Source organism: Myodes glareolus, chromosome 1, assembly GCF_982192425.1.
Source record: "Myodes glareolus chromosome 1, mMyoGla1.1, whole genome shotgun sequence".
Lineage (NCBI taxonomy): Eukaryota > Metazoa > Chordata > Mammalia > Rodentia > Cricetidae > Myodes > Myodes glareolus.
Window position 1 is genome coordinate 65255785 of NC_142026.1, and position 72089 is coordinate 65327873.

The 72089-nt window shown below is 39.3% G+C and overlaps 1 protein-coding gene, 1 long non-coding RNA gene and 1 pseudogene across 3 annotated transcripts; 1 reads left to right on the plus strand and 2 right to left on the minus strand.

Annotated features, from left to right (window-relative positions):
• Window positions 1-12535: 12535 nt before the first annotated feature.
• LOC146895977 (uncharacterized) lies at window positions 12536-26979 on the plus strand. Its single transcript, XR_015738455.1, has 3 exons — window positions 12536-12800; window positions 16705-16774; window positions 24898-26979. It is a non-coding gene; the product is annotated as an uncharacterized LOC146895977 (long non-coding RNA).
• LOC125401837 (insulin growth factor-like family member 3) lies at window positions 21118-21671 on the minus strand. Its single transcript, XM_048436286.3, has 2 exons — window positions 21340-21671; window positions 21118-21169 (listed from the first exon to the last, which is right to left on the minus strand). The coding sequence occupies exons 1-2, from the start codon at window positions 21669-21671 to the stop codon at window positions 21118-21120; spliced, it is 384 nt and encodes a 127-aa protein (XP_048292243.3).
• A 31682-nt stretch (window positions 26980-58661) lies between the features above and the next one.
• On the minus strand, window positions 58662-62211 carry LOC125397390 (translocon-associated protein subunit gamma pseudogene; annotated as a pseudogene). The gene is made up of 2 exons (XR_015003074.2): window positions 62040-62211; window positions 58662-60209 (listed from the first exon to the last, which is right to left on the minus strand). The product of XR_015003074.2 is annotated as a translocon-associated protein subunit gamma pseudogene (transcript).
• Window positions 62212-72089: the final 9878 nt, after the last annotated feature.

Sequence of the window (72089 nt, forward strand, 5' to 3'; positions counted from 1 at the left end):
TCATTAAGCTGTTGCTTTCTTTGAAACGTTCATGTATAAAAGTATATTGAAACTGAAGTAAGGTTGTCTACAGCATTAGTCTACTCCTTTTTTTTCAGGTGAGAAGCTCCAAAACCACTGATCATCAATGGCATGGGCAGCACCTTTTTGACTTAGTTTATAACCACAGAAATGGCGATAGAACAATTTAAAGTGATAAAAGAAAATAGCAGCCCACGTCGACTTGTATACCCTGTTAAAATAGCCTTTGAAACTGAAGGTAAGTTATCTTCCACTGACTGTTGAGGGCAGTGACTGGGGTATGGTGATCTTCACTGAGCAAATCTTTGAAACTGATAGAAACAGCTGAGTGTGGTGGTGCATGCCTTTCATCCCAACCCTCTGATCCAACTATTTCTCTGGAACCACTTTTCAGATGAAGTGAGAGTAGCCGAGACTGGAGTGGAGACAGTCTTATACAGCTGTGGATTCTTAGGCCAGCAGAGGGAGATGGGCCTTCTCAGATATGGTATCAACAGAAGTAGGCAGGACTGCAGGGATGGCTCAAAGATTAAGAGTGTGTACTGCTCTTCCAGAGGACATAAGTTCAGTTCCCAGCACCCATGCAGATCAGTTCACTACCACTTATAACTCCAGCTCTAGAATATCTGATGGCCTCTACTGAACTTTATTGGCATAGCAATCTTGTTCACACACCTTGTTTCCCTCCAACTCCCACCCCAACATATACAAAATACTTAAACTCTTAGCAAAAAAAAAAAAGACCTGACTTTAAAAGGGGGCAAATCTGTGATTTAGGAGTCCAAATGAGACTTGTTGAGGTTCCCTGTTACATCCAGGTTCTACAAAACACACAGAACCATCCAATCCTGCCAGAGATAAGAGTCTTAAGAGACATCTATCTCAGACATAGAGAGGCCAGTTAAATTGACAAGATACGTGATATGGTTATATGTTGGAAGTGAGAGACCAGAATGTCCTTTAGGGTTACATGGAGAAGTGGTTGGTATGTTCCCAAGGGGGAAGCAGGACAGAACCCTTGCTGTACTTTCAAGACCATCAAGGAAGACAGGAGACTCAGCGTAGGTTTGACTGGTGTGTGTGACTTTGGATGATAGTGGTGTCTGCTATCTCCATGGTCTCTGTCTCTGGGTTGACCCGAGGAGTGAAAGAATTAGGTAAATGGGTTAACTCTGAGTGAAACAATATTGAGTTGACACAATAGTTTGATGATGCAGCTGCCTTTCTTACATATGCATCAAAGACATCATAATGTGGACAGAATAATAAGAAAATAGAGCATGATAGCATCCAGGACACAAAGTCAGGCATCCATGGTATTTTGCCACCTTTCTGATTTCAAGAAACATATTAGTGTTATAAAACATGATGCATAATGAGAAGCCCATGAAAGAGTAAAACTCTCTTTACAACGTCCTTTGAATTTTTTTGAAATTTACATTTCATAAATCTGAAATTACCTGAAAAATTGAAGCACTACCACATTGTTAACCTGAGAAAAATCTTTACTACTCCCTAATATTATCCTCAAGACGCTGTACCACATACTCGAATGCCTCAAATTATACTCACCAACTGGCCTTTCTCATTATTATGTGTCTTGGTTTTCTTGACTTTGATTTCTGAGCTGTATGTGGACATTTATGGGGTCTTTGGGACATCGGTAGAATTGTATTATCACCATCAAAATAACTGATATGGGTGAGGTCCAGGAGCAGAGGTTGTAATGGGTGTGGTGCTGGGGGCATGGACAGCCTGAGTTCCCAGCCACTACCAATCTGGCACAGTTCCTCAACCAGACATTCTTCCGACCCATTACGCTGATTAAAGTTTTCATTGAGGCCCACATTGAAATATGCCAGAATCCTGCTCAACATCTCAAAACTCTTGCATTACATGGCCATGATACAACCTCCCTCTGACCGTCTATGTCACTGACACATCTTAGAGTTGGCCAGAATGATGGAAAGTGTTTTCTCTAAAGAGAAACAGTTACCATAACATGTTGTTAGAGACCTCGATTCATTAATAATCAATATACGGCCTCTCCCTTGTTTCTTCTCTAAGTGTCTCTAGAAATTACAGTGATTTTCCTCTCTCATCTTCCTTGTTTGGACAGGTCTCAGTGAGAAAGGCTCATTAGTGTGCACTTTTTAAACTTTTACTCTTCTCTCATACATTACATTCTGACCATTTTTTTTTCTTCCTTCCACTTCTCCTAGTCCCTGCCCCCCCACATCAACTCCTCCACTGTTTCTCTTTTAAAAAAGAACAGGCCTCTTGGACATATATAGAGAACATGGCCTGATCAGATACCATGAGACAACACAAACCCTCATATCACAGCTGGATGTGACAACACAGTAGGAAGAAAAGGATCCCATGCTCAGGCAAAAGAATCAAGAGATACCCCACCCTTATTGTTGGGAGTTCCACAAGAATACCAAGCTACCCAACCATAAAGAATACACAAAGAACATAGCTTAGACTCATACAGGGTCCATGTTTGTGCTTCAGTCTGTTAGCCCCTATGAGCTTCAATTGATTTTGTAGGTTGTGTGCTTGGGATGTCCTTGACCCCTCTGGTTCCTACAAACCTTCCAACCCCGTCTTCTGCAGGGTTACACTGACTTTGCCTATTGTTTTGCTCTGGATCTCTCCACTGGCGGGCTGATTATACTCCTCTAATTACAACTGGGCTAGGCATGGATCTATAAATATAGCAGAACAGAATATCATTAGGAATCATTTCATTGACTTTTTGTTCCAGTCATGTTTTTGGTTCTGTCTTAAGCCTCTGGACTATTCTGCCTCTGATTCCTGGCCATCCAGGCAATATCAGGCATGGGCTCTCTCTTTCTGTGTGGGCTTTAAGTTGGATTAGTCATGGGTGGCCACTCCTACAAGTTCTTTTCCAACATTGCCAAAGCAAGTTTTGCAGAAATGACAGATTGTAGTGTGAGGGTTTTGTGGTTGAATTGATGTCCAAGTCTCACTGCTATGAGCCTTGTCTGGTTACAGAAGATGGCCAATTCAGGCTCCATGTCCCCCCCCCCATTATCAGGAGACTTCACTAGAGTCACTCTCATAGATTCCAGGAAGTTTTCACTGTGTTGGGTTTCTATACCACTCCCCAAATGACCCTCAGTTCCAGTCATCTCTCATAGTACACTCTCCCTCTATTTCCTCCCCTCCCTGCCCCCTCATTCCTCCTGTTCCCATCCCCACCCACCCCCAGTCCACCTGAAAAATCTATCCTATTTTCCCTTCCCAGGGGGATGCATCTGCTCTGAGAAACACTTAAAGTAATGTTCAACATCCTTAGCCATTAGGGAAATGCGAATCAAAGCTACTATGAGATTTCATTTTATACCTGTCAGAATTGCTAAGATCAAAAACACAAGTAACAGCTCATTTGATGAGGATGTAGAGCAATGGTAACACTCCTCCATTGCCAGTGGGAGTACAAATTTGTACAGCTTCTCTGGAAATCAGTATGGTGGTTTATCAGATAATTGGGAAATAATCTACATCAAGACCCAGCTATACTTCTCATGGGCATTTAATGAAAAGATGCTCCATCCTACCACAAAGACACTTGCTCAGCTGTGTTCACAGCAGCTTTATCCATAATAGACTGATGTGCAATCAGTAAAACCCAGAGACAGACACTGGGGTTGAACCTGAAGGTCAGAAAAGCAAAACAGCCAGTACTGGTAATAATCTTAGTCTGAAATACGATCCTGTCTTCAGGAAACCTCAGAAGGAGACTGTATATGAGAGCTGTCTCTTCCAATCTTATATTTCTCACTAGTGCTGGGATTAAAGGTGTGCTCCACTACCACCCAGTTTCTATGGCAAACAAGTGTGGTTACTGGGATTAAAGGTATGTGTTACCACTGCCTGTTCTGTAAGACTGATCAATGCAGCTGTTCTACTCTCTGAACTTCAGGTAAGCTTTATTTATTAAAATACAAATAAAATATCACTACATTTATCCTTTCTGTCTAAAGTAAAAAAGGTTATAACTAATAAAAAACTATATACCGTATGTACAGTGAGTATATACAATATATATATATATATATAGGCAATAAGTGCATTGACTATATCTAGTCCATTTGCATTTGAAAAATTCAGAGAAAATGCTCCATCATCTTTCTTATCTTGGTGAGGCCAAAGTCTTTCTATCATAATTTGTTTTCTATGTTTCTAGGTTTGGTAAACTAGGAAAACTATAAGTATCTTATCTTCAATTCCCTCAGCGACCCAAGAAGGAAATAATATTAACTGAGTAGGTAGGAAGTGTGAGCAAGAAAGTTACAAAATTGTGAGAAATGACAGAAACAGCTGGTGGCCTGGACAGCCAAACAAAGATCCTCTGCAACATTGGGGCATCTATCGTCGGCCTACAGCCCTAGTATATCCGACAAATTTTTCTGTGAAGCAGTATATTATGAAGGGCTGTGCCTCCTTGCTCTGACAATGTTTGGTAGTTATTTTCTTTTGTGTCCTGCTTGTCCAATTAGGACAGCACACTGTCTGCAGTCAAGGCAAGGGCATTTTCTTGCTCAGTGCTTTACTTTTGCCACAAAGAAAATAAACTTCATGTGGAGTTTCTTCAATGCCCATTATCTTCTCTGAAGTAGATTGGTGTTTCCAGGAGATGTGTCTCATTGTCATAAAAAGGAGCCTATCCCATATTCTGTAGATCTATGTAGTGTTTGAAGATGACCTGTATATCTAAAATATATCTTTGACCCTGAAAACATATCTAATGTGACTACAAGTTCAATTATAATGGGTGAATAATTACTAACCTGCATTTTAATTATCCTAAACAGTTGGTAATAATAACTTTAAAAGAATAGAAATTTGCATTACATTATTAAATGAGCTGTATCAGCTTTTGTCCAGTCTATGTGTAATGGGAAATTGCAGGGCTTGTCTTAAGTCCTGGGTTGAGTAGTCTGTTAGACTGGATCATCTCAGCTAGCCACCTCAAAATTATTCTGAGCAGTTTGTAGTTCAAAGCCAATCATTAAGCGCTGCTATCAGCTGAATGGCATCATATGAACCAGGTGAAATAGCTGTTGTAAGGCCCCATCTTCTTCTGGGAGACGTCAGAGATTACTGTAGGAAAATTTATTGTTCACCATTGAAAACTTAAACATTATTTATATCAAAACATAATGTTTGAATTTTAATAGACATATTCAAAGAAAGGTGCTATAAAGACAAAAATAGATAAGGGCAGAAGTAGAATTTTTGAAAGCAGAATTTTGAAAACCTTAGTCCCTAGATTTTTATCTTTCTTCTGTCCCACAACAGGTGGTTCTCCTGATATGAGACAGAAACTCTGAATTTTTCTTTTAGCAACATGCTTGGGTTTAGAGAATGAGATCCTCAGTTCTTTGAATGAGATCAAAGATGGTTTGATTTTTAAGTAAGTTGGGACTACCACTATATTGAGAAGTAAGGAAGTATGTATTTTTTGCTTGGTGATTCTTTCTGAATATTTATCTTTTCTTCCTTAGGTGTCTAGATGTGCAAGGTCTCGTAACTTCTTAAAGATGGGTATTTTTTATTTTTTTGCAAAGACAAGAGTAGACCTCTGTTCCAACCCTTGTGAGGTTTCCTTACAACTTGGAGGATTGCTGTCTCTGTGGATGAGCTGTCATTTCTCTGTTTCAAGAGGTTTCTCTTTCTTAAATCAAATCTTGATTAATTTTGATGATATTAATAAACTTTCTTCTCCTGTGGAAACAAGGACAAAACCCCTTCCCCAATGTAGCACATCTTCTGAGGTCAACACACTCTTTAAATACACTGGCCGATTTAATTCAGAAACTTTTTATAGTGTCCAATGTCTCTCTGCAGCTCTTGTTCCTTTCCTATTAGCTTTAAGAAAATTCAAGGTTAATAAAGCATTATGTAATCTATTTATAGGGGTATTTGTCATCCTTTTCTGCTTATTTAACATATCCTTTAGAGTTTGACTTGATCATTTTATAAATGCCTGACCTGTTGTATTATTTGGCATACCTGTAATATGCTTTGTATTATAATAAACAAAAGACGGTTCTATTTTTTTAGAGATACACGGAGGATTATTGTCTGTCTTTATTTGTACAGGTATACCCATGATGGCCATAACTTCTAGCAAATGTGTGCTTACCGAATCAACCTTTTCTGAACTCAAAGCAGTTTTCCTTTAAAAACATGAATAGGTATCAATAGTATGGTATACATATTTTAATTTTCCAAATTCTACAAAATGGAACACACCCATCTGCCAGATTTCATTACTTTGAGTACCCTTTGGGTTACTTCCTGCAGTCAGTGGTGTTTGGTTGTATAAAGAGCAAATAGGACATCTCCTTATAATTTCCTTGTCTTACAGTCATGTTATGGAAAAGTTGTTTTTTAAACCTTTTGTATTGACAGTTTTTTGTGTGTGAAATTCTGAGGCCTTCAGCATATTTCTAATCAATAACTGTTTGACTTCTGCATTACCTTGTGCTAGAGGTTCTGGAAGATCCGTATAGAAACAGATGTATGTTATATCTATGGGATAATGCCTATTCCTGATTATGTCTTGTACCTGAATAAATAATAAAGTCAATTCTATATCATCTAGCATAAATTCGGCAGTTTCAATATGCAAACAACCCTTTCTGAATGTCGTGTTGGTAATTATGTTGAGTTCTTTAAAAGTCTTAGCACCATGAACATAGCATGTAATTTTGAATTTTGGACAGAATGATAAGGGATTTGCTCCACTTTAATTAATTTTTTAAACTTGTTCCCTGCATTTCTTGATTTATTTGCCTCAGTATAGAATGTAGGGGCTCCAGTTATTGCTGTGTCTTATACAATGTGAGGAAGGATCCAATATGTTTTCTTTATAAGTAGAATTCTCTTGCTTTTTGGATAGTTGTTCTTATTCTCTCACAAAAAGTTGCTACAAGCTCTTTGCCAGCATTCACTTTCTTCCCATAATTTGTTAATTTCATCATTAGTGAATGATACTGCATTTTCTGCTAGTTCTATTCCTGCCACATCTTCTGCATAATCTAGAAGTTTGGAGCCTTCTATTTGAGTCATTCCCAGAAGAAATTCTAAGAATAACCTGCCTGTAATTCCTTTTAAATGGCCTATTCTAGCACAATTAAAATACTGGCATTTTGATGTCTCTTCACACCTTTGGAAATCACTTCTCTTACCCAAGACTCAGTGTTATAGTCAAAGAACTCAACAATGACTGGGTGTGGGATCCATTCATCCATTGGTGCTGATCTGACTTTTAAGGGCCCAAGTATCTTTTTGCATTCTAAATTAGCATTTTCAAAAGTCAGAACTTCAGAGAATACTCATCTAGCTTCTGGATCTGCTACTCCTATTGTACAGCTTTAGTTAATCTTTGCAAAAAGTCGCTAAATGGTTATCTTGGGCTTTGTACAACCTTAGCAAATGATTTGATTTTGTTCCCAGTTCTTGAGTCTTGTCCTAAGCATTCAAGGCTGCTTTATGTCATAGAAGACAAGATGGGTTTATTGTGTATAGCTTGACTATCTGGATTAGCATAAAGGCCCTCACCAAGAATTTGATCTTGGGAAGCCTCAGAACCCCCAACTCTATCTTGATCTTTAAGGATCATAGCTTCCTCTATTCAATAACTCTTCCACTGTGGTTGTGGATCATCTAGTACAAATGAGACTAATTGAATTCAATCATGAGGGCTAATCTTATTTCTTGAAGACCATGTCTTTAACAACTGCCCTACATATGGTGAGGGCATGCCATAAGATACTATTGCTAGCTTAATATCCTTTAGATCTTTCATACATAATGGCTTTCATTTGTATTCTGTATATCCTTTTGGATACTATTTGCCAGATTTTCAGAAATAGTAATACGATAAGGAGCTAAAACTCTTGATAAGTCATCTCTGTCTCTGAGAGGTACTGGCGATGTTAAGTCTTTGTTATTATTTTTTTTTGTCTGTACCACATCTCCTTGCTTATAAGTTCTAACAAGTTCTTCAAAGGTTTCAAATCTATATATCATTGTCATTTGCAGAGTCTGAATTTCTTGACATGTGACTATTTCTAATGACTTCATCAAATCAATTAATTTCTGATTCTCATCGTGCACATATGATTTCAAGTGTTTAAGATTTTCCATCAATGACATCTTCTCATCTTTAGAGATTTTTTGGATGGCATGTAGATTGCTATCCAGGAGGGATGGTCTATTGACTAGCTTGTCCTAACTTTTAAACAGATTTTGATTGTCAGTTTCAACAGTATATATCCTTTTAGATAATACCTCAGTACCATTCTGTAAGGTGTCATAACTCATGGAATAAATTTTGCCTGTCAACTTGTGATTATCCTTTTCAATGATATTAATCCTTTCAGTCAACTTCTCATGACTAGTTTGTAAAGTCTATCATTTCTAAACGTTTCTCATTCTTGACTGTGTTATCAAGCCATTTTTAAGAATATAATATGAATTATCAAACTAATAGCAGCTATGACTAAGAAAAGAATGTATACATCCCAGGTAGGTCATAAACCTCTTTTGGAATTCCCTTTATAGTACAAAAAAGGTTATTAAATTCCTGGATGGTGAAATTATCTGCAGTTATCAGATGACTTACCTCTGATAAATCCTGGTTCAGGTGAGAATTTTAAGGTGCAATAATAATGTGGGCCAGTTGGGTGTTGCAATTATACCATTAAAGCAGTCCAGAGGAACTGGAACTCTGGTCTTACTTATTCCAATGTTGCTAACCTGTGCTTTTCTACAGAGAACTCAAAACCAAACATAGCATATTTTTGTTAAAGACATTCTGGTCAGGGCAACCCTGCAGTGGTTGTGCATGGGCCACTGGAGTCAAGGGAAGCTGTGGGAGTCACAAACGGGGCTTGCAGCAAGCCACAGGTTGGGGGAGTCATTGGAAGTTGCAAGCGTGGGAGAGTTGGCAGCAAACCATGGGTGGACAGATTGGGCAGTAGAGCAAACTAACCTGGGGCAGATGGGAGTTGGGAATGCTAGCTTTTCTCCTGGATCCAGGTGGCTAGGTTTGGGTCTGGCTTTTACCTGTGCTGATGGCTAAAATGTTTCAAGAAATCGACTTTTATTGTGAATTTGTATTCCAAACATTGGGTGCCAAATGTTGCATGATTAATAAAAACTCAGAGATAGAAATTACGGTTCATCTTGAAGGTCAGAAAAGCAAAACAGCCAGCCACTGGCTCTTACCTTTACCTCAGTCTGAAATGGCGATCCTGCTTTCAGGAAGCCTCAGAATGAGAATATGTGTGAGAACTGTCTTTAGCACTCTCTAGTATTGGGGCTAAAGTGTGCAACACTACCGCCCAGTTTTTATGGTAAACTGGTGTGACTATTGGGATTAAAAGTGTGTGTCACCACTGCCTGTTCTGTAAGGCTGATCAGTGAAGCTGTTTAACTCCCTGAACTTTAGGCAAGCTTTATTTATTAAAATACAAATGAAATGTCACTACAATGTGGTGTAGGACAATTCTGTATTCTGTCAATTATGTTTTAAATAAACACTGATTGGTCAGTAGCCAGGCAGAAAGTATAGGTGGGACAACCAGACAGGAAATAGAGGCGGGACAATGAGAACAGGAGAATTCTGGGAAGGAGGAAGCCCATTCCTCCCCAGTCCTGTCTAGACATGGAAGAAGGAAGATATGACCTGCCCTGCTGAAAAAGGTACCGAGCCATGTGGCTAACATAGATAAGAATAATAGGTTAATATAAGTTACAGGAGTTAGTAAGAAGCCTGAGCTAATGGACCAATCAGTTTATAACTTATGTAGGCCTCTGTGTGATTTTCTTTGGGGCCAGGCAATACAGAAACCCCAACAAGCAGGTCCTCATGTTACAACAATAGACAGAAACAGGAAACACCCTACATATCCCTCGACTGTGGTACATTTACACAATGGAGTATTACTCAGTTGTTAGAAATAATGACAACATGACACTTGTAGGCAAATGGGTGGAAGTAGAAAAGATCATCCTGAGGGTGGTAACCCAGACCGAAAGACAAACATGGTATGTGCTCATTGTAAGTGGACAGCAGCTCTTCAGTAAAGGAAAATCATCCTGCAGTGCACAGACCTAGATAGACTAAGTAAGAAGGTTCAAGATTTATACAGGATCATGTTTGATGCAGACAGGGTGGTGGGTGGGTTAAATGCCAGGAGCATTTGCCCAGGGAATAACTAATTAATTTCTGGGAAATGAGTTCTGGGTGTCATGTGGCAGCCCTGTCCAGGCCTGCTTGGGTTCTGGCTCCTACACAGGACTCCTTGGCTTTCCGGAGCAGCTGAGCACCATGAATAAGTTTTCGTAGGAAGTTTGCCAGTGACTACAAAGTTTATCATTTGTACTTGGACAAAAACAAACAAACAAATAAACAAACAAATAAAATAAAATAAAAGATAGAGAGGTTCTGATTCTACCGTTCCATTCCTTTAGCTCTGGGACACAGGAGGGTGACAGAAGGCAGCCAGGCTCTTCTCTCTTGGCTATCATTACTGATCTTGCAGGACATTATGGACACATTCCGCTGTGACTGGAACCCTCTACTTGCCTGTAGCATCACAGACACAGAGGCTGAACCTCCCAAGTGAAACCGTGGTGGCAAGATCCGAGTTCATATTTCAGTCCCCTGTCCAGTCCATCACTCTAGAAGGTTCTGTCTACAGCTCTGCACTGTGCAGGTGAGGAGTGAAGAGTTTGGCAGCGAGTGTCAGGTGACAGGGAGTCTGAGACCCCTGCGTGACTGGGTTCCGGGTTGCCCCCGCCTTCTCGCCTCACAAGGCGGGCTTAGCCTACACAAGAATGTGGCTCAGTGAGGAGCAGGTTGTGGTCTCAGGACTCAAAAGTGGAGGGATGGGAGGAGCGAAGCAGCAGCACGAAGCAGTAGCTGGAGCCTCAGAGACAAGATCTCTATCAGCGGAGGAGCCTACGCGGCCTCTAGTTCAGCTGCCCCGCAGCAACAACTCCTAAACAGCCACTTCAAAACTGAATAGCGACGGCAATAAAGCAATATTAAAAACTTTACCCAACGTCCCGTTGCTGTTGTATGCTTTTGTAGTTGCCTTCATGATGTCACTGCATTCTCTGATTGGTGTACTATTGCCATCTAGCGACAAGTTCTGGAATTGGGTTCAAAATACTATTTAGGTAGAGTGGTTTACGTTTGCAAGGCAAAGACAATAGACATAGAGAGTTCTAGTTCTAGTGTGTCTCAACATTCCTCCCCCCTCTGTGAATGTGTGTGTGTGTGTGTGTGTGTGTGTGTGTGTGTGTGTGTATGTGTGTGTGAGCCCAGAGAGATCACATTGTCTTTCAGGAGGGAGACATCTGTTGGTGGGAGACATCTCTACTTTTTTTTTTCCGCTTTATCTTGTTTTTATTAACAAAAAACAAAACAAAATGAAAACTAACAACATTTCTCTGGAAACAAGTCCTAATGGTATATAAACATAGTCCTCATTTATTTTTATTGTTGCAGAGTAATCCATTGTGACTATGCAATTCCAGCAGTTCCCCACTGAGGTACATTAAGTTTCTCTAACCAACAATCCCAGCAACAAAATACCTTATGCATCTCTTTCTTATTTCTTTTAAGCGTTTACCAGTATTTCTGTGGGATATGCTTTTGAGCATGGAATTGCCAGCTCTACTTTTAAATGTTGCATGTTCATTGTTGTATGTTGATCATTAATTTTTATGAATTTTCTTTAATTACATTCAAATTTAAACTTACAACAGTACTAGCTTTCCACCATTTTTTCCCCTAATATCTGATTAATTTACTGTCTAATGCTTTCCTACTTTCTCCCTGAAGCACTTCCTTTTATTCTTTTTGTTGTATTATGGAATGTGGTTTTAAAGAGCTTGAGAAAACTGATCTTTGGGGAGAAGTGTTGAAGATAAAAGACAAAATTTGTTAAATAGTTGAAGAATGGAGATGAAGGAGCTGTGATCACATACTGAATTCTCAACTTCAAGGAGTTGAGAGGTAACCAATATAGGATTGGGGATAAAAAGATAGAAGGGGAAGGTTACTGATGGGAATGGATAGACACATACTTCTTGAGAATAAATAAAGGTCTTCTATGAACTCAGTTCTGGTTCATGGGACTCTTTCAATCATGACACCTGGTTGCTACATGTGGTGGTTTGAAAGAAAATGGACCCATAGGGAGTGACCGCATTGGGAGATGTGACTTTGTTGGAGCAGGTATGGCCTTCTTGGTTTTCCTTCAATCTATTTAAGCACACTTATGGATAATTGGGCCTCCATGATCTCTGAAGTAAAACAGGCTGCTGGTTGGGATGGATGGGAGGAGCTTTCTCAGCAATCTTATTTCCCACTTACTGCTGTTTACTTAGGGAGTTGTGTTTCCCAGGTTTCACTTCATCTGAGTGTGGACTCCATTCAATTGAGGTAGGACAAGGGTGGGGAATTATAGGGAGATCTGGAGAAAGAACAGAGCACTTTTATCTCCCCAGTCCCACCAACATGGATGGGAAAGGATGCAATTAGTGGCTTAGACCAGTGAACTTGAAAGCGAGTCAACAGTGGCATGAACACAGCTGTCTAGGGCTTCCTTTCTTAAAGCCTAATTTGCAACTCATGATCTTTTCACAGAACTCTGGATTGGCAGAGCTACAGAAACACAGTGGATTGAAAGTCTAGCTGCTACAATTCCTGGAACACCTCTACGGTAAAGAAATGAGGGCTGCCTGGAGGTGGTAGAAAGATCTTTATCACTGGTGTGGTTTTTGCTCAGTAGCCAACTATCTGCTGGGTTCGTGATGATTGTAGTTTAGATTTTGTCTGATGCCAATCTACAGTGGCAATAAAGATAGGTTCCTTCAGCTGAATCAGGGTGGAGATTCAGTTTGCAGCTGAGTGTAGCTCTTTTATTTTAGACAACTTCTAGAATAATTATAAACTCCAGTTTTAATGGAATAAAGTTGGATCCAGTTCAGTAAAGAAGCTACACTTCGCAAAGGTCTTCTGAGTGAGTACCTTTACGTTTATGTGTGGGACATGGGGTCTGGACACTGAAGAGGGCAAGTGTGTGGCTGAGGTGGGGGAGGGAAGATGTGGTGATCACACTGCTCTTTTCTTATTTCTTGTCCATAATTGGTTAAATTACTCATACTAGATATTTCTCTGTTTCCAATATCAGGTGTCTTTGGGCTTTATTAAGCAAAGTGAGGGCATTAGCAAAATTTTGGAATTTACAGGAAGCAAATATATATATATTTCTTTTGTCTTAACCCTGCCATGCTCAGTACATCTAGTAACAGATGAAACTCCATCTCCTCAGACCCAGGCCATAGCAACCTGCCTTCTGTTCCACCCTTCATTAGTGAGCCTCTCCTGCGTTCTGAACATCGCTTTTCCCCTTCCCTTCCCTTCTCTTTCCTTCCCTTCACTTCCTTTCCCTTTACTTCCCTATAAAGGAGTTGCTATAGATTCCTATTGTTATCAGTCTGTCTATGTGTGACTTTTCCCTCTACTGTATAAACAATTCCCCATTTTAAATTCCATCGATTGCAAATACTCCATATTATTTGGGTCCTATTAGAGTAATTCTGGTTAAAATAGGTATTTCAAGAGGAATGTATTTGTAAATCTTTGTTGTGACAGAATTTAAAGCAGCATATATTAGGATGTTGGTCAGTGGTAGAACATATACCTAGCATACATGAGACCCTAAATATTATCTTCAGCCCCAACCACACAGAATAATAGAGAAGAATTGTAAGTCTTTTAGACAAAGTAATCAAAAATAATAATACTTCAAGGCACTATGATTACAAGTAGGTGAGTATCTGCCACAGAGAATAGACTTGAAGGATTTTAATTTAGATACTTTTATTAAGCTACATTTAGTCTCATGGCTGGGGTGATGAATGTATCATGTGTTCACTGAAATGTACATGACTTGCCAAGATATTTCTGGATTGACAGAGCTACAGAAACATGGTGAATATTAAACATATCCAGAATTAAAATTCTCAAAACTGTAAGTCTGATGTGGATATTGAAGCTAGGAAACTCAATGTTAGTTAAGTGTATCTTAGAGAACTCACAGGTCTATTAGAAAACACTTCAGGAGTCTTTCTGGATGAATGGGAGATACCAGCATATGAAAACAAGGAATATTGACTGCAGAGGTGAGTAGGAAGGAATATGGATCACTATAGTGGCCCACACATTATCTGTGTAGTGACTATATATATAGTGTTTTATTTAGCATTGTAAATGCATGAGGAATGCCCAAATACAAAGGAAATCGGTGTGGCATAACAGCATAAAGGTACTGAATTATTTTATATTATAAAAATTCATCAGTCTTTTCAACATATTTTAATTAGTATAACTTGATACATCATGCTTTGCTGACACCTGTGGGAGGCCTACCCCTTTCCAAACAGAAACAGAGGAGTGAACTGGAGGGGGTGGGCAAAGGGGAGGAGGTAGGACTGGGGAAGAAAAGGAAGGAGAGGAGGGAGGGGAAACTTTGGTAGGGATGTAAATGAAAAAAAAATGTTGGGACCCTGTTTTTCTGGAGGGATACAATTATAGGAGTGATAACCTTTGTTTTTTACTGTTTTTTTTGTTTCCATTATTTTAAGACACTGGGACTGCGTTACAAAAGATTTTTTATGGAATTGGCATAAATATAACCCAGAGTAAATCCTATTTCCATATTGAGAACAAAATTCCTGAGACATAAAGTTTGCAGTAGGGTACTTAGACAGAATGGGAAGGAGTTCTCGAGTCTGTACAATGTGGAATATGTGGCAGCGTGGTTTATAAAAGTCTGTATCAAGCAGCATGGCAGGATATGAGGAGATGAAAAAAGTCAATAGTCTTTTTCTTGACCAATAGGTTAGGAGTCTCGGTATAAGGTTCCTAAGGCAAGACTGAAAGTTTCTCTGGAGATATTTTCAACTGTGCCTTGTCTGCTCAGCAGTGGATTTGGGCGCCCTCTATGGAGCAGCTGATGTTAGGACAACAAAAGTCAGTAGTGTGTCTATTTATCCATCCTGCGAAGCACCCAGTTAAGGTCAAGTGTGTGATTTTACAGATTCAACCTTTTAGCAAGATACTCTCTGAGAACTATTTTTATTGTGAAGTTCTTATGGGTGATAATTTATAAACAGTTCTTTATTTTACAGTAAGATGAATGTCACTGGAAGTCCATTCAAGAGCATATTCCTCTCTTAAATGAAAGAACTTTAAAAAATGAATAAGGCAGACTATAAAGAAACTCATGCCCTTTCTTTGGCTCTCAGACTATTGAAATAATTATTTCCAATAAAAAAGAATTTTCATCCTGGGAGAATGAAAAAGATCGGATCATGGTACCAATGGTGAGGAACTTGTTTCCTGAAGAGATTTCACACAATTCTGACAACTTGGGAGACGACTTTACATGAAAGAGTGAAACTATGACTGAGTATGGGTGAGGCCACACCTTGACCCAGGGCAGCTCAGATCTGGACAGTTGTGGCCCTCTATTTAAGCTTAAATTCCTCATTAGGATTCTTAAGATGTGTGTGTGTGTGTGTGTGTGTGTGTGTGTGTGTGTGTGTGTGTGAGAGAGAGAGAGAGAGAGAGAGAGAGAGAGAGAGAGAGGAGATGAAGGGAGGGAGAGAGGGGGTACCTCTTTGTTCTTCCCTCTTTAATTGTATTACTGAGGATGGTGGTGAAGCCTGGCTTGTTAGGAATGCCAGAGTTGTCAGTCTTTGACCCTAAGAGTCCCACGAACATTTGAGGGAGACAATCTGGCTCTTCACAGTTGATAATCTGTTCTATGGTAGTTCATCCCTTTGTGGTTCTGTTATTCTGTAATCCAGGAGGCTAAAGAGGAGGAGTGACAAGAATGGCAGCATGTATTACTAAACCAAGACAATGGAGGAATTCTGGGTTGATTGACAGTGTGTGTCTATCCCAACAGAACCTGTTCCTTCTATGTGTCCTTTGGTTTAGCCTGTTTTTCCATTCAGGGAGATAGTTTAAGATTCTAATGAGGTCCTTTTGCAAAGTATGTGTCATTTATATCCTAGCATTAAGTGAAGAAGACAAATCAATGTATGTCATAGGAGAAGTGTTTTAGTGAAACCTTGTGGTTTAGGTCCAATACTGATGACTTTATATATAAAGTGAGACCTAAGAGGTAACCAGTCACTATCATGTCTCCCATGACATTTTTTTCTCTGTGTGGAATCATCTGAATGGCATTACCCAAGTCAGCTAGTGTGATAGCAAGGAACAGATCAGATCTGAGAGCAGTGACAAGATACAAAAGTCTAGCAAGGAGCGGGGAGCCCTACGATGTCACAGTGGACAGTCTTGGGTGCCTTGCTAAAAGATATTATGTATACCTTGAGTTCTAAGGAAGTCAGTCCTAACAGGACTCTATGTGGGACTTCCTTCTGTCCTGTTGTGAAGAGAAGAAATGTGGATAAGACTGTGGAAGCAAGGAGTAGTTGGAAGACAACAGTTCCTTAGTGATGGAGCAGGAAGGACCACACTTGTCCTCCATAGGAAGAGGGGGTGGCACACCTTCCTCCAGCTTATGACTCTTTTTTTCTGCTCCCTTCCAGGTACCAGCAAGGTAGGGTGCTCCAGGAGGGTGTCCCACTGTTTGTGTGGAGAACTAACCATGTTATACAGGTAGTGGTTTGGAAATATCAGAATTTGCTTTCTTTTCTTATAAACAATATGATTGCCATTAGACACAAGCTAATGTAGAATAGATTAGAGAATAGCAGTGTAACTAGCCTAGAATCTCACCAATTACAATGAAGATCATATCTCTGTGAATTGGGTCATCTCATGCTGTAATGAAACCTCTTAGTGAGTCACAGGGAAAGGTTAGTCTCTGCAAGCACTCACCTTCCCTTGCCCATTATGTCTTTCTCCAGTCCTGGTTCTAGTCACTTCCAAGCACCCAGATGGGCTCCTTTGTCAAAAGCATGGTGGAAGTGAATGTGGGTCCAGGCAGAATATTGCAACCATGATTATTCATGTAGCCTTTTTAGCGCAGAGCACATCATCACCATAACTAGAATCTGAGCTCCGGAGCTCCCAGTGAAGACATTTATCTCTCCTTTTTAAAAATTGTATTTATTGAGCTATATATTTTTCTCTGCTCCCTCTCTTTCTCTCCCCTCCACTTCCACCCTCTCCTAGATCCCCAGGCTCCTAGATTACTCAGGAGATCTTGTCTTTTTCTACTTCCCATGTAAATTAGATCCATGTATGTCTCTCTTAGGGTCCTCTTTGTTGTCTAGGTTCTCTGGGATTATGAATTGTAGGTTGGTTTTTTTTGCTTTATATCTAAAAACCACTTTTGAATGAGTCCATATTCATAAGGAAATGCTCAACATCCTTAGCCATCAGAGAAATGTAAATCAAAACTACTCTGAAATTCCATCTTATACATACAAGAATGGCCAAGATCAAAACCACTGATAACAACTTTTGCTGGAGAAGATGTGGGGTAAAGGGAACACTCCTCCTTTGGTGGTGGGAGTGCAAACTGGCATAGCCACTTTGGATGTCATTATGGCCATTTCTCAGAAAATTAGGAAATAATCTACACCCTCAACACTCAGCAATACCACTTTGGGTAAATACCCAAAGGATGCTCAATCATACCACAAGGACATGTGCTTAGCTATGTTCATAGCAGCTTTATTTGTCACAGACAGAACCTGGAAACTACCTAAATGTCCCTTTATCGAAGAATAGATAAGGAAAATGTCATACATTTACACAATGGAGTACCACACAGCAGAAAAAATAATGACATCTTTAAATTTGTGAGCTAATGAATGGATCTAGAAAATATACTAAGTGAGGTAACCCAGATCCAGAAAGACAAATATAATATTTACTCACTGATATTTATTTCTTGAAGGGCAGAATCATCATCAATTGAAAAATTTATTTATTTACCTGTATGTCAGGGTAAGTATGTGGGCATATGTTTATGGGAGTCAGTTCTCTCCTTCCATCATGTGGATTCTGGAAACTGAACTCAGGTCATTCAGTTTGGCAGCAAGCACTTTACCCACTGAGCCATCTCAACAGCCCTCAGTCATCATTTTATATTGACACAGGAGATCAAAATTTTGGTTTTCATTAGTGAATCAGAACACAGAAAGCACTTTGCCACTTCTGTCTGTGCATGTGATCTTGGACATGAGACATACCTAGCATTTAGCAATCTCCAAGAACCAAGCTCTACTTTACATTTGTGGCCCTTGTTATGAGTGTACTGAGATCGATCATTACCACTTACAACCAATTTGGAAGTGAGAAACAGAGCTTGTCTCTTGACATCGGAAACTGATCTGGCCTCCCCACAAGGCTTGATGCACACAACCATCTGTATCAGTCTACTCTGTGACTGATACATACAGACAAGTATCAGACCACTCCATAGCCACGTCTACACACGGACAAAACCATGATTATTGTCCAAATCCAAATGAGCAAAATTCCCTCTATCTGGGCCTCTGTAGGTGATTGCTGATCCCTACTTACTATAGCCACTTAAGCCTTCTCTCATTCTACAAAGCAGTTATTAAGACACTGTATCAGTCAGCTTGAATTGTCATAACAAAATACAGTGTCACAAATTAGGCAACAGACGCGTTCTGCTGCTTCTCAGATGCTAGAGATTAGGGAGCCTTCTATTGTGTACGACTTTTCCTATGGGGTTGTGACGCAATAGCTACTCTGATAAGAAACTAATAGGTAACGCTAATATTTCAATGACAGTCCAACTTTTCATCCAATGAGTTTATTTGAGTTCCTTATGTAAGTATGAGTGAGCGGCTACTAAAAGGGTCAGGGAGGACTCAAAGGCAGCTGCATTTCTAAAAGTCGAGCCCAGCATGGATGACTACCCACAGGAACTGTATCCCTGTAGCTTTACTGCAGGACATACAGGCAGTCTCTTCTCTCAGCTGTAGCATGCTGCTTCTATAATCTTGAGAAGGCCTTCGGGATCTTGTTGATCTTCTTTTCCTAGACAGATATGTGATCTTTGTTCAATTCTGTTGTCTCTAAAGCAACCAGGAGTGTTTGGAGGACATGACTATGTTGCACCCACTGCCTAAATTTCTCTGAAGGCATCAGGCCTTGCTCACATATAGCTGCCTTCTCTGGGCTCTAATGGGCTCTGGATTGGATCTATTATCATCTTTAATTGCATCAACACATGTTAAGTTTAGAAAGTTATGAAGAAATATTCTGGTATATGTTTAAGTAAACTACGTTCAAATGAGCATCATAACAAAACACACACATAATGTCTCTTCAATCCAATGCCTCATGTGCCCATCCTTCCAGTAGGGATATTCAGGAGTCAGTGTTGATTGGAAGAAACCAGGTATTGAAAACTGTCCAGGAAAGATGATTCAGAGTTGAGATCCTTAAAACTGTAGCTGGAGACATAAGAGACCAGAAGACAGATATGAGAGTATGAAGCCACAAGGGTAATCTGGGAGCAGAGGATGGAGATGAGAGAGCAAGGGAACCTAGTGAAAGCCACTTTGTTTGAAAATGCCTAAATGGCTGGGTGATGGTGGTGCATTCCTTTAATCTCAGCACTTGGGAGGCAACGGGCAGGCAGATCTCTGTGAATTTGAGGCCAGTCTTGTCTACAAAGCAATTTCCAGAAGAACTAGGACTGTTACACAGGGAAATCCTGTCTCAAAAAATAAAAAAGAGAATGCATAAATGATATTGATTGCACTGTGCTCTGGCTTAAAAATAATTACAAGAAACACAAAGGCCTGTCAATCATAGGCTTCAGGGTGTGTGTGTGTGTTCGTGTCTCCTACTGATTCTATTTTCTCAATGGTTATGTTGTCATATGACCTTGTTTTGTTTTCTTAATTTTTTATCTTCATTTTTACATGTGTGGGTGTTTTGCCTTCATATGTGTCAGGACACTGTTATTTGCAGTGCATGCAGAGGCCAGAAGAGGGCAGCCTAGGACTGTAGTTACAGACAGCTGTGACCTATTGTATGTATTCTGGGGATGGACCTTAGGTTCTCTGGAAGGGCAATGGATACTCCTAAGTACCGAGCCATCTCTCACGTTACCTTTTTAATATTCATATTTATCCTCATACACATGTACTCTTAACCTTTGTCAGAGAAGCTTCTTTTGTGGTAGGCAATTATTGATACAGAGACTCAAAACTGGTCAAAGTGCTGAGGATAAGTGACTACGAGTCCCCAGCTGTAGATGGATCATCTGTGTCAAGCTCCCCAACCAAGGCTCAGGAAACATGCTTGAAGAGTGAGTAGAAAGAGTGTAAGAGCCAGAGGTTAGGGAGGAGAGTCATGAAAGGAGAGCTGTCTTCTGGACACGACACAGCTGATGCACACATCAACTCACAGCAACCATGATTGTCTGTACATGGACAAGTTCAAACCAGTCAAAATTCCAGTGTGTGGGGGCAGGGACATTCCTAAGGTGACAACCTATTGTTCATTCCCCGGTGGATAACCTCACCATCATTTATACATAGTTAGCAGTGACTGGACTCAGGGTACTATTGACAATAACAACAAGAAGGAATCTCAGGTTGGCAGCAATCAAAGGATAGGAAAGTGTTTTTCTGATCCACTGATTATAAACAGGACTCTGCATGGCCACAGGTTTGAAACCACCTGTTGGAACTTGGTGGTACACCATTGGGTACATACATGAAAGACAATGAATCTCCCTTCCCTGTATTTCACCAGTAACTAATTTAGTAGGAAGATAGGAGGCCCATTGAGCTCATCAGTACCCATGGTTGACTCTAGACAGACCCAGCTGTACCCAGGTATCTGAATTTAGACTGAGATTGCCCACAGCCCACTATCTCCAGAATGTTTCATGGGCCTGAGAGGGGGAGGCACAAATGTCCTGTTTGTAGCTCAATGCTCAACCATCATCTCACATAGTGATTACACAGACTCTGAAACCTACCTGGGCATTACTTTGTTGCCTAAGAGAAAGTTCGTTTTCTTGAATATCTCCTCCATGAAGGTGTCTTTCTGCTGCAAAGGAGAAAACCCAAGTGAAGAATCAGAGAAGTGAATGAACAAAACAGCTTGAGGATTTGTTAGTGATAAGGACAGGGGATGAAGATTTTCATAAAGGGGTGGGTACACTGTCTCTTCTCTATTCCCATATACAACCCTCACACAGACAGGAAGAGGGCACTTACCTAGCACAGTCCCCAGAGATAGGAGATGAACTGCAATGGGATCTCTCCCCCTGAAGTTTCAGCTTGATAATAAATTTCTTCTGGAGACTAAAGGATTCAGGACAGCAGAGCTCAAAGCAGGGCCAGTAGGGACAGTCGCTGCTGCCACATTTGCGGGTCTGATTAAAGGAGAGGATGGCATCATCCACACAACATTCTTGCGAGGGGTTGTAGATCCTGTCGCCACATCTTGGTACTTCCTGGCATAGCCATAAACCAACATTTGAGGCAGTTTGAGCTCCTGCAGCTTCATTTAACAGGGATGCTATAGCAAGGAGATGCCTTAGAAACATGAGAGGGAAAGAGACTCAGAATGTGCACACACAAGGTCACTTCATTTGACACATCGGTGGCTGGTGACAACTCAGGTTGGAGTTTGAGACTGACTCTGAATGTGTTTCGGGGTCTGGGATGACACATGAGGAATGGAAGATGCTAGGAAGAGGGAAGTTTCTGAAGTTTACAAGTGGGAAGAAAGATTACACTTGGAGATTAGAGTTGAATGGTTATGGTTGAATGGTTATGAGGGAGACCCTGGGGATTAAACACAGAAACAGCATTAATTTGACGTTCAGAGGTGCATTATCACTGCAATAACATTCATATGTGACTTGAATGGGCTCTCCTTCCAGAAGATTCTAAGCCCTGTGATTCTGATCAGGCTGCAGAGTAGTGGATGGCAGAGAGACCGCAGAGACAGTAAAAGTGGCTTTGTGACTGGAGCTGCTACCTCTGAAGACTGACCAAGTATGAAAGCTTCAAGGCAGACTGGAGTGGATATAGAGGGAAACGATGATAGCACCATAATGAGATTCTTGGTTGGGAATTAAGAAATATCTGGTGTTTGGTGATCCTTTGTGTGTAGGTGAGGGAGAGACTGGAGAGTGTTTGCCTATTGGAGATTCTGTCAGTAGCTTTTTGTTTTGTTTTGTTTTGTTTTTTGAGACACAGTTTCTCTGTAGCTTTGGTGCCTGTCATGGAATTTATTCTGTAGACCAGGCTGGCCTTGAACTCATAGAGATCCGCCTGCCTCTGTCTCCCGAGTGCTGGGATTAAAGGCGTGCACAACTGCCTGGCTTTTCAGTAGCTTTCTGAAGGTGTCCAGCAGAATCATTTGAAAAAATGTTTTTACTTTAGTATTGTTATTATTATTACTGCTATTCCTATGCGTGATACACACTTACACACACACACACAGAGAGAGAGAGAGAGAGACAGAGAGACAGAGAGAGAGTGACAGAGTAGAAGTGAGAATGATAATATGCAAGGAAGTCAGAGGACAATGTGGAATCAGTTCTCATCACTTTTACATGGCTTTCAGCAATTGAAATCAGGTCATAAGACTTTCTGGCAATCACTTTTATGCACTAAGCCATCTCAACAGTACCATGACAAATAAACAAAACGAAAACAACCTTTCTGTGCATCCATTCACATGAGTCATTATGTGTGAAAGCCTGCCAGGGATGGCATGTGGAGTTGGGAGGACAATCTCTGGCTTTAGCCCCGACTTCCCACCTTGTTTGAGACAGTATCTCTTGTTCCCTGCTGTGCATGCCAGGCTGCTGGATCTGCAGCTTCTAGGAAATTTTCCTTGGTCTTTTCTTGGGAGTACTAGGATTATACTCCAGCTACCAGTACTGGCTTTGCGTTGGTTCTGGCTATTTTAACTCAGGCATTCATACATGCACAGGAAGTATTTTACCCACTGAATTATCTCTTCAGTCCCAGAGTCATACTTAGTATTACTTAAAAAGAGTAGAATTTTGTCGATCCTGGAATTGGGATAGAGGCACGTTGATAAGCTAATTGATGTTCAGAGATTTTTTTTAGCTCCCACCCCCTTTTCCAGGAATCTACAGTTTCTGCTGTGCTCTGAGGTGGTAGGATCCATCTACAGCAATGACACATAATGACTTACATGAAGTTCAAGAGCATACGAATATCAACTGTAGGAGGAGAGGGGGAGGCCACTTGTTCATTCCCAGCTCCCCAGAACTGAGATAATCACACAGAAACTATATTAATTAAAACACTGCTTGGGCCATTAGCTCTAACTTCTTATTGGCTAACTCTTACATCTTAGTTTAACTCATTTCTTATGTGGCTTACTGGCTTCAGCAGCATGTCTTACTCTGGCAGTGGATCCATGGCGTCTCTCTGACTCTGCCTTCTTCCTCCCAGCATTCCGTTTAATTTCCCCCACTTACCTAGTTCTGTCCTATCAGCAGACCCAAAGCAGTTTCTGCATAAACCAATGGAAGCAACACAAAGACAAAAGGACCTTTTACACCAATCAATAGTCTAAGTGTTTGATTTTCTGTTGTTGGAAAAAACTGACTGAAGACTGGTACTTTTAGCAACCAGACAGTGAATTGTTGCTCATCGCTATAGATACCTGAAATTCACAGATCACACAGCAGCCTTTGGAAAAATTGTGTGTTTCTTCAACTCCTTGTAAAGGAAGGTCTAGTGGTTATATTGGAAAGAAAGAGCATGAGAGGGACCCTGCATCTATCCAAGACACTGTCAAGGCAACTGCTAGATGAAGATGAGAGCTTCCTCATTGCTGCCATTCACTGACATCACTTCATTTAGGACAGTTCTGTCCCCGGCTCTAAAACAACTTGTAGGTGCTACTCTAACTCCGTCATTGCCAATTAAGATTTTATGACATACACATTTGGGGGATACATGCAAAACCATTGCAACAGTCAAAAACATCAGATTTGGGTGACCTGCAAACATCTGACCTGAAGTTGACAGAGAGAAGACTGAGAGAATCCAAGTGCTTGCTGAATTTGAATCCCCAGCACCTATGCAAAAAGTCAGGCATGATTCTAAGCTTATATAACTCCAGGATTGGGAACAGAGACAGGAGGATCCAAAGAGCTTGTTGACCAGCTAGTGTAATGAAAATAGTGAGCTTCAGATTAAGTGAAAAATCTTGTCTCAAGGCAACAAAATGATGATGTCAGAGAAAGGCACCCAGCATCTTGCTTTCACTTCTGTGTGAACTCTCATGGACACTCACACTCACACAATTCATAAGCATGCAACACACCACTCACACACATATGTAAACAGCAATAACAATAATCAACAACTGTCAAAAAGTCTAGATGAAATCAGATCTCGACATGAGTGACTTGGGTGTCATCCCTGTAGTAAGAAATGGGATAGAGGAGAGTGAGGGGAGAGAGTGAGAGACAAACACATGGGAGGGGCTGCTACGTGGTTACCTAGCAGTAGAATTTTAGGGGATACACACAGTCAGACTATGTCCCTGCTTCCCTTTCAAACCTGCACTATAGTAGGACACTTGCTTGCATACAGACCTCATGACTAGTGCCATAAAGCTCAAGATCCTCTGATTCTAAGAAGCTCAGGATTCCAGACCACAGTGCTGGAAGCACAGCTGGAATGTGTAGCTGGGATAGACATAGAGATCAGTGTCACTCAAGGGTAGGGATGGCATCCTCCTCACAGCACTGACTGTAGCTCTGCTTCCCCACACAGGCACCATTTCACCAGTTAATGGACTGATATACAGAGGAATCGTGGCAAGGTGTGCTCCAAGACTTAGACCAGCCTCAGTGCTGCATCTCCTCAATCCTCACTGCGCCTTGTCTTACAAGTGACTCCTTCTTAGACTGAGCACAGAAGTTGAGCACAGAAGTACAGAAATGAGAAGCAGAAACAGAGTGAGACTCATGCTGGAGGAACCACCAGGTGGCCATGATCAGGGTCACCCGATCACGTCTCTGGGATGCTGTTGTAGATTCTAGAGGCTCAGAGGATATTTTGAGACTAAACCTGGGAATGTCTGAGGTTGACAGGAAATTTGTGAGGAGGTTCTGGGAAGAGAGTGAGCTCTTAAAACAGTAGACAGAGCCATTTAACTATAGAAATGGCTAGCAAGGATGATTAGGTGAGAAATCAAGAATAAAGTAGGGAAGGTAGGATTACATAAATTCAGAAAAGTTGGGCAAGGTGGACTCATGCCTTTAATCCCAGTATGGGGTTGCTGAGGTAAGAAGATCTCTTAATTTGAGGCCAAGCTAGTATAAATAATAAGTTCCAGGATAGTCAAGGCTATAGCAAGAGACTCTGTCTCAGATAACAGGGTAGATAGACAGGTAAGTAGGTAGGTAGGTAGGTAGATAGATAGATAGATAGATAGATAGGCAGGCAGACAGACAGACAGACAGACAGATAAAATTCACATAGATGAGGGATACTAAATACCTTTGTCTCTTTGGACTGCAGTATACTTACAGAAGATGTTGATCACCATGTTTCTTACAGAGTAGCATGTGATGATCTGGGACTTGGAGCTGTGGCTGATACCCAAATACCCATGCTATTTATACCCTACAGGTAGTGAAACTCCTGGATGGGTGGAGTGCAAAGTGCTACACAACAGAAACACATAGGTAACAGTTTAGCAATCTGCTCCTGTGGCCAGTCAAACATCCAGATAATTATATCCTGGAAAATCCCATTGTGTGGCTGCTTAATACCTTCTGGAATTCAGTTAGGAGGGGATATCATATCTGGAAATATTGTGTCTTTTTGTGTACAGACTATCATCAGACACCATCAGGCTTCCTGCCCCTTACACACGTTCTGCCCCAACCTCAAGTTCTCACCCTATCCTTAGCTCAGCTCAATTCTGAATTCCACTGTATAAAATTAGAAAGTTCTCTCTTAGCATATGCAAGGAACAAAAATTCAAGTTCCAGTACTGCAACATGTTTTTAAAATTAAATTCTAAGAATGAAAAACAAGTAAAAAAACCAACAGTTTCTGAAACTCCTTATCTTGTTATTCAACTTTATAATTTCCATCAAATTACTGCGGAGACTTTTAATTAAAAGTTTATTTTGAGATTAAATCCAGAGACTTGGTCTTTTACCACTGGGCTGTATCCAGGAGGTGTCAACACTATGGACATCTAAACAAGACCTAAAAAGTGATGTCATATGTTGATGTGCCAATGTGTATGGAACAATTCTTGTAAAGATTTAACCTTAGAAGAAAAGCTAGAGACAATTAATGGATCCTGAGAGAGGAGACTCAGTCTTCTCCAGGATCAAAACCTGGAGAATGCCAAGAGGGCATTCCTAAACATGAGCAACATTAAATGAACTCAGCAGGTTATATTTATAAACATATACACATATATATGTAAGAATTATGATTAGAGAAGCCAGGAGGTGGTGGTGCACAATTTTAATCCCAGCACTCGGGAGACAGAGACACGTGGATCTATGTGAGTTTGAGGCCAGCTTTGTCTATAAGAGTTAATTCCAGAATAGACACCAAAGCTATACAGAAACAAAACAAGAAAGCAGAAAAAGAATTACGATTAGAAAATGTAGGCCATGAATTTTAGGGAAAAAAAAAGAATATCAAGCATGGAACCGCTTAGGGTAGAAGGAACAGAAGATTGATGTAAATATAGTACTAATATATGAAATTTTCAAAAGAAAAAAAAATGGAATAGAGGGTTTTGGGAGTCAATGTACAAAGCTAAAGTATTTCTGTGACTCTCTTAAACAAATGAGAAACCCAAGAATAAAAATGATGTTTCCCATCTTCCTCTTGTGAAACAGTAGATCTCATTGTAAAAACACACAGAGTATGTTTACAGAAAGAACTACCCCATGGGTTCAAGAAGCCAAGGACAGATTAGGTAAAATGAGGCCACTAAAACCCTAAAATAAATATACAAGGAAATTCAAATTCAACACAAATAATAATTAGAGAACACAATTGTTATCTAGGAAAGTATATTTTAAAACACAATGCACCAAAGCACTTATTAATAAAGGAAACTTTGGACTGCAGCTGTAGCTCAATGTTAGAGAACTTACTTCATATGTTTGAGGATGTAGGATCTGTCCTAAGTACTGAAAAAAAAACCAGGAATTTTTGTCAAAGGTACTCTTTCTGGAAAAAATAATTGCGCAACATAGATTGAAGGTAGTACTCAAATTTTGACATTCAAGCACATGGAAAGTGTATTTCACTGAGGGACCAGGAACCATGCATGGAGTATTTCACCAGCGAAATTATGCTACCCTAGACCCAGATGCTAGAAACCTATAACATCAAAAATGAGAGAGAGAGAGAGAGAGAGAGAGAGAGAGAGAGAGAGAGAGAGAGAGAGAGGAGAGAGAGGAGAGAGAGAGAGAGAGAGAGGACAGAGAGGAGAGAGAGAGAGAGAGGACAGAGAGGAGAGGAAGAGAGAGAGAGAGAGAGAGAGAGAGAGAGAGAGAGAGAGAGAGGAGAGAGAGGAGAGAGAGAGAGTTCCTTGAAGGTCTGGTTTCCTTGTCGTCTATAATTTTGTTAATTTAGTTAATTTGGTTAAAGACTTGCCAGTATTGGTTGTAATTTCAACAAAACAGATCTAAATTTTACTTTTTCTTTGTTGTTATTTTTTTCACTTCTATTTCAACTGTGACTTTTTTTATCTCTTCCTATTTACTCTTTTTGGGTGCTGTTTGTTCTTGTTTTTCTAAGACTTTTGGGTGCATCAGTAAGTTATTAATTTGCAATACCTCCAGTTTTTTGAGGTAGACACTAAGTGCTATAAAATTTCCTTAGAATTTATTGTATAGGGTTTCCTTCTAATCATGACATTTCTTTCAAATTGAAACAGTTGTTCTTGGAAGGCAGGGATCTTCATGCATACAGGGAAACAACGTAAGGGAATGCAATCCATGGACCCAAGTTTGCTTCATCTCCTGAGCCTCCGAACATCTTCCAGCACTGGTAAAAGAAGTGTGAATAACCATGGTTAATATAAGAGTCGTTACTGTTTTCAGAGGTCTAGGTCTAGCAAAAGCAACAGACATGTTATCAGGGACTAACAAAGCAGAGTTGGTTACTTCAGAAGAGAACACAGAGATGGCTATAGTGAAGGAACATTTTTTTTTTTCAATTTTACAAAAGTTGTTTTATTCAATAAAGGGTAGCATTAAAATAAAATAAAGGAATATTATACAACAGTTACCTCTGCTGAAACAAGTTGGGTATTTAAAGATTTGTCACCATGGAAATTAGGCCTATCCAATATCAAACATTTTTTCATGAAATCTCTTTATTTCTTTCAAATTTGATCTGTCTTATAGCAGTAATAAATATGAACAATATTTTCCAAAACACTTTGTGACTGTTTTCATCTGTTACAGCTTTGACTGTTGATATTCTTGAGAGCATGTAAAGAACGTTACAAGCAACTGCACTGCAGCATTTACTTTCAAAGACAATGAAGAGACAGCATGATATAATCAATAAGCATATTTATATTCAATAAATTTTACAATTGCTTGTCTTAGTTTCTGTTCTATTCCTTAAAAGAAACACTACAACTAAGATAATTTACAAAGGAAGGCATTTAATTGAGTGATTGCTTACAGTTTCAAAGGTTTTTATTAATGACCATGATGGCAAGGAAGATGGCAGAAGGAAGGCAGATATGGCACTGGAGCAGTAGCTAAGAGATTGCATCCTGATTCTCAGATAGCAGAAAGAAAGTTAGATTGAGACTGATAAGGGCACTTGAAATTTCAGACTTCACCCACATTAAGACACCTTCTCCAACAAGGTCACACCTCCTAATCCTTCTTAAACAGTTCCAACAACTAGAGACTAGCATTCAAATATATGAACCCATGTTAGCCATTGTGAAGGAACATTTTATATGTGCTTCTGGTTCGGGAACTGCGATAGGTTTCAGAGGGTGGCACACAGGTACTGACAGATAGAAAATGAGTTATCATAGGGAAATTGACACATGGGGATGCTCAAAGAGGCTTTGAACTTGGCCCAAAGTAAAGCAAGTAGGAAATTGATTAATGGGTTTCATTATGTTTTTCTAAGAGGTAGAGACAGGTGAGGACTGCTAAATGTGGGCTAACACTTCAGGGAGTGAACTTCCTATTGATTCTAGAAAGTGGGCATATACTGTGTTCAGAAGCACAGTAAGACAAAACCAATGCCGGGCAGCAAAGTGTTGAAGAAAAATATCGAAAGTTATATTTTTTTCTCAGGTAGAGAGGTGATCAATGGCACTTAAAAACTTGCTCACTTGACTCTATGGGGAAATGTGTTAAAATATGGCAGCTTGGAGATTTGTGACCAGTGAGTTAAGTAGCTGTCAACAATCACAGGGCCCTAGATGGTCTCCACTACTTGTTCACCCTATGCATGTCCTTCCCAATAATTAAATCTCTCTATCTTCTTTTGTTGGGCCCAAATGAATTATTATGAGAGATCAGACTAAGGGTAGAGATTAGGTACAGGGTCTTCCTACCTTGGGGGTGCTCACTGCACCCCACCCCCATTCAGTTCATGTGGATATGGTATTTGTACTTGCTTGCTATTCTTCAGATTCAGAGTCACAGTGATCCTAACAGAGGAGTCAATTTGACTGTCTATGTAGCACCTGGGTCTGAGGCTGTGAGAATGAATCTATTGTGTTGAAATTACAGTGGAGCAGCCTTTCTTGAAGGCCTGGCATTCCATTTCAGTTTTGCCAATACTTTTCTCTAACTCATCTGTAAAGCTGATATCATTATATTATGAATAACTCAGAGATGATCTATAGAACATGCTAATTTTAATTTCATGTTAATTGATAAGAATTTGTGCTGTGTACACTTCCATGTTATAATCTATGCTGTTTTAACAGTAAAAGTATAAATAATTACAAACACAGTGATAGTACAATTGAAACAATGTCATGATATAGTTTGGAGAAATATGCTCTGCCAACAGCTGGAGATGATATGACATCAGATCAGATATGGGCATGAACTAGGGTGGTGTCTCCCCAGAAGATGCATGAACCCTCCTCATGCCATCACTGCATGTGTGTTCTGTTTTAGATGCTCCTTACTAACTTCTTGCCTCATCAACCCCTTACCTCACTTCTTTGCAGAGAAAGGCTTAATACAATGCTTATTGTAGTAAGCAATAATACAATGCTTATTGCTTCTGTCCCCTGTGAAGCCTGCCTTACTTGAAAACCTGACATATCATTCCTGCATCTTGTCTATCTAAGAAGGCTTCCATTGCACCAGTCCTTATAATCAGAGCACCAATCTCCACTTCTGCCCTCAGATACATTGTCTATCTTGACCCCAAAGTCTTTCCTGAAACTCACATGTTGGAGACACTAGTAGCTGTATGAATGACAGGAGCCCAGATGTACCTCAGTTTCTCCATGCCACTGACTGAAGGTGAACTCACAATTATAGTTTAGTGGATTTCAGGGGAGACAGGGATGTAATGGACACATGGAATTTTGATGTCCTCACAGAGGCCAGTTGAGGTCCTTAGCCTCTTTGTCTGCAAAAGTCAGAGACAGCCAGGTATTCAGCTGCACATACTCACAGTGTCCATGGCACTGGGGAGTGCCAGTGTGAGAGCAGTAATGTTAGAGGTGAGGGAAGAGCCTGTTGTCATCATTTATAAAGACACGACAGACCAGAGGCCAGTCCCATGAGGGGCAGCAGTGGGTCACCTGCAGCCTTGGTGGGTCCCCTTGGTGGGTCCCCTTGGTGGGTCCCCTTGGTGGGTGGGAGACTGCGGTGGGTGAGAAACAGATACTATATGCCATGCAGAGAGAGTTTGGTATAGAGCTTATTTAGTGGGTTATGGAGGGGGAAGGAAAGGAGGAAGGAAGGAAGAGGAGAAAGGGGGAGAAGAGAAAGAGAGACAGAGATGGAAGGGGAGAGGGGGGAGACAGGCAGTAGTTACCTCTTCAGAAGACTGGATAGAGAGAGAAAGCTGGAGAGGAGGCAGGAGATCCACTTGCCTTGGTGGAAGTGGGAGTTGGGTGTGAGCAGGTCTTGTCTCTTAAAAGGACAGCATACCCAGGTGACAGACCAGGCCAGCAGATTATAACATTACCATCTTTTTCTCATAATAAAAAGGCAGAAAGTTAGGCACAGCAGGTTAAAGGAATTGGGATGGCAGATTCTTAAGACTGTTCTCTGCTTATTTGTTGGTGTTGTCTGGGGAGACTGGCAAAGCTGTGTGCTGGTCACATCCTAGGGTAGCTGGTTGCTTTACTCATGTCCAGAGTTTGTGATATGAAACTGTCCGGTGTCTCTTGGACCTGGCAAGGTGTTGGCAAAGCAGAGGACAAAGTTAAGTTTAGAGAAAAAAAATTTCAGGACCAGGGAATTGAGAAAGGTGTATCTGACCTTTTTAAGGTAGATCCTTCAATTTGGCTCTCTGGAACTCACAAGAATTTCTGAGTTTGTGAAAACAGAAGTTTTAGACATATAGATTGTATAAACATCATAATATTTATGTTAGAATGACTGTGGTATATGTTTTTGCACAATGAAAAGTATTCTTAAGACTATGAAAGGTAGCGTGAGAGAGAAATTTGACACCTTGTATTGAGCATTTCCTTAAGTGTCTGTCAACCATTTTAGATTCTTCTATTGAGAGTTCTCTGTTTAGGTCTCTACTACATTTTTTAATTGAATTATTTGTTCTTTTGATGACCAATTTCTTGAGTTATTTGTATATTTTAGAGTTCAGTCCTCTGTCTTATGTGGGGTTGGTGAAGATCTTTTCCCATTCTGTAGGCTGCCATCTTGTCTTGTTGACCATATCCTTTGCTTTATAGAAGTTTTCAGTTTCAGGAGGTCCCATTTATTAATTGTTTCTCTCAGTGTATGTGCTACAGGGGCTACATTTATGAAGTGGCCTCCTATACCAAATGCATTCAAGTGTACTGTACGTCCCATTTTCTCTTCTATGAGGTTCAGTGAGGTTGGCTTTATGTTGAGGTCTTTGATTCATTTGAACTTGAGTTTTTCTGAAAGACACTTAAGAAAATGCTCAACATCCTTAGCCATTAGAGAAATGCAAATCAAAATAACTTTATGATTCCATTTTACAACTGTAAGAATGGCCAAGATCAAAAACAATGATGACAAATTTTGCTGCAGAGGATGTGGAATAAAGGGAACTTTCCTTCATTGCTGGTGGCACTAAAAACTAGTACAGTCCCATTGGATATCAGTATGGCAATTTCTCAGAAAATTAAAAAACAACTTTCCACAAAAACCAGGAATACCACTTTTGGATGTATACCCAAAGTTGCTCAATTGTCTCACAAGGACATGTGCTCAACTATGTTCATAGCAGCATTGTTTGTCATAGCCAGAACCTGGAAACAATCTAAATGCCCCTTGACAGAAGCATGGGTAAGGAAAATGTGGTACATTTACATAATGGAGTGCTACCAGCAGAGAAAAATTATGACATCTTGAAATTTGCAGACAAATGTATGGAGCTAGAAAACATCATGTTGCGTGAGGTAACCCAGACCTAGAAAGACAAATATCATATGTATTCACTCATAATTGACTTTTAGACATAAAGCAAAGAAAACCAGCATACAATTCACAATCCCAGAGAACCTAGAAAATAATGAGGACCCTAAGAAAGACATACATAGATATAATCTACATGAGAAGTAGAAAAAGACAAGATCTCCTGAGTAAAGTGGGAGCATGTGGACCATGGGAGATGTTTGGATTGGAGGGGAGAGGAAGGGAGGGGAGTAAACATAAATATATAGCTCAATAAAATCAATAAAAAATGTAAATAATAGATTGTTTTATGGTATAATTACACATGTCTCTGAGTATTAGGTAGGGATTTTCTGAAGTTCTTATTTGAAGTTCTGGCCAGAATGTTGTAAGAAGGTACACCATTTCACTTAACCAAGTTGGCATCATTTTGAGCAGCTGGTACCCAAAACCAATCTTAAAGTAGCCCTCTATCAGTATCATGGTGTCATATCAACCAGGTGGAATCATTGTTGTGGGAACCCATCTTCTTCCTAGAAGCTTCAAAGATATCTGCAGGAAAATTTATTGTTCATTATGGAAAATCTAAACATTATTCATATAGACATAAATTCAATATAAGGCATGATAGAGACAAAAATTTTTCCAAATATCTTTCTTCTTTCTGTCCCATACCAGATGACTCCTGATATGAGACAGAAACTCTGAAATTTTCTTTTAACAACATGCTTGGATTTAGAGAAGGATAGCCATTATCCAATTCCAAAACTAGCTTTGATTTTTAAGTAGAGATATATACATATTCAAGTAATAAAATTTTACCATACCAATGATACAACATCATAAATCAGATTTCTCTTTACTTGGTGATTCTTTCTGGATAACCATCTTTTCTTCCTTAGGCATCTAGATGTCCTAGGTCTCTCAACTTTTTGAAGATGAGCATTTTCCTGCAAAGACAAGAACAGAACACTGCCCCATCCTTTATGAGGTTTCCTTACCACCTGTATGGTTGTCACCTTTGTGGATGAGCTGTCATTTCTCTTTCTCAAGAGGTATCTTTTTTCAAACTGAATCTTTATTACTTTTGATAGTATCTATAGCTTTTCTTCTTTTGTGGAAACAAGAGCAAAACCCTTTCCCCAATGTAGCACATCTCCTTGTTTCCATTGTGAGGTCAACATGGGCTGATTTAATTCAGAAGTTTTTTTCTATTATCCAATTTCTTTCTGCTGCCATTGTTCCTTTCTCATTAGTGTTAAGAAAATTCAAGGTTAAGAAAGCAATATGCAATCTATTTCTTGGGGTATTTTCCATTCATTTCTGTTTGTTTACTGTATTTTTCTAGTTTTATTTGATCTTTTTATAAGTGCTGGATCTATAGGATTGTTTGGTATACCTGTAATATGCTTTATATTATAAAAAGCAAAAAGCTGTTTCATTTTTTTAGAGACATATACTGATATACTGGACCATTATCTGTCTTTATTTGTGCAGGTATACCCATGATGGCTATAACTTCTAATAAATGTTTGATTACTGAATCAGCCTTTTTTGAGTTCAAAGCATTTGCCCATCAAAAACTTGAATAAATGTCAATGGTGTGGTGTACATATTTTAATTTTCCCAAATCTGCAAAGTTGAATACATTCATCTGCCAGATTTCATTCCTTTGAGTACTCTTTGGGTTACTCCCTGCTGGTAATGGTGTTTGGTTATAGAAAGAGGAAGTAGGAAATCTCTTTATAGTCTTTATAATCTCCTTAACTTGTTGCCATGTAATAGAAAACTCTTTCTTTAAACCTTTGCTATTAACCTGATGCTTTTTATGAAATTCTGAGACCTTCAGCACATTTCCAAACTATAACTGATCAATTTATGCATTACCTTGAACTAGAGGACCTGGCAGATCTGAATGGGATCTGACACATATTATGTATATGAGACAAAGCCTGTTCCTAATTACATCTTGAACCTGAATGAGTAATGAAGTCAATTTTGTGTCATCTGGTATAAATTCAGTGGCTTCAATATTTAAAACAACTCTTTCTGCATATTGTATATCAGTAACTTTATTGAGAGGTTCTTTAAAATCTCTTAGTACCATAAGGATAACATATAATTCTGACTTTTGGACATAATTATAAGGGCTTTGTTCCACCTTACTTAAATGTTCTGATTTGCAATGTGCCTTTCCTGATTTATTCACATCAGTATAGAATGCACAGACTTCAGTTTTTGGTGTGTCATGTACAATGTGGGGAAGGATCCAAGTAGTTATCTTTCTAAGGTTAATTTTATTGCTCTTGGGGTAATTGCTATTAATTTCTCCTAAAAAATTATCACAAACTCTTTTCCAGGGTTCATTGTCTTCCTATAACTTTTTGAATTTCATCAGTAGTAAAAAAAATTACAATTTATGCTGGGTCTATTCCTGCAGTCTCAGTTTTCTTTTTATAATTAATTCAGACCTTTTCCAAATAATATTTTAATTTTTTACATGGTTTATGTGGTAAAAAGATCAATTCTAAGATAACATCTTCTTTTTTCTTTAAAATTCTTGTAGGGGATATTCTAGAAGACAATATGACTAGAATGCAATTAAGACTTGGATCCACCCTATTAATATATGCCTCCTATAATTTCTCTTCAACCAAAGTTAATTCTTTCTCAGCTTCAGCTTTTAATTCCCTGGTACTATTTAAGTCCTTGTCAACATCTAAAGTTTTGTTTACATGAGTTGTTAGATCAGGTGTTATCCCAACAGCCAGACATAGGCTGGAAATATCTCCTAACACTCTTTGAAAGTCAGTAAAAGTTTTGCAATCAGTTTATCCTAATTTGTGCCTTTTGTGTTCTAATTTTCTGAAAACCTGTTTTGTAACATAAGTAATTGACAGAATCTCCTTTTTGTATTTTTTCAGGAGCAATTTGTAATCCCAATTTTGGCAAAACTTTTTTTTACATCTTCAAAAATTCTTTCTAAAGAATCTATGTTTGAATCAGATAGCAAAATGTCATCCAAGCAATGGTAAATTATAGACTTAGGAAATTGCTTATATATTATTTACAATGGCTGACTTACAAAGTATTGGCACAAGGTGGGCATTCCCTGTGGGAGGACAATCCACTGATATCTCCTAGTAGGCTGAGAATTGTTATAAAAGGCACTGTGAAGGCAAAATTTTCTCTATCCTTTTCTTTTAAAGGTATAGTGAAGAAACAACATTTTAAACCAATAACTCTATGAGGCCATCCTTTAGGTTATAGGGAAGGCAAAGGATTTCTAGATCAAGTTGCTCCTGTACCAGCTGTTCTAAAGTCTGCAGTTGTCTGCACAAACAGGGAAGAAGAACAGAATCTAGTAGCCAAGAGAGCATATGCAAGCTTTATGGCTACATTTATAGTATAAGGAGGCCATGCTCAAATGGGCTGGAATCTTTTTTGATTTTTTAAAACATTTACTATCACACCTCAAATTAGAGTTCGAGATGTTAAAATTCAGAACATAAAATCTTTGGAAAAGAGCAAATACTTTTCTAATCTTAGGATATGTAAGACTTTCTTATATAAGAATCAAAAGTTAAAAAATCAAATAAATAATTAAATGATGGATTTAATGAAATTAAAATTTTTGTGTAAGAGATATAAAGACATGAGATGAATGTTGTATAAGAATAAATTATTTTAAAAACAGACATTCCTGTGATGGGTGTGATAAAGTGGATTAAGTGTTTATTTTTAAGTCTTTTTTCCATTATTTACTACAAATAAATAAGAAAACTAGATGATTTGGACCTCAGGGGCTCAGTCAGCCCCCATGTCAGCCACATTCAGAGAATCCGGTTTGATCAAATGCTCGTTCAGTCCCAGTCCAGCTGGCCTTGGTGAGCTCTCATTCGATCAGTCCCCTTGTATCAGTGGGTGAACGCACCCTTTGCGGTCCTGACTTCCAGTTCTCCAATGTGGGTCTCCGCCTCTATCTCCATCCATCGTCGGATGAAGGCCCCCTCTGATTTTGCTTTCCTTGCTCACGATCTCCCTCCCTCTGCTTCTCATTTGGACCTAGGGAATTAAGTCCAGTGTTCCAATATGTATCTCTGTCTCTATCTCCATCCATCGCCATGTGAAGCTTCTGTGGTGACATGCAAAATATTCGTCAGTATGGTTATGGGCCAAGGCCAGTTCAGGGCACCCTCTCCTCTGCTGCCGAGAGTAAAATCTGGGGACCTCTCCTTGGGCCTGGGAACCCCTCCAGAATCAAGTCTCTTGCAAACCCTAAAATGGCTCCCTTAGTTGAGATATAAACTTCTCTGCTCCCAGAACCATCCTTCCTCCCTCCCCCCTCCCATTCCCCCAAGCCATCCCTAATCCTCCCCCACTCCCCTCTCCCTAACCATCTTTCCCTACTTCCACCCCCTCACCCCCCATGCACCCGAGTTTGCCTGGCAATCTTGTGTACTTCTAATATCCAGGAGGATAACTATATGATTTTCTTCAGGTTCACCTTCTTATTTAGCTTCTCTAGGATCACAAATTATAGACTCACAGACCTTTAACTATGGCTAGAATCCACTTATGAGTGAGTACATACCATATTCCTCTTTTTTGGGTCTGGGTTACCTCACTCAGTTAAAGCGTTTTCTATTTCCATCCATTTGCATGCAAAATTCAAGATGTCATTGTTTTTTATCACTGAGTAGAACTCTAATGTGTATATGTTCCACACCTTTTTTAATCATTCTTCTATTGAGGGGCGCCTAGGTTGTTTCCATGTTCTAGTTATTACAAATAGTGCAGCTATGAACATAGTTGAACAAATACTTTTGTAGTATGATAGGGCATCTCTTGGGTATATTCCCAAGAGTGAAATTGCTGGGTCTTAAGGGAGGTTGACTCCCAGTTTCCTGAGAAACCGCCACACTGATTTCCACAGCGGCTGTACAAGATTGCATTCTCACCAACAATGGATGTGTGTTCCCCTCACTCCACATCCTCTCCAGCATAGGCTATCATTGGTGTTTTTGAGTTTAGCTATTCTGACAGGTGTAAGATGGTATCTCAAAGTGGTTTTGATTTGCATTTCCCTGATCGCTAAGGAGGTTGAGCATGTCCTTAAGTGTCTTCTGGCCATTCGAAGTTCTTCTGTTGTGAATTCTCTGTTCAGTTCAGTACCCCATTTTTTAATTGGGTTAATTAGAGTTTTAGTGTCTAGTTTCCTGAGTTCTTTGTATATTTTGGAGATCAGACCTTTGTCTGATGAGGGGTTGGTGAAGATCTTTTCCCAGTCCGAAGGTAGCCTTTCTGTCTTACTGACAGTGTCCTTTGCTTTACAGAAGCTTCTCAATTTCAGCAGATCCCATTTATTCATTGATTCTCTTATTGTCTGTGCTACTGGGGTTCTACTTAGGAAGTGGCCTCCTGTGCCTATATCTTGTAGACTACTTCCCACTTTCTCTTCTATCAGGCTCAAAGTGGACAGATTAATGTTGATGTCTTTAATCCATTTGGACTTGAGTTTTGTGCATGGTGATATATATGGATCTACTTTCATTCTTCTACAGGTTGTCATCCAGTTATGCCAGCACCATTTGTTAAAGATGCTTTCCTTCTTCCATTGTATACCTTTAGCTCCCTTGTCGAATATTAGGTGTTCATAGGTTTGTGTTTTAATAACCGGGTCTTCTATTTGATTCCATAGGTCGACTTCTCTGTTCTTATGCCAATACCAAGCTGTTTTCAACATTGTAGCTCTGTAATAGAGTCCCGTGGAACACCAAAGACCCTGCAGCAGAAGCTGAGGGGGGAGGGGCTGTGCTCTCTTCCTGGACAGGCTGGCCGCCCATGCCAGCACCCACTCACCTCTCTGGGTGGAACTCTTCAGCACTGCAACAGGGCTAGCTGGTCTTCCCAGGACCCAGGAGACAAAAGGGCAGCAGCAGTGGGGGCAGGGAGGGGTCCTGTGGAACACTGAAGCTAGGGAGTTGATTCTTTGTAATTCAGATGCTGCCACTCTCTGCTAAAAGAGCTGAAAGACAGAGTGCAGCCAGAGAGGGAGAGAGAGAGAGAGAGAGAGAGAGAGAGAGAGAGAGAGAGAGAGAGAGAGATCTTTGACTTTTTAATAGTCTTAATTTCTTATACCAGAAAGAGCCTTTTTATTTTCCTCTATTTCCACTTGGAAGAGATCTTTTTCTTTCTTTAATTTTTCCTTTATGGGCTGTTTTAATTTTTAGGCCTTGTTTTTAATACTTTTCTCCCTTTTATTGAAAAAACCTTTTTTTTTTTCTTGATTAAACATTTCTCCCTTTTCCTTTGAGAAATTTCCTTTTATTTTTTGTCCTTCCCTTTCCTCTATTGGGAAGATTTCCGTCTTAATTTTGTTTATTTCCCTTCTCTACTGGGAAGTTTCCCTTTTCCTTTTGTATTTCTTTGTCTTGGAAACTCTTGTATTTTTTTTAAATTGCAAATATACTTTAATGCTTTAGATGAAAAAATAATTTAGTTGAATTGTTAAGCCATTTTACCTTCATACCAGAGTATGTGGTCAGTTTTTGAGAAGGTTCCATGAGCTGCAGAGAAGAAGTATATTCTTTACTATTTGGGTGGAATGGTCTATAGATATCTGTTAAGTCCATTTCATTCATTACCTCTATTAATTCTCTTATTTCTCTGTTAGGTTTCTGTCTGATTGACCTGTCCATTGGTGAGAGAGGTGTGTTGAAGTTTCCTACTATTAATGTGTGTGGTTTGATGACTGCCTTGAGTTCTAGAAGTTTTTCTTTTACATAAGTGGGTGCTTTTATATTAGGGGCATAGATATTCAGGATTAAGACTTCCTCCTGATGAATTGTTCCTGTTATGTGTATAAAATGTCCGTCTCCATCTCTTCTGATTGATTTTAGTTTGATGTCATTTTTGTTGGAAATTAGAATGGCCACACCCGCTTGTTCCTTAGGTCCATTTGCCTGAAAAACCTTTTCCCAACCCATTACTCTGAGTAAATGTCTGTCTTTGTGGTTGAGGTGTGTTTCTTGTAAACAGCAGAATTTTGGATCCTGTTTTCGTAACCAATCCCTTAGTCTGTGCCTTTTTATAGTTGAGTTGAGTCCATTAATATTAAGTGATATTAATGACCAGTGGTTGTTGACTCCAGTTATTTTTTTATTTTTTAATTTTTTGTGTAGTAGAGTTTATGTGTTTCCCTTCTTTGAGTTGTGCTTGTGAAGGGTCGCTAAATATCTGGGTTATTGTAGGCAGTGATGACAATGTTGGATTCCTTGGGTTGCGAATTTCCTTCTATTACTTTCTGTAAGGCTGGATTTGTGGCTACGAATTGTTTAAATTTTTTTTTATCCTGGAATATTTTCTTTATCCATTGATAGTGAATGATAGCTTTGCTGGGCATAGTAGTCTGGGCTTGTATCCATGGTCTCTTAGTTTCTGCAGTACCTCTATCCAGGACCTTCTGACTTTCATGGTTTCCATAGAGAAGTCCAGTGTATGTCTGATAGGTTTACTTTTATAAGTTACTTGACCTATATCCTTTGCAGCTCTTAATATTCTTTCTTTAATCTGTACGTTTTGTGTTTTGATTATTATATGGCGAGGGGATTTATTTTTTTGATTCAGTCTATTTGGTGTTCTGTATGCTTCTTGAACCTTCATAGGAATATCATTCTTTAGGTTGGGAAAGTTTTCTTCAATAATTTTGTTGAATATATTTTCTGGGCCTTTGATCCGCAATTCTTCTTCTTCTACTCCTATTATTCTTAGGTTTGATCTTTTTATTATGTTCCAGATTTCTTGAATGTTTTGTGATGAGAATTTGTTGGATTTGCTGTTTCCTTTGATCAGAGTGTTCATTTTCTCTATGGTATCTTCAGCATCTGTGATTCGTTCTTCTCTCTCTTGTATTCTATTGTTTATGCTTGATTCTGTACTTTCTGTTGATTTACCTAGATTTTCCATATGCAGCCGGCCCTCGTTTTGTGTTTTCTTCATTGCCTCCATTTCAGTTTTCTATTCTTGAACTGTTTCCATTGCCTGCTTGATTGTTTTTTCTTCACTTCCCAGGGTATCATTTATGGATTTACTCATTTCTTCAAACTTTTTTTATACTTCTCATCCATTTCTTTAAGGGAGTTATTCATATCCTGTTTAAGGGACTCTATTGCTTTCATAATGGCACTTTTTTCCACTTCTTCAGAATTAGGGTGTTCAAGTCCTTCTGTTGTAGGGTCGCTGGTATCTGGTGTTTTCATGTTGTTTTTCAGATTGTTGGAGGAATTTTTACCTTGGTGTCTGCCCATCTCTTCCTTCAAATGCTTTCTCATGGATCTTCTGGTACTGGGTCAGGTTCCCTTGTTGGGCAGGGACCTCACTGACAGAATGCCTACCTCTCTGCAGGCAGGCTATTGAAACACAGGAATTCCCTCCTACAGGGTTGCACTTACAGCCCAGTCCCAATGCACAATCCGACTGAGCTGGGGGATTTTATGGCCCCAAGGAGGAAGGGAGGAATAAAGGAAGGGGTTCCTGGGTGAAAGCTGGGATTGGATAGGAGGCGAGAGGGTTTAGCCCCTGCAGAGTGACCAGGGAGTCAAGGGGGTCAGGGAATGTCTGAGCTCCTACTTGCTGGGCTTCTGCCATGGGTCAGGAGCAAACTCACCCCTCTGATGTATCTTCTGCTAGAGGATCAGTGACTCTTGCTGGCCAGGAATCTCACTGAGCTCGAAACTCTTGTATTTTTAAACCTGCAATTAACCACTTGTTCTTTCATCTGATGAAAAAGGAGGAGACTCTTCTCCTTTGTCTTGGGTTTCCTCACTTTCTCTGTCCTTTGAAACAGCAACTTTATCAACCTGTGAAGGAACAATTTCTTCCACTGATAATTTCTAGCCTGAGTGTCTTTTGTTTTGCTTCCTGTTTTACTTCAGATGCTTTAAGTGACTCCTCACTCTGCAATGGCTCCAGAGCTTTTGAAGCTAAATCATATAAAGACTAAATTTTTAATGTATGGGCCCTCCTTTCTGATAAGCTCTCCTCAAAGCTTTCATAAATTGCTTCCATATCTTCAATTTCATTTGAATGTGAGGAGTTGCCAGAAACCAATGGCAATGCCATCTAATGAATATGAAAAGCTCTATAAGCTGTTTTTCCTTTCCTTTAACTCCATTTCCTTTTAACAGGCATTTTAATAACTGCATGAAGTTTCCCATGGCCCTGCTGATCCTGGAGTCCCCTTACCCTGAGGAGACTTTTCTTCCCAGTTCTTCAAGTGGCCAGCTTCTCTGTCCTTCTTCAGCAGATCATTTGTCAACCTTCAGCCACACACTGATTGGGCTGTCAAATGTTGCAGTTGGGTGTTGGGTTTACAGGAGTCCATGAATGAAGACAAAGAGGCACCTAAAGAATGAATTTAGACTTCGTTGGCCGCATAGTGTATCCATCCCTAAGTATTGAACCCCTTTCCTTTCACCCAGGGTTTCTTTTATTTTTCTCCAATTTATACCTTAGCAACTTGATTTCTGTATCCTTAAAACATTCTGGCAAAACTTTCAAAGGGACAATGACAAGTGCAAATTCTTGATTCAGCTACTACCACAGTTTTCTGGGATGCCCCACAACCAAATTTTCATCAGCTTTTTATCCTTGGGAAACTCTCAGGCAAGATCCACATATAGAGCAATAAGGGAAACAAAAGGTATCTGCTAAACAAAATAGAGATTAGGGCTAGGTGCTAGCACTCTGGAGACCAGGTAAAGCTCAGTGAAATGCTCCCACAACCAGAGTCTTTGAGTTCTCTGGGGGCATCTAGCCTAGAACCAAGATATAGAACTCTTTGCAAAGAAACATTGTCCATTTGCTGTGTTCAATATGGTAGCTATGGCCACCATGGCTGTTGAATGCTTGTAATGTGGATTGTGAAAATTGAGGCATTGAATTTGTATCCTTTTGTTTAGTGTTAACTGATTAAATGACCATATGCACCAAGTGGCCATCATGTGGATAGTAGACATGTGGTACATGATAATGAGTACATTTAGGAGAGACACTAAGGATGCCTGGATACTTTTCTTGGTACGCAGGCTCTTCTTACTCCAGGAAGATCTAAGATGTGATTTGACCCCAGAAATCCCTGGAAGAGTTCCAAATTGGGCAATTCTCTCATGCTTTCAGGTTCTCTGGATTCTTAGCTGTTGCTTCCAAATTGTGGTTGGACCTGTCACAGCCACCACCATCAATGAAGATGCAGACTTCACCACTTCAGAGGGTTACTATGAGCCTTCTTCAAATGATGTTATGACAAGGTTCATCCATCCACTTTATTATGTTCCAGTCTCTTTCAACTGTTCCCTAGTATACTGTTACAGTTTATTATTGTGTTCATTATGTCAATTGTTACAAGATGATATTTAACAGAAATCTTTCCTCCTCCTTCTCCTCTCCTTCTTTTATACAGGAGCCTCAAAAGAGAGAGAAGAGATCCTGGGAGCAGGATTCCTATCTTTTTAAGGTAGAACAAACTGCAACACATCTTTAAACCTAAATCTCCTTGAATGTGAGACACACAGTGACTTTCTCAAAGCTAACACTGCCTTCTTTTATGCAGCCCTTTGATCATTATCAGCTAAGTGAGGGTCACTAGGGCTGGGAGTGTGTTCTGCCAAATGGTCTGAGTCTTGTGCAAAGTGAAGTAAGGGAGATTGCCTAGGACTTGGGAAGAGTATGTTTCTTTGGGAAAAAAACAACATGGCAGTGGTAGAATGTTGATAGTTTTGGCAATATCACAGAGTATGTGGAATGTTTAAGCCCTTCCCTCTGATAAACACACAGAGTCCAATGACTTCCCACAGGCTCACACTGCTGATGCAATATATCTGTTTCCAAATGGGCTTCGGTGTTCTCAGTTCTCACACTGTACTAAAACAAATGTGTGGGAAGTGCTGGCTGTGGTGGAGCAAATATTTCATAGGGTTGTTTTTTTCTCATACTCATAGATACTTGACAGTTTAGGTCATGAAAGCATACATGAATCAATCGTGAGAAAGATACTCTGGGAGAAATATGGACAAATTCGCATGAAAGTTGAATATTATGAAACCCCACCCTTAGCAGAGGAGCTTTTGTCAGTCAGTGACAGTTCCAGGAGGGTAAATCAAGTTTTTTCAGGAGCACAGTCACTGGTAAGTGGCAAGGGAGACAGCAAACAACCTTGCATCTTATCTCATGAAAGTTACACTGGTGGAAGCCAGTGGGTCACAAAATAGAACATGGAGAAAGTGGGGGAAGCTATTGGAAAGAAAAATGGGGTTTATAGGAAGTGAGAAAAGAATGATCGAGTACTGAAAAAAGTAATATGATCAAATTATATTATACGCACAAATAAAATGGTTAATATGTATCACAAAATATTTAGAAAGCAAAAGTTATAGATAGCAGAGACATGAGTGAGCTCCAAGGAAAAATCAAATCAGGAGAAGTAGGGACCTGCTCTCTCAGTGTGTCAACCTTATTTCATCTGTACATTTTCTTCTTACATCCCAGGACCATATTCCTGCCCTTTTCCAACACTTCACCCAAACTCAAACCAGGGCCCTTCTATCTGTCATGAACTTCCTATTCTAAAATATTCTAGTGTCTTTCTGCTACCCGGACCCAGGACAAAATCTTATCCAGCTAGCAAATGATTTTGCTATTTCCCCATGTTTCTTTCAAGGGTTGTGCTGTCCCTGGTATGATATCTCCTGAGATGTTACATTTAGGACATTCCCATGACCTATTACTAGTCCAAGGCATAAGACATGACCACATCTCAATGTTTCAGTCGAGCAATTCTTTGGAGGAACTTTGAGTCGTTGAATCAGGTAGCAGATTTGTGTAGTGAAACTTCCAGGTAGTTTTAACATCTGTGACTATGGATTAGCCCAAACTTCAAGTCTTCTTTGTGGAGGCAACAGTAAAGGGACAGAGAAACCATTTACATCATGCCTTGTCCAATTTTTTTTCAGCTGTTCTTAGTGATGTGTGTGTGTGTGTGTGTGTGTGTGTGTGTGCATGCTTTCGTGTGTGTGCAAGTGTTCTTTTGTTTCAAGCTATGTCTTAACTATGCTCCCTTGCCTGGTCCTGAATTTTGTAGACTTTTTATCTTAGCACCTGAACACTGTACCAAGTAGTCCAAGTCCTTTATCAAATTCTTGGTCCTGAAAAAGATAAAAAGTAGTTGTTGATTGTTTTCAGGGGTACATAGCTTCACTTCACCAGATATTGGAGGCTCCCTGTTCAAGTGACCACAGTGTAAAGTCTTGACTGGAGACTGGGTAATGGGAAAACTGAAGAGAATTAATGAGCGTTAGAAGGGTCTTTATTGTAAGTCCTACAAAAGGCTGAATGGAAAAAAAACTTGTTATTGGAATTTGAGTTGAATGCACTCTTCTTAAATTTGTGAGCAAGGAGCTTGCCTATAACATTTGTGATAATAATGAAAATAACACGTGAGTCTGGCATCAGAAAGAACAGAGTCTTAACTTGGTCTTTTACAGCTCTGGGGTGAGGGAAGCTTGGAGAGATAAGTCTGGAGAAGATGAGGGCTGGACATTGATATATCAAAAGGTATAGGTGACCTATAGCTGGCCTACAGTGAAGTTCATGAGGTGGGATACCTCCACTATCAGTGGCTTAGAGCAGATGTCATGAAATGAAGAGTTACTCTGGAGTTTAATGGCTCTGATCTTCAGGGCATATCAAGTTCTTCCTTTTAAACCACTCTTCTCTGATTAACAGTAGTAGAGCCTGAGAACTCATTTTTATAGGCAAATCTGTCCAGTAAAGTGACTAATATTTAGGATTCTTTGAACATACAAAGGAAAGTTCTCTGTTGATACTGATGCTGTGGTTGCATCTGACATTATCGATGCACTTGGGAGACAGCCTTTAGCTGAAACCATCACCTCAGAGGGCTGATAGGGAGAAACCTGGGAAAGTAGGAGAACCTGTGTCACCCACAAAATGAATGCTAAGTATGCAGTGATAGCAAATTGCCAGTGTGGAGATAACTCATGGAAAAAACATTTGTTGAATACAGACTCAGCAGCAGAACAAACCAAAGAAATGGAGGGTCCAGCTTTCTCCTGCGTGACTATAACTATCACTCTCCAAATTTCTTTGTTTTCCACCTGCCTTATTTTTTATGTTTTCTTAATCATTGATTATTTTTCATGCAATATAATCTGAGAACATTTCACCCTTCCTTTACTATTCCCAGTTCCTCCCTTCTTCCTCTCCCATCTCTCTTTCTGTCTCTCATTAGAAAAATCAGATTTCTAGAAGACAGCAACAAAATAGAACCGAATAAAATATAACAAGGTAAAGAAAAACCATCATATTGAAGTTGCACAAAATAGCCAACAGAAAAATAAAAGAGCCCTGTATCCTTCCACTCATCTCCCACTGCATCTCCAGGAGTCTGCCTATGGTTCTGCATACTTTCCTGAATGCTGTTGTTGCTCTTGTGTTCCATACTCACATCTGAGGACTTGTAGGTAGGAACGATAGATAAGAAAACATGTGGCATCCATCTTTCTTGGTATTAGTTACCTTACACATTATAATCTTTTCAGGGTTCGCCCATTTGCCTGAAAATTTCATTTTTTTCTTTGCATCTGAGTAGTGTTACATTGTGTATGTAATTTTTATTGTCCATTTACCAGTTGATGAAAATGTAGTCTATTTCCTCTATTGTAAAAGGAGTATAATAAATGTGGATGAGTCATATAGCAGTGCAGCAGGATATAGAGTCCTTTGGGTGTATGTTCAAAAGAGCTAGAGCTAAAGCTAGTTAAATCTATTTCTAGCCTTTTGAGGAACCACCCACTGATTTTGCAGTAGATGCATTGATATGCACCACCACCGCTAGTGAGTAGGTGTTTGCCTTTCCCTGTATACTTTCTCTAGTGTTTATTGTTATTTGTTTACTTAATTTTAGTCATTCCGACTGGAACAAAATGGAATCTTAGAGTACATTTCATTTGCATTTGTTTCATGACAATAGCTCTAAACACTTAAAAAATTATTCTGCAAGGTGGTGGTGGCTCACACCTTTAATTCCAGCACTTTGGAAACATGAAGGCAGATTTCTGTGAGTTCAAGGCCAAGCTGGTCTATGAGTGAGTTCCAGGAGTGAGTTACATGGAGAAACCCTGTCTCTAAAAACAACAACAACAACAATTTTAGTTATTTGTATTTGTTTGGAAAACTCTGTTTAGTTCAGTTCCACATTTTTAATTGGGTTGCATATGTACATATATATGCATTTGGTGATTAGTCTTTTGAATAAATACATTGTGTATTCTAAACAATAATCCTTTGTCAGAAATGTAGCTGGCAAGTATTTTTCCCCATTCCATAAGCTGCCACTTTAGTCAATTAGTATTTTCTTTTGTATTACTGAAGCTTTTAAATCTCATGAGGTCCCACTTGTCCTTTACTGGTTCTATTTCTTGCTTAACTGGTGTCCTATCTGGAAATCATTACTGAAACTTATATCCCGAATTGTACCTTATGCTCCTTCTCCTAAACTTTTCAGAGTTCAAGGCCTATCATTAAGGCCTTTTGATCTATGTGGTATCATTTTTTGAAAAGGATGAGAGATAAGGATCAAATTCCATTCTTCTACATGTGGAAATCCCTTTTCCTCAGAGGCATTTGTTGAAGATTCTCCTCTCTATTCACTGATGTATATTCTTGGCATATTTGCAAAAGAGAAAAAAAATCAGATGTCTGTAAGAGCTTGGGCTTCTATGTGGGTCTTTAATTCTATTCCATTGGTAAATGTATCTGGTTTTGTGTCAGTATCATACAAATTTTATTGCTACGTCTCTGTAGTATAAGTTAAAATTAGGGATGGTTATACCTTGAGAAGTATTTTTGTTGTTAGGGATTTTTATTGCTGTCTTCACTATTTTGTACTTCCATATAAATTTTAAGATTGCTGAGTTCAAAAACAAAGCAAAGCAAGAAAACTAAATCAGCACTTATTCCACACTGCTTCAGCTCCTGGTAGGCTGAACTATGTTTTAACATCACTGATACCATGAAAGGTAAATTGAGTGATATAAAATGAGTCACCTGGAACAAATGAAGAATGCCTTTATATTGAAGTGACAATACTGGCATGGGTGCAATCCAAGTTGAGTAACAGCCATATCATTAAGAAATACACAGCAGTTTCAGGTAGTAGAAGAAAAACAAAAGTCAACAAAGGACTATAAACTTGTTGACCTAGATTCTCTTGTTGAGTCTGGCATTGTTCTGGAGTTCACATAGCCTAGGTCAGAGCTCCTTGTGTTCCATTTCTCAACTTCCTATTTTTCTAGCCTGATCTATGCATCAAACTCCCAGTATAGCCAGGTAAAATAGGAAGGTCATCACACATCTTAGCGTTTGAACATTTTTCTCTTCATAGCTGTCAATTGCTCACTTTTTCTTACATTCACAGTTTCTCTTTTTTCATGAAAACATTCATTTTTCATCATAAAACTATGAAAATGAGGAAAGGTGGAAATGTCTATAATCTTCTAAAAATCAATGTTTATTTATTGTAGGTTTTTCATTTATTTTTTAAAAAATATATTTAAGAAATAACTATGTTTTCTCATTTTATTTACTTTTTAATTGGGTTAATTAGAGTTTTAATGTATAGATTCTTGAGTTCTTTATATATTTTGGAGATCAGACCTTTGTCTGATGCGGGGTTTGTGAAGATCTTCTCCCATTCAGTAGGTTGCTCTTTTGTCTTACTGACAGTGTCCTTTGCATTGCAGAAGCTTCTCAGTTTCAGGAGGTCCCATTTATTCATTGTTGCTCTTATTGTCTGTGCTACTGGGGTTCTACCTAGGAAGTGGTGTCCTGTGCCCATGTGTTTCAGACTATTTCCTACTTTCTCTTCTATCAGGTTCAGTGACGTCAGATTAATATTGAAGTCTTTTATCCATTTGAACTTGAGTTTTGTGCATAGTGATAGATATGGATCTATTTTCATTTTTCTACATGTTGATATCCAGTTATGCCAGCACCATTTGTTAAAGATGCTTTCTTTCTTCCATTGTATAGTTTTAGCTCTTTTGTCGAAAATCAGGTCTAGGTTTGCTTTGAACACACAGAGATCTTCCTGCCTCTGTCTCCCAAATGCTGGGACTAAATGCATATTTCACTAAACCTGACTTCCAAATGACCTTTTAAAGAAGCACTATCTTCATCATAATAGTGTAGGAGTCTTTATCCATTCTTTAGTTTTCTGGCATCTAGGTTGTTTCTAGTTTCTGGTAATTATGAATAAAGCCATTATGAACATAGTTTGGCAACTGCCTATGTGGTAGGATGGTTTATCCTTTGGGTATATGCCCAAGAGTGTTATATCTGAGTCTCAAGGAAGATCCATTCCCAATTTTCTTTTTCTGTTCCCTTTTACCTACGTTTTTCAAAGCAGGGTTTCACTGTTCAGCTGTGATTGTACTGGAACTCACAGAGATCTGCCTGTCTCTCCATTCCAAGTGCTGTAATTAAAGGAGGTTCCCAATTTCCCGAGGAAGCACCATATTAATTTCCATAGTGGTTGTACATGTTTATATTCTACAACACAGTGACAGCTGGTAAGAATTTGGAGTAGGGAGAACACTCCTTCATTGCAGGTGAGAGTGTAAACTTGTGGGAGTCAATTACTTATGGTGACATATATTTTACTTGCTCAAACATAAAACAAAAAAGTCATTTTTGGCTGGCATATACACAACACAAAGTCCATACTTGTGTTAATGCAGATATGTATGTTACCTTTAAAAGGTTGTGTGTTTTCAGAGCAAGGGGATCAGACATTAATGAAAACAGGTGGCCCAGGTGATCTAGCCTGTTAGAGTGCCTATGCTGCAATTTCTTTAGAATTCTGCATTCAGAATAGCATCAAGGCTGCTGGCTGAGCTGGTCCAGTCTTGCAGACTATTTTGTCCAGTTCTGTACATTTTCATCACACAGAGACTGGACCATACATGTTATGACTAATTTTCTTGTGACTTGACTATAATTTCAATTTTCTCAGGTTCCCTAAAGTTTTCATCAACCCCATATAGCAGTAAGGATATAGAGAACACAATGCCTACATTTTCATGGGTAGTTTTTAGTAGTCTAGTGGTTTATGGATATTTGTCATTTAAAGGAGGATATATGAACATAGAATAAAAAGATAACTATTAACCTCAAATATTTTACATTGGTATGGATTTTGGCATATTGATACGAATTTAAAGTTAGTTTTGTTATACTATATGTATGATTCTATTCTTGCTTGGAGTTGTGCTTATTCAGGTCATTTAGAAATGTAATGTATAATGAAGAAATGCAGGTTTGATGTGGAATATCCTTCTGTATATGTGTTACTTTTATAGGTTAATGAATAAAGCTGTTTTGGCCAATGGTTTAACAAAGTAAAGCCAGGCAGGAAATCTGAACAGATATAAAAAATGTAGGCAGAGTCAAAGGGACACCATGTATTTGCTGAAGGAGAAAGATGCCAGAACCTTAGGTAAGCCACAAACCTCAAGGTGATATACAGAATAATAGAAATGGGTTAATTTAAGATTTAAGAGCTATCTAGAAATATGTCCAAAGTTATTGGCCAAATGGTGCTGGGACTATTATAGTTTTTGTGTGATTATTTGGGTCTGGGTAACCAGGAAATAAAAGTACAGACTCCGTTTACAAAATGGCACCTAACATGGGTCATGGTTCCACATGAGAACTAGAAGTTTAAGAAAAAAAATCAGGGTTTCTAGGCCCAAAAAGTGTGAGCCAAGCACAGCTTCTTAGTAGCTGCATTTTTTTTTTCAGACAGGCTCTGTTTGTTGGTGGTAAGCAGAGGCATGACTCCTTTAAAAGACAGCTTCCCAACTCAGCATTAGCAACAATAACTGTGTGCCTTCTTTAAGAGACAGCTTCCTGGTTCGTACTGGTAACTCAAATGTATCTGTCTCTTTGGGGAGGTGCTGAACTTAAACAGGGTTTATGAGGAGTATGTTACAAATTGCTTTATGGTGGCATAGACCTGCTTCATGCCTGGAGCTGGGACAGTGAGCAGGCCTTGCAGAGACAATGAATATATTTCCAACATGTTGGATGGGGCAAAGCCAACAGTCAGGGATATCCAGTTAGTCCTAGCCAAGACCATTTAACATTAAAAAAAGCACTCCTGGTTAGAAAATTATTACAGATATGCAATAGGACAGAATCAGACATAAAAGACCTCTAAATGAGACACAATGTATTTTAAAAATGTACATAGGCTTGGGAGAGAGAAGGAAATGCACATAGACAGTTAAAAAATCAAACAAAGTCTTTAAAGAGATAGTAAAAGTAATCTAAAAGAGTATTGATAGTCATTGATTAAAGGAATAAAGATAATAAAACAAATATTAAAAAGTAATAGAGTTAAAAATAAACCATGTAAAGATGGAAAATATACAAAGTCTAGATTATGTATATTATTGTGTTTATTTTGAATTTTTTGACTTTGAATGAGCTAACTACAGAGAGATATTTTATTGTATGGTCTGCTAAGCTAAACCAACATATATATTTTAAAGGTATCTTGACTTCAAAATTTGAGTCTAAGGAAATGTTACTTTGGAAAAGAGGTTCTGTTTTTGCTTCTACAGAGAACTGGAAACTGGATTCCTTCCAAGTTAATGTGACTTGCTGGAATAAAGTCTTTGTTTGTTCATTGATTATTTTTTCTATTTCTATTTCATTATTTTGTAGTATTGACTTTGATTTTATTTCTATTTTAGATGGTTTGCTTTTATTTTTTTAAAGCTTTTAAAGTGCATCATTAAATGATTAATAGATTTTCTCAGTTTTGTTATGTGAACATTTTGTGCTGAGGACTTTCCTAATAGGACTGCCTTAATTGTTCCCCATTGACTTTGATATGTTGTATTTTATTTTCATTTAATTTTGAAAAATTTTATATTTTCGTCTTGTTTTTTCCTTGATCTAATTTTCAGTAGTGTGTTATTTCTGTCCTTTGTATTGTTAATAATCAGCTTTACCCTGTATTGTCCAGGTGGGATGCAGGATGCTCTCACAATTTTCTTGTGTTTGTTGGGACTTGCTTTTTATCCTAATGTATTATCAACTTTGCACAATGTTTTATGGGCTGTGGAGGGGAGGATGTCGTCTTTGTTGTTTGGGTGGAATGATCTGTAGATGCCAATTAAATCTATTTTATTTATGATGTCTTTTGACTCCTGTGTTTCCATTCAGTTTTATTTCTTCTCTATAGGCCCTTTCTAGACTTTGGTGGGAGTGGGGTACTGAAATTACAGTTTAACTCTATATTAGAATATGTCTGTTCTTTCAGTCTAATGTTTCTCTTATGAAACAGAGTATTCACACTGGTTTCCTGAACTGTGAAATGAGGGCTATTGTTGTTGGAAAGGCTAAATGGGAACCTTTAGAGTTTACTCTGTCAAGAAAAAGAGTGAACCAAAAATAGTACCACAACCCTTTGATGATTTGCAGAAATTAGTGCCACCATTAAGGATTTAAAATGTGCAGGGGTGGTGGTTCCTACTACATTTTCTGTTAACTTTCCTGTTTGGCTAGTGAAGAAGAAAGATGGATCATGGAAAATGATAATTGACTATCAAAATCTCAAGTAGTAACTCTGATTGCAGCTGGTGTGCCAGATGTAATATCCTAATTTGAGCACATGTGTCTCTTGGTACATCATATGCAGTTATTAATCAGAACCATTCTATAAAAAAACAGTAGAATCAATTTACTGGTCAGGCCAGCACTATACCTTTACATTTGACCACCAAGTGTATATCAGCTCTTATGTCATGATTTAGTTAGAAGGGATCTTGATCTTGATAGTCAGTCTGTTTGATGAAATAACATGTTGGTGCAATACACTGATAATATGCTGATTAGATCAAGTGAACCAGGAATCAACCGCTTTAAACTCACTGGGAACCATTATGTGCATTAGATGATGGGAAATAAGTCCAACCACAATTCAAGGTCCTTCTTCCTCAGTGAAATTTTTAGGGGTCCATGGTGTTGATCATGCAGAAATATTCGTTCCAAGGTGAAGTATAAGTTATTGTATGTGACCTTGCCCTTTACTAGGAAAGAATCACAACATTTAGTGGGTTGATTTGGACTCCTTTAATTTCTCACTTGGGTATTTTATTCTGGCTGATATACCAAGTTTCTTGGTAAGGTGCTAGCTTTGTGTGGAGCCTGTAACAGGAGAAGTTTCTTAGAGAGGTCCAAGTTGCTGTGAAATTTGATGTACCACTTGGAACATATAATCTTCAGCACACTTGATTCTAGTTAATGTTTCAGTGGTAGACAAAATGCTGTTTGGAGCCTTTGGCAGGCCTTTTATAGGTGAATAACAGAAGAGACTTTGGGGATTTTAGAGCAAGGTTCTGCAATCATGTGCAGATAACTCTTCTCCCTTTAAAATAAAGATTTAGGCTTTATAAATAAAAATAAATAAAGATTGACCCTTAGTGGAAATTGAACTTTTGACAATGTGTCACCAAGTTATCATGTAACCTTAGCTACCCATGTTGTATGGACATTATTTGACCACCAAATCATAAAGTACAATTTGCACAGAAACAATCTGTTATTAGATTGAATGGTATATACATGATCAGTATTGAGCAGGCCCTAAAAAGCACACAAGCTACATGAAGAACTTCCCAACATACAGTTTCTGATCCCTTTAAAATGCCTTATGCTGCCAAGAATGCAGCTATCAACTCATGGGGTGCAGCTTATGATAGGCTGACTGAAGAAGACAAGACAAGATCCTAGTTTGCTGATGGTCATGCACATTGTGTGAAAATCCCCAGAAGTTGACAGCTCCAGCATCAAAACTCCTTTCTGGGACAACCCTGAAATACACCAGTGAATGGAATCATCACAGTTGATAATAATTCATGTAGTTAACAAGGCCATACATTTTGTTTGGAGGTAGAAATGTCCAGATGGGCAATTGTTCACTGATGTACAGGTTATAGCCAATAGTTGGATGGATGGTCAGGGACTTAATAAGATATCTGGGGAAGAAGTATGTGAACAGATTTCTTCAAATGGGTAAAAAATGTGAAGATACTTGTGTCCCATATAAATGCTCATCAAAAGGTGATTTCAGATGAGGAGAAGTTCAATAATCGAGAAGATAAGATGTCCCATTCAGCTGATAGTTAACCTTATCACCCAGCCTTTACTATCATTGCCAATGAGCTCATGAACAAAGTGGGGGTGATATATAAGTTCTACAACATGGACTTTTACTCACCAAGATTGATCTTGCTATAGCTACTCTGGAGTGCAAGATGTGACAACAACAGAGACCAACACTGATTCACAGATATGACACATTCCCTGTGGTGACCAGTGAGTGATCTAGTGCCAGGTTGACTGCACTGGACTATTTCCTCCATGGAAAGAACAACGATTTGTACTTACAGGAAAAGATGCTTATTTTGGTTATGGATTTTCTTTTCCTGAATGTAATATTTCAGTCAAAACCACCATCAGTGGACTTACATTATCCAGTGTCATGGCATTCCACACAGTATTGCTTCTGATAAAGAAACTTCACGACCAGAAAAGTACTGCAGTGGGCCCTGGATCATGGAATCTACTGGCCTTACCATGTTCTCCACTATCCTGAAAGAGTTGACATGTTAGAACAAAGAACTGCCTTTTGGAAACACAGATGGCAACAGTGTGGAGAGTTTGGACAGGATTCTCCAGGAAGTGGTATATGCATTGAATCAATACCTAATATATGGTATGGTTTCTTCTATGGCCACAATCCATGGGTTCAGAAATCAAAGGGTGGAAAGGAGAATATGATCACTCACTATCATCCCAAGTTACCCACTAGAAAAAAATTTGCTTCCTTTTCCCTCGACCTTAAGTTCTGCTAGCCTAGAAGTTTGGTTTGAGGGGGGACACTCCTCAAGGAGCCACAACGGACATTCCATTGAACTGGAAGCTCAGATTTCTCCTTGGACACTTTCAACTTATATAACATTTAAGCCACCAGACTAAGAAAAGAATAACAATGTTGGGAGGTTGATTGATCCAGATTATCATGGGTAAATTAAATTGCTTCTCCAAAATGGAAGTAGGAAAGATTGTGTTTGGAGTGCAGGATATTCTTTAGTGCGTCTCTTAGTACTACCTTGTCCTGCGATTAAAGTCTGTTTGGATGAATATCTTCCTAGACCTGGATAGAGAGGGGAGGACCTTAGACTTCCCACAGGGCAGGGAACCTTGACTGCTCTTTGGACTGGAGAGGGAGGGGGAGGGGGAAGGGAGAGAGGGATGGAAATGGGAGGAGGTGGAAATTTTTAATAAAAAAAAGTCAATGGGAAACGATAATAGCCTTATCCAGGCAGGATGACAAAGATCACAGACCCAGTAGGAATGAATATATATGCCACTCCTGAAGAAAGAGAGCCAAAATCTGCTTAGGTGTTTGCTGAGGGTGGAGGAAATACAGAATGATTAATAGAAGAAAGCAGTTCTAAATATCATCTAAGGCTGTGTAACAAGTTGCAAAAATGAGAACAATAGTTAGTATGAATATTTCTGTAGAATTTTGTTAAGGCATTCATACAGATATTTGTGTTTTCTTTCCTCAGTTTTTTTACATGTGATCTAATGTCAATTAAGAGAATATCAGTGGTTATCACATTTGAGGTTGAGATACTAAAAGAATGTCTCTCATGGACATCGTTACCTACTCTAAATGTATATTGTATTTATGATTGAATGAGAGATACTTATATCATGTTGGGCACAACTATCATAACAGGGCCCCAGACTTTCTTAAACCTTCAGACCTTAGAACAACTGACTCCGTGATGTATGTGCCATTTGGTAAAACTCAGTATATATACAGTACCACCTGCCAAAATGATAACAAAGACCTAATCTACCAGAGTCTATAGTTCTGGAAAAGTCTTTAAATGTACTAACTTTGCTTAGTGGCTTCTTTTAGTTCCACTTATGGCTAATTATTCTTGTTAAATGAAGTATGTCAACCCAGGTTATTTTTTTGTGTGTGTGCTTAAAACCTCTCCTTGAGAAAGGCTCAGTGTTATGCTTGGATCAGGAAATCTCAACGTAGTTGCCAGTCAGCTAACAAAGACTTCTATTGGCTTAAACCTTTGTCTGAGCAGTCTTTGCTGGTGGGGACTTCACAATATTTCTGGAGGTTCCACAGAGATCATACCTGGAAATACTCAGGGTTTCAGAGTCCCTTGGATCTGGGAAGAGTGTGGTGATCAAGGAACTCCTACGGGGTTTGCAATCTGAGTTTCAGATCCCTAAGACTCTTTTTGTTCAATCTCTGCCAAATGCTTGAGAGGACTCTGACACCTCTACCCTGAAAGGAAACAAATTAGAATGTTACCCAATCTGTCATTTCTCTGGTTAAATCTGGTTAAGATATTTTCTCTTTGGACATATAGGAGAGGTCAGATATGACTTCTGATCCAGTATCCTGGATGTGTGTGAGGTGTCACCTGATTCCTCTTTCTGTTGAGGTATATGAATGTGTGGTTTCCATACCTGCTTGTCTTTACTCGTGTGTGTGTGTGTGTGTGTTTTTATATGTTTCTATCAGTTTTGTTTCCCTGTATTGATGAGTTCTTTTTTTTTCTGCTGTGAGACCCTCCTGGCTTAAGATTTGTGCCCTCTTGTTTGGGATCTGAATTCTTTTGGATCTCTCAGGTAGCCGAAGGGGAAAACATGGCCCTACTTTCTGAGTTTTCACTCTTTAAAATCCCTTGTCTCTTGCTAAGTGTCAGGGTTATTCCTGGTCCCTGTGTGGAGACAGTGAAGGGTCAAGTCTCCTGTTCTGCATCCTCTGCCATCTAAGCAGAATGCACAGAGAGAGGGGGAATTAGTTCTCTGGGGTGCATATTTCTTCTGTTAATCTGCATTCTCTAAGCAGTCTCAGGGAAGGGGAAAAGAGAAAATTATTTTCCTCTCTCTTTCATGATTTATGTTTTCTTCTTAATAAATGACCTGTATAATTGGAAAACTTGAAAACTAAATTTCTCTCAAAAAATAAAAATCCACACACAGGCCTGCAAAAGGGAGGGCAAAAGATGGGGACGTTGACGCTGAGCAAGGGAAAATGGACAGAACAAATTTTTCCTTTTTTCCAACATTGACCAGGGAGCCTTTAAACATTTTCCCCTACGTCTTCTTTTAGAAGAATAACCAAGTGCTGTTAAAAAAGATTTCCTTCGTCACCAATTTAGCCTTAGATGTAAAGTAATAAATGTTAGAAAAATCAGCTCGGCAGTAATGGTACACAGCTTTAATCTGTGTACTCAGCATGTAAAGGTAGGCAGAATTCTGAGTTTGAGACCAGCCTGTTCTAACAGAGTGAGTTTTAGAACAGCCAGGGCCATGCAGAGAAACTCTGCCTCAAAAAAAAAAAGTTAGAAAAAATTAAAGGTGTAAGTAGATCCCAGTTTCTGTGGATAGCTCAAAAGGTGTTTAACAACAGGGAAATGATTGGGGCAAAAACTTTTTCATAAACTGAAAGCCAGCTTCAGCTTCTCTGATGATGAGACACTGTTGGACTTCAAGACATCCAGGAAAATTTTGGTGTCTTAATGTTTTATCAGAAGAAAAATCTCCTAGCTGAAAGTCCTGCCTCCAATCAAAAGATACAGTTGAACTATCTTGAAGACTGATGGTTTTGATTGTTTGACTAACTCATTCAGTTATCTCATACAGACTAAGCAATATTTAATGGCCCTGGAAACAAATATGGAGACTGCAGTTCATATTGCCTGGCTTAGAGAGTCAGGTATCCGGGAACCCTGGTCGTCACCATGGAATACACCTCTCCTGCCTATGAAGAAACCTGGGAATGCTAATTATTGTGAATCTGATCCCTCCAGAGAAATAGGTGTATGTTGTCTTGGATCTGAAAGATTCATCCTTCGGCCTCCCACTGGCAGAGCTCTGTCAACCTATCTTTGCTTTTAAATGGACAGAACCACAGGAGGTTACAGCTGGCAACCTACGTAGACCAAGTTGCCCAAAAGGTTTAAATATTCTTTTTTTTTAAAACAGTTTAGTCATACTTGTTAAAAAACAATGCTTTTTGTAAGAATGTTGAATATAAATTCAACTTCCATTATTTCAATTAACTTCAAATCCTGTTTCAAAGTATTCTTCCCAAGTTCACACAATATACCAAACAGTACAAGTTGTAAATTTAGATACAAGATTTCTATTAAGCAATGAGTAAATCAAGAAATGAAAATGCTTAACACTAAGATTCTACCTATCACAGATATGGGGGGGGGAGCAAGCACTTTTGAGTGTCCTGTTTTAATGGTGTTACATAGGGGGTCCTTTTAAAACAGAAACTCTGCCATAGGATTAGGATTTTACTGTCTATGTATGTCTAACTCAGCACTTCATAATATTTGCCATGTTCGACTATGGAGAATAGACTAGGGAACAGAGCCCACATTTCTATGTGTGAAAGATTCAGACATTAAATCCTTTAAGGGAGCTGATGATCTGGCTATCATTTTGTACACAGAAATTTATCTGGGGGCTCAGAGACAGAGGACATTTTTGAGAGTTAAAAGCAAAGACAGCTGTGGGAAACATTCAAGACAGAAAAAAACCCTGCAAAATTACTCTCCCAACAAATTTTTGGTTACTAATTAAAGAGAATTAAAAATTTGAGGCTGGCACCTCTGTTTCACCATTCCTGAGCTGCTAACAATATTATCAAATAATGGTGGTGACTTTCTTCCCATCTACATAGGCTCGGCCACCTAGTGGCATGCTTGCAGCAGTCACTTAGAAGAGGCTTGATGTTGTATCCAATTATTTTATTAGATGATAAACACCCTGTACACAAACTTTTACCAGCCAAATATTGATTAAAACAGAAGAACAAAACACCCTACCTCATGTATGTTACCTAAATACACTCAGCACTGAATCTCTTCTCATCTATTCATTCTACATTACCTGGTGATGGCACTCAGATAACAATGCACCACAACAAAGAGCCGAACAAGTCCAGAAGCACAATAACTCAATTTTCAATACAGTGAGAAGTAAGGTGACTATATAAAGACACCCCTCCAGGCTTCCTATGTTCTTAATGCAGACTACTGAAACTTCATCTACCAGCACATAAACAGCTCAACTCTTGATAAATACATCTTTAAAGTTACAAATAGTATCGTATGCTCCTCTTAAGTTTACAGGTAGAAACTAAAGATTAGAAATATTTCCCTTTGAAGTGCCATTTATAGGAAGTGCCCAGGTGTGGTTAACAGTAAATAGAAATATGAAGTTAATGACCATAAGTGTAAAGTTATGCAAATCTGGAAATCATGGAACATCAATCTCCACATGTTGGAGGGTAGGGGGCATGATATGAGGCTTCTCTTAGCTAGACCCCAAAACCTGTGATCAGAGTTTGCTCATAATTGACAGGAACCCTGGGCAAAAGGGGACAAATTTATTAAAGTCCTCATAGGAAAATGTTAACAATCCTTTTAAACCACTATAAATTCCTTGGAGAGGTCACTGCATTTCAGGGCTAAGTTCACAAAAGTCTTTTGGTCTCTCATGTGCCAATAATCAGGAAAGAAGTGCTTTCTTTCGATTCTGCCTGTGGTGCTGAGAGCCTGCTCACAGAAAACAATGATTCCAGTGACTTCACACATCAAACCCATAAATCAGGGTCAAGCTGACCTCCCTGGCCACCCATGGCCAAAGCCAGTGTGTGCTTTATCTTCACAGACCACCCAAAGATACAGAGGCAGGGGGTCAAGCTACAGGGTCTACTTGGAGCCAGTAGAGAGGAGGGCGATGAGTCCAGATGAAACACTTATGGACAAAATGTAGTTCACTGTGGGGTCGAAGTTCTTCAGTATAAAGAAGGAAGCAACAATGACCAGAACCAAGAACAGAGTGTTGTTATAGAAGATGGAAAATGTTGTGGCTTCATAATCGGCAACTTCATTCTTCTTCCACAAGATTCTTTCATCTTTCTCCTTCCGAGACATCTTTCTGTTATCAGCTTCAGAAAGTTTCTGAGTCACTTCTTTGGAAACAGCGTCGTCCCTCTTCTGTGCTACTTTGTGCTTGAGGACAAATTTCACATTCTTGTATGCAAAGGCTACTAGGTAAGTGCTTACTAATGTCATCACACTGTAGAGAACAGCAGACTGGATAAGATCCATATGCCATATTCGCCAATACAACCAGATGGGGATGGTAGACACGATGAAGGCGTTGCCAAAGAAGAGCACCGACGGCTTGGCTGATAGGTTGCGGCTGAAGTCCTGAAGGATCAGGTCCTCCTCGGACAGATGCTTGGAGCCACCTTTAGGAGCCATGGCAGAGCTAAGGACCAGAGACATGGAGGTTTAAATATTCTTTAACCCTGTTTGATGACTCCCTGTCCCTTCATTTGGAAGTTTTCCAGGAAGTAGATTGTAAAATGGGTCACTAAGGAATTGCTGTAAGAGTTACAGACCTTGGGCTACAGAGTATCAGCTGAGAAATCCCAACTTTGTATATCATATGCTGCCTATCTTGCCTACCAGTTCAGGGAGGCAAAGGGAGTCTCATTCAGAGTAGGTTTGCTGTTCTCCTTTATATCTCAGCTTCAAAGACTAAGACACATGTTCAAGGTTCCTAGGTGCATTTGGATATTGCTGTCTCTGGATACCAGAGTTCCTGGAAATAACAAGGCCTCTATTGAATAGCATAAAGGGAAGTCCTAAGGCCTCAGTTTAGACATGATGGGAAGCCCACAAAATAGAAAAACTCTTTACAACTTCTTTGTAATTTTTTTGAGAATTTCAAATGAGCACTATGTTTAGATCTCACAAATATCAAATTATTTCAAAATTGTCAGTAAGTACTGCATTGTTAGCCTGACAGCAATACTGATGACTCCATAAACAGTCATTTGGAATTTCCAGGTACCCACATGCCTCATTGAAGGCACCAATTCTCTTTTCTCATTCCCTGGATCCTGGTTTTCTTGGCTTTGTCTAGGCTTTTCTTTTTAAAAAGGCCATAGATGGGCAGTTAAGGATTTCTGGACTACAAGTAGTATTGAATGATCACTCTCATGCTTGTAGGATGTTCATTACTAGCATGTGTTGGATATGGAGCTGGGAGCATTCAGATGCAGAGCTCCAACACATTTCTACTGATCTGTGCCTCAATTGCGCAATTCAGATGCAGAGCTCCAACACATTTCTACTGATCTGTGCCTCAGTTGCACAATTCATAGCATTGAACCATCCTACTTAGTTTACTAAGATTTTCCTGACCAGAGCTCATTTTGGGATCATGCTGGGAATCTAATCAACATCTCAGCATTCTTGGGTCACAGGGAAACAGTTCTACCTCTTTCCAAGTATTTTAATCATTGTAATAAAGATGAGCTTTGGCCAAGATGATAGAATGAGTTTTCTGTGGTGAGAAGCACTAACCATAATATATAGACAAAATCATTTTGGTTAAACACCTCAGTTCATTAATCATCAGTAGAAGGTCTCTGTTTCTTTTGAGTGACTCTGACAAACATTGTTATTTTTCTCTCACACACCTTGTTTGGACAGATCTTAGTGAGGAAGGCTCAAGCTTTATGCAGACACATTGGTAGGTGGATTAACTGCCCAGAACACTTGTCCCAAGAATAAGTAATTTAGTTTCTGTGAAATGGGCACAGGGTGTCATGTGGCAGCCCCATCCATGTCTGCTGGGGTTCTGACTTCTACGCACAGAACAGCCCCAGCCAGCTGAGCACTCTGAGTAAGTTTTCCTAGGAGCTGCACCAGTGACCACAGGATTTATCATTTGTGTTTGGACACCATGCTCTGATTCAAAAGGAGCAGTTTCGTTTACATCTTTCCATGTCTTTAGCACGGGGACACAGGAGGGTGACATGGGGTAGTCAGGCTCTTTCTTTGTGGCTAAAGTTAATGATCTTGCAGGGCACTAAGGACACACTCCTAAGTAAAGTGAATCGCCCACGTACCTGTGGCTTCACAAACAAGGAAACTGAACTACCCAAGTGGAACCTTGTTCACAAGTACCTGCGTACATTCTAGCCCTGTGTCCACTCTGGAAGGTTCTGCCTGCAGGTCAGCAAGGGGCTGGTGAGGAGCCAGGCAACAGGGAGACTCCTCTTGTAAGATTGAGCTGTGTGATACTCACCTTCCTGAGTCACAGTGAGGGCGTGGCTTAGCGACAGGGACTTATTCAGTGCTGTGCTGTCCAGTGGAGGGAACCGGACAGCAACTGGAGCCCTAGAGACATGATCCAGATACACGAAGGACCTGCGCGACCTCCGACTCCGCTACCTAGAGCAACAGCCCCTAAATAGTCAATAAGTTCAACATCAGAAACCGCCAATCCGTATCGAGGTTGTGCGCATGCGTCTTCTTCTGTAGTTGGGTCGCAGCTTTCACTCCAGTCTGATCAGTGTTATATTGCCATCTAGCGACGAGTTTCTGGATGCGGCTCAAATCCCCTTTAGGCAGGGTGGTTATCTTGTTTTGAGCGAGAAGGTTAAGTTTTTCTCGGAGCTTCCCCAGTGATCACGTGATTTGTCTCCGGCACTTGGACGGCACGGTCTGATTTGAAAGAAACGGTTTGAATTCCACCTTTCCATGCCTCTAGCGCTGGGACACGGGAGGGTGACAGGAAGCTCATGGCTCATTTCTCATGGCTAATTTCAATGATCTTGCAGGACACTACATACTCACTCCTTGGTGAAGCAAACTGCTCAAGCACCTGTGACTTCACAACCATGGAGCCTGAGCCAAGTGGAACCGTGGCCACAAGGTCGCTGTGGAAATTTTAGCCCCATGTCCACTCCGGAACATTCTGTCTGCAGCTCAGCAATTGACTGGTGAGTAGTGAAGTGGGTGGAGTCTCCAGTGCTAGGCAACAAGGAGTCCAAGACACAGATGTGAAAGGGCTTTTGGTAGTGCCTAGCTTCCTGCCTCATAATGAGGGCGTGGCTTAGTGAGAAAGACATGTCCAGTGATATGGGAAGTGGTCTCAAGATTCCCTGGGAGGAAACTGGACACCCTCAGAGACAAAATCCAGATACTCGAAGAACCCGGAGTGACCTCTAATTAAGGTGCCCTACAGCAGCAGTCCCAAGATAGTCATGTCAAAATGAAATAGTGAAGACTATGAGACATGATCAGACACCAGTTTGCCAATCTTTTTCAAGGTAGCGCGCATGCATACACTCTTGGAGTTGCTTTCTACTATCATTCTGTTCTGGTTGGTGCTCTGTTGCCATCTCGCGACAAGTTTCTGGAATGTGACTTAAAAACCCCTTTAGGTAGGGTGGTTTTCTTGTTTTGAGTACAAAGGTAATAGCATTATGTGCATGGGAATGTTTCTTGAACCCCATGATCACATAGTATAAACACTTGTTTTGAAAGATAATCCACAGAATGGGAAAAGATGCTTAAAACTGAAGATCAGATAGGAGCCTGGTGTGTTATGAAGTTTGTGACCCCTAAGAAAAGACCAGAGACTCAATCCAAATATAATTTTAAAAGACATTGATTAGCTGCTAGCAGGACAACAGCCTCATAGCTAAATCGCAGGCATATTGTGAAGGACAGATATGGGAAAGTTTTTTTTTTTCTTTTTGGCTAAACCCACAAGTAGATCTTTAATATCTATGTAAATAAGCATAAACTCATGTTCTGCCAAGTAAAGTGGTTAAGGCAACTCAAAACAATCTTTGAATATCTTTGTAAACAAGTTTCAGAACCCAGAAAAAAGTCATGTTACAACAAGTAGATAGTCATAGCTCTACATTTTTGGGTAGGGGGGTGTCACTGAATTAGGGTTACTGGGAACTTATCCACTAGGGACTGCAGTCAGAGACAAATGTCTAGTGGGTATCAAAATGGATGCCTAGAATTAAGATGGAGTTTCATTAACCATTGCAGATGCAGAGGCTGGCAACCTCCTAATCTCAGCAGGTCAATTTCTGCTTATTTGAAGACACTCTGGAGTGTTTGGCCCTAAATAGAATATCTGTATCACACTTAATTCCCCTGAATGACTGTTTTCCTTCTTCTCTATATAAATATTTTACCTTCATGTCTATGTAACATGAGCATGCCTAGTGCCTGGAGACATTATGAGAGGATGTTGAATCCCCTTTGGAGTTACAGGTGGTTATGTGTGTCTATGATGGGTGCTAGGAATTGAATATGGACCCTCTGTAAGAGTGTCCAGTGCTCTTAAACTCTGAACTGTCTCTCCAGTCCTGTTTTCCTTTATTTCAATTTTTACATTTATTTCACAATCTTTTAGCATGTCTCAAAATTTTCCGTGTGTGTGTGTGTGTGTGTGTGTGTGTGTGTGTCCATAAAAGGGAGCTAACATTGTGTTTCTGGTGCAGACAACTATGTTTTTAAATGTTGTCTGTCTATTGATATATGGTGTTCATTTTTGTGCATTTTCTTACAAGAATACTCTAATATAATCTATAGCAGTACCAGTTTCCCATCATTATTCTTTCTTTGTATCTGATCAAGTGACTGCCTAGTGCCCTTTCACTTTCTCCATGAAACACTCCCTGTGATATTTCTTGTATTATTGCAAAAAGTAGATTCTAAGGATCATGGGAAAACTGACATCTTGTATAGAAATGTGGGTGAAAAAGACAGAGTTTATTCAGTATCTGAAGACTGGAGGTGAAGAAATTGTGCTCACAGACTGACTTTTCATCTTCAAGGAGTTGAGAAATAACTGATATGGGATGGGAACAAAGATATAAAGAGTGGAGGCTAACAAAAAGGAGGGACTGACGTGTGCTTTATGAGAAGAGATGGAGGTCTTCCAGGAACTCAGGCTCTGACTCTTGAACTCTTCCTGTTATGATATCTGGTAGATATCTTTATCCTAAAAGAGGAGGACAGAGATGGAAACCAGTTCAAGTTAACCATGTAGTATAGTTTTGAACAAAACTTTTCTCAAATGCTAAGTATGAATACATGAAAGTGTAGGAGAAGAATCTGAGCCAAAGTTTGAAGCAGTGAAGGGAACAGACGTCGACTTTGGAAGAAGACACACCAAGTGTGATGATTTCAATGAAAACGACAGCCATAGACTCATATATTTAAAAGCTTCATAACACAGTAGGTAGAACTTTGGGGGAAAAAGGAGGTGGTGTGACCTTATTAGAGAAGATATCTTACTGTTTCAAAGTCATCGCCATTCTAAGGTAGCTTTCTGTATCTTCTGTCTGTGGACCAAGTTGTGCATTCTTAACTATTGCTCTAGTGCCATATCTACCTGCCCCAGTGCTTCCCTTTATGACAATCATTTACTCTAACTCTCTGAAACTGCAAACAAGTCACCAGTGACCTCTTTCTCTTATAAGTTTCCTAGGTCGTGGTATCTCTCCATAGCAATAGAAGAGCAAGTAAAATAGAAGTTGATACCCAAAGAGGGGTTTTGTTGTGATAGACATTACCATGCTGGGTTTGGGAGGAATATGGATGACTTTGAGACTTTGAACTAGAAAAGTAGTTGAACATAGGCTTATTGGGACATCTTAGTAGAAGCTTGGAACACAGGAGTGACGAGAGCTATGTGCACCACCTTTCCTAGCCATGGAAAAATCTTAATTTCCTTGTTTTCGACACTATGTTTTTCTTCTATTGCTTTATGAACACTTTTGGATAACTGGGCTTCTATGATCTCTGACAGAAAACAGGCTGCTGGTAGGGGTGGGTGGTAGAAGCTGGTTCTCACAATCTTTTTTCCCCCCACTTGTACTTTACTTTGGAAGTTGTGTTTTCTGGGGTCTACTTTTTCTGGCTGTGGGAGTCATTCAGTCAAGATAGTACAGGATAGGAGATTATGGCAATATCTGGAGAAAGAGCAGGGTATTTCTTTCTCCACAGCTCCATAATTGTGGATGGAAAAGAATAAAATTAGTGACAGACCAGGGAACTTGAATGTAAGTGAGAATTGGCACAATCAGACATTTTAGAGTGTTCATAAGAACTCATATTTTTACAAAAACTATTTCTGGATTTCCTGATCTACAAAAACATGATGTATTGCAACTTTGAACTGGGAATTTAGAGCTACAAAACGTATTTCAAAAGAAAATCAAACTAATTTTCCCAGCACACATTTATGATAAAGATATGAGGGCTGCCTAGACAAGTTACAGAGATATTTATGACTGTTTATTTTTTGTGTGTAGTAGATAACTATCTTCTTGTTTCATGTTGATTTAGATCTTGCCTTTAAAAAGTATACAGTGATAACAGGAATTGGTTCTTCAGCTGATATTAGGATGGAGATAGAATACTTAACTGAGTATAACTACTATATTTCAGGCAACTTCCAGGACAAATTTTAATGGAATATATTTGAATATATTCCAGGAAAGAAGCTCCAAGACTGACTAACTGAGTCCCTTAACATGTATTTGTATGATTACTATGTGGGCCAAAGATATTCTGGGACACTGAATTGGGCAACTGTAGTATGTGTGGAAGGAGGTCTCAGTCACTCTGCTCTCTTTTAATTTCTGTTTCATAATTGAGTTAACTTATTCCTACAGGCGGTTTCTCTGGTTCCAATGTCAGCTGGATTTAGACGTGTTTCAGCAAAGTGAGGACTTAATCAAAAAAGATGGAATATACAAGAAAAAATGTGTATGTCTTGGTCTGCTCATCTAGTGGCAGATGAAGCTCTATCTCCTCAGACCATCTCCTAGACCACAGAAATCATCCCTTTTGTTACACCCTTCATCAGCGAGCATTTCCTGGGTTCTGAACACCCCTTATTTTCTCCTTCCCTTCATTTTCCTTCCTTTCCCTTCTCCTTTTTGTAAAAGAATGACTGTGACTCCCAGTTGTTACAAATCTGCAATGAGACAGATGATCATGTCGGTGTTAGGCAAAGACTTTTCCATACACCCAAAGTTACCCATCCTTGGAATAGGCATTCCATATATGCATGTTCCTGTCTTAGGCATCTGGGGAGAATAAACTTGAAAATCATCTCTAACTGCTGACCTCTGTGAACAAAAGAGATTAGGGGAGAGAGATACCTATGGGCTCTGTGTCTCAGAGTCATACTTTCTAGTCAGGAGAGATCATAATGCTTTATGAATAATCGTGCTCCTAAAGGCTGTAGTCTCCTAGTTAAAGGAGAGGAGGATTGCCTGAGTTGAAAATGTTTCTTCAGCTGGTCTAGAGGACCTCTTGAATTTTTTACATTGTACCAAAACCCAAAATTCTTAACTTATGAATTAAACCCAAACATTTACAGGAGTGTCAAACTTTTCTCAACATCTTATAAGCAGTTACAAACATTATCAGGTCAATACCATAATTCTAGAATGGGAACGAACAATAAATTCATAATTTAACATATCACAATTTTTCTTAAATCTATATTAATAAAAGGACAAGAAAAGTTTTTTTTGATGGGTGAGAGTCCAATGACATTGCTGTTATCAGACACCAGTTCCAGTCTCTGCGCAGCAGTTAAACCCTTAGACTGTGCCCCTCTAACTTCAGAGCGGCTTCAGTTATTCTTTGTTTTGAGTCTTTCTTTCCCTGAAGGGAAAGCTTAGGTCTTAGTTCTCAGGTCCAACATTTTAATCAAAACAAGTTCTGTGTCCCAAAGATTAAAACAGTCAAATGTTCAGTCTACATTTCAGTTCCAAAGCAAACAGGATTCAGACTGCAAAATTGTAGTCATCATGTAGTATGGCCTCTGCCTGGGTCTGTGTGTGTCACAAGTGTCTGGAAGCAGCTCAGCATCCTGCAATGCAGATCAGCATTGGCAGGTCCCAAGGACCAGGCACTTCTCTCTGTGGGGTTGGAGAAAAATGGACCAGGGACTCCTCTCCAACTCCTTCCTCTCCTTACAGGGGTATTTGCAGCTACAACGTCATCAGGTCTGTCACTCTGTTACTGCATATGCAGTCATCTCATTCATCTTTATTTTCTTTCTGTGAAAAAAAGCACAAATACATCCTTGACCCCCATATTAATATAGGGCCAGGCCATTTTATAAGTCATTGCAAGGGCATTTTCACCTTGCTTTAACAAATGTCACCTTGGTGTCACCATGCCAGATCTGTCTGCAGCAGATCTGTCTGCAACTTTTTTCCTTTTAAGTTGCTTTCAAGGAGCCATGGCATGCTCCACAATTCGTTATTAACCATATATGCAGTACTTCCATTGGAAGAGCCATGTGTAAAATTTAACATAACATTCTTTAAGGGATCTTCAGCTATAACATTAGCAAAATATAGTTATGTGAATAGCAGCAATGATCAGCTGGGAAAAGATTATTACTCTGGCCTTTAAACTGAGAAAACACAATTGTCTAAAAATCATTATTCTAAAATTATCAATTAATCTATTGCTTAGTATAAGAAACTTGGTCATAATCAGTATTCTTCTGAAATATCTCCTAGATTCCATCCTGCTCTCCTGTATTAGACAAGCTACTGCTTTAAATTAAGAGTTCACTATCTTAGCTGGCAAAAATAGGAAGATGCAGACATAAAAGATGTTCCATTTTTCCATGAAACTGCTGTAGAATAAGTTTTGTACTTAATATACACACTTGCCATAGCTGAATCATAATTAATATACTCTATCTGCTTGAGTACCTGTCTGGCAGTTTTTATAAGCTCTCTATTGGAAATTGGCTCATTGCTCCCTTTAAGAATTTTACTTAGTTGCTCAAGGTCTCTTATAAGAATATTGTAATTAGGGTTTTAACCATTGTATATCTAATTAAAAGTTTGTAAGCTATCCTCCTTTTAAGTTGCAAGTCTGCCTAACTGATAGGAAAATGGGAAAAGAAAATACGTTTTACTAATGATGCTGGCATAACTGGATATCAACATGTAAAAGAATGATAATAGATCCATTTAAAAAATTTAAAGTTCAGGTTTAAATGAATCAAAAATCTCAACATAAAATCAACAATACTGAACCTCATAGAAGCAAAAGTTAGAAGTGTACTTGAAAGCATGCAAATCTCAAATACAGCCCCAGTAGTGCAGACATTGAGAGAAATGATTAATGAGATCTCCTAAAACTGAGAAACTTCTGTATAGCAAAGTCAACAAGATAAAACGTCAGATTATAAATGAGCTGAAATAGAAATCAGAGAAACAACACCCTTTACAAGTAGCTACCAAAAGCAATCTGCAGATTCAGTGCAAATGCCCATTAAAGTTACAGCAAAATTCTTTACAGACGTCCCCCCAAAATCCTCAACTTCATAAGAAGACAAAACTCAGAATAGCCTAAGCAATCCTAAATTCCTGTACAATCAAGGAACTTTTGAATGTATCATAATCCCTGACTTTAAACTTCACTACGGAACCATAGTACTGAAAACAGACTGAAAATGGATATGAGGATCAAAGGAACTGATATCAGTTCTCTTTGGATATGAATTTGACAAAAAAAACCCAAATTTTTCTATTGACTGACTCTTGGCTGATGATTGTGTAGGGTTGAATTTGCTCTCTAAACTTGCTCTGTCTCCTGCTTGCATTTCACCTGCAGGTTGGTTAGATTCAGCTGGCTCCTGCGTACGGGTCAAACTTAGTGGAAACTACAGTGGGGAGCTAGGTGATTTTTGGACCAAATGCCATATTCCCTTCACTTTTCCTACCCCTTTAGCAAACGATAAAAGCTGCATCTCTGCGATCATATTGCCTACAGACTCTAGATATCTCTGCTTTTGTTTCTGCTATACTTTAACTTCCTTGCTGTTTTTTTAGGATTCACCGATCAGTCCCACATTGGCAGGGTGCTATGTGTTGTAGTCTGGGACCAGCGTGAACCTTAAATTATCTCTCAGACCAGAGGAGAGGCATGGGAATAATGACACAACTCACATGACTTTATTGGGAGGGAGTTTTCAGTGATCCCTCATAAAGTCCTGAGTTCACAGCCTTAAAAATCACCTCGATCTATTCTTCAAATATCTTTTATACCAAAATGTAAACTGAGGAGAAAATTCATTAGCATTCTGTTTCCTAGGTAGCCAGCCAAATAGCTGTGGTCACGTCCACACCTCTCTATGCCGATTTTGTCACGTCTTCCTATCTATGTCTGCTCTATATGTCTTCTCTGTCATGTAGACTGAATTAACATCTCTCCCAGGTGACCTCCCAAATTACAAAGAAGGAGCAGAGTGACATTAGCCTATCTTGACCCATTTGTTTAGGATGGTGTCAGTTTGTCTGGAAAGGCTATGTGACCACCTCCTGCGTGGCAGGTGCAAACTGTGGCCTGAAACTCTGGCCACCATACAATGTAGAAATAAGGGCCTGTATAATATGGCCCTACACTGACTCTTATCTGCAGCACTGCAGTGAAATAGAAAAGAATCATAGTCTTTTAGAAAAAGTAACCAATATCAGAAACATGGCTCTAGAGAATTTCCCAGGAATCCACAAGGATGAACCCAGCTAAGATCCTAAGCAATAGAGGAGAGGGGGCCTGATTTTGAATTTCCCTGTAGTCAGACTGATGAATATCTTAAATATCACCATCGAACCTTCATCCAGAAAATGATGGAAACAGAGGCAGAGACCCACAATGGGGCACTGGACTGAGCTCCCAAAGTCCAGATGAGGAGTGGGAGGAGTGAGAATATGAGCAAAGAGGTCAAGACCGTGATGGGTTCACTCACTGAAACAGTCTACCTGAGCTAATGGGAGCTGACTAACTCCAACTGGACTGGGAAGGAACAAGCATAGGTCCAAACTATTCCCTCTGAATGTGGGTGCAGTTGCATGGCTGGGGCAGACTGAGACACCACTGGCAGTAGCACAAGGATTCATCCCTACTGCATGTACTGGCTTTTTGGGAACCTATTCTCTTTGGATAGATACCTTGCTCAGCCTAGATATAATAGGGAGGATCTTGGACTTTCCACAAAACAATATACCTTACTCTCTCTGAGGATTGGATAGGGATGGTGTGGGAGAGAGAGAGTATATGGAGAGAATGGGAGGAGGGGAAGGAGTAGGAACTAGGATTGGTTTGTATAATGAAAATGATTGGTGGGGAGACTTTTAGTGACTGTTTCTATTTCTTCAGCAGTTGTAGGTCTATTGAATTTTCCTATCTGGTCTTGATTTAATTTTGGTAAGTGATATTTGTCCAGAAAGTTGTCCATTTCCTTTAAGTTTTCCAATTTTGTGGAGTACATGTTTTTGAAATATGATCTGATAATTCTCTGTATTTCCTCCATCTCTGTTGTTATGTCCCCCTTTTCATTTCTGATATTGTTAATTTGGATATTTTGGTTAGTTTGGATAGAGGTTTGTCTATTTTGTTGATTTTCTCGAAGAACCAACTCTTTGTCTCATTGATTCTTTGTACTGTTTTCTTTGTTTCTATTTTGTTATTTCAGCTCTCAATTTGATTATTTCCTGTTGACTAGCTCTCTTGATTTGCTTCTTTTTGTTCTAAAGTTTTCAAATGTTCTGTTAATTCACTAGTGTGAGATTTTTCCAGTTTCTTTATGTAGGCATGTAGTGCTATGAACTTTCTTTCTTCTTAACACTGCTTTCATTGTGTTCCATAAATTTGGGTATGTTGTGTAGTCATTTTCATTGAATTTTAGGAAGACCTTATTTCTTCCTTTTTCTTGTTTTTAAAAAAGTAAATACAAAAAATAAAGACAGTAACAAAAATACTAAATATTTATATTTACTGGTCACTTCAAGCCAGTACAATCAAAAGTAAATGAGTTATACCACAAAGGGTAGATTTGTAGAATTTTAATTTGCATATATTTATTGAGCTACATTGAGTTTCATGGCCAATGTGAAGACTTTCACAGGAATGTATTATGTTTATATTGAAACACCCATGGCTTGGTGTTAGGTCTTTCAGGATTTGCAGAGCTATCGAACCATGGTGATTATCGAGGATATCTAGAATTTAAAAATCTCAAAACAGTAAGTTTGAAAGGAGATTGAGGCCAATAAACTCAATGATATTTAAGAGTAACTTAGAGAGCAGCTCATAGGTCAGTTAAATAAAAGCAGAGTGGCAAAGAACAGATTCAGGAGCCAAGAATCTGAGTTCATGTCCGGAACTTGGGATTTTCTAAATGTCTTGAGCTGAAACAAGTTTTAAAAACTGTCCTGCTACTTTCCAAACCTATAATTAATCTCTAACTCCAATGGTTTTTGGAAGAACTATGCAGATAAAT

Coding starts and splice junctions, on each gene's coding strand:
- LOC125401837 (XM_048436286.3), bottom strand. CDS start 21,671: ATGTTTCTAAGGCATCTCCTTGCTATAGCATCCCTGTTAAATGAAGCT. Junction 21,170..21,339: donor ATCTCTGGGGACTGTGCTAG/GTAAGTGCCCTC, acceptor TCTCCTTTGCAG/CAGAAAGACACCTTCATGGA.